This window comes from Equus przewalskii, chromosome 9 (assembly GCF_037783145.1).
Source record: "Equus przewalskii isolate Varuska chromosome 9, EquPr2, whole genome shotgun sequence".
Classification (NCBI taxonomy): domain Eukaryota; kingdom Metazoa; phylum Chordata; class Mammalia; order Perissodactyla; family Equidae; genus Equus; species Equus przewalskii.
This window is the reverse complement of record NC_091839.1, coordinates 79924404-79984795: the sequence shown is the minus strand read 5'-3', so window position 1 is coordinate 79984795 and position 60392 is coordinate 79924404. Positions and strand designations below refer to the sequence as shown.

At 41.4% G+C, this 60392-nt stretch overlaps 2 long non-coding RNA genes across 2 annotated transcripts; one reads left to right on the top strand and one right to left on the bottom strand.

The window, feature by feature from the left end:
- Positions 1 to 18385: 18385 nt before the first annotated feature.
- On the bottom strand, positions 18386 to 25645 carry LOC139073428 (uncharacterized). Its single transcript, XR_011522153.1, has 3 exons — positions 25559 to 25645; positions 21549 to 23047; positions 18386 to 18464 (listed from the first exon to the last, which is right to left on the bottom strand). It is a non-coding gene; the product is annotated as an uncharacterized lncRNA (long non-coding RNA).
- A 4463-nt stretch (positions 25646 to 30108) lies between these two features.
- On the top strand, positions 30109 to 53969 carry LOC103556337 (uncharacterized). The gene is made up of 4 exons (XR_546176.2): positions 30109 to 30820; positions 40068 to 40146; positions 42252 to 42283; positions 51424 to 53969. It is a non-coding gene; the product is annotated as an uncharacterized lncRNA (long non-coding RNA).
- The last annotated feature ends 6423 nt before the right edge of the window (positions 53970 to 60392 follow it).

The following is a 60392-nucleotide window of genomic DNA, read 5'->3' as shown; positions in this document are numbered from 1 at the left end:
TTACATACAAATCTTAGGCGTACACTTTGGTAAGTTTTGACAAATTTATATACGTACTCATAGAACCAACTGCACAATCATGACATAGAATATTTCAACGGCTTCAAAAACGTTTTCTTGTCCTCTCTTTCACTCAGTTCCCCCCATAGACAACAAACAGAAATTAATTCTGTCTGTTCTTGAACTTCGTATAATGGAATCGGTGTCTTTTTCACACAGTGTTAGTCTGTGAGATTCATGTACATTATTGTGTATGAGCACTTCTTCAATTTGTATGAATATATCGCGATTTGCTTATCCCTTCTGTTGCTGATGGACATTTGGACTTTTCTTTTTTCAGTTTGCGACTATTACAAATAAAGCTGCTGTAAATATTCCCTTACCATCCGTTTTTCCGACAGATACGTTTCTTTCTCTTGGCAGGTACACGGGAGCAGAATTGCTAGGGCTGGTGTAGCTGCTTGTTTAATTTGACAGGAAGCTAATAAACCATTTTCCAAAGTGATCGTATCATCGTTTACTCCCCCCAGCAGTGGACGAGAGATGCAGTTGCCCCTACATCCTCACCAGTATTTGGGCTTATCAACTTTCTAATTTTCGCTCCTGTGGTAGGAGTGAAATGATATCTCACTGTGGTTTTAATTTGTATTTCTTGATGACTAGGGATCCTGAGCAACTTTTCATGTGCTCGTAGGATGTGTGTATATTTTCTTTTGTAAAGTGTCTGTTCAACTTTTTGTCCTCTTTCCTTTAAAAAAAAAATACAGAAAGAAAGAATAGGAAAAAAGCTCCTTGAAGGAGTTTTTTATACACCATGGAGGCAAGTTTTTTGTCATGTATATTAAGCTAAGTTAGTGACTTGCGCTTCCATGTTTTTAAGCATTTTCTTTTATGAGCAAGAGTTTTGAATTTTGATAAATGTTGCCTATCCAAGGTAGTCTTCTATGAATCCTACTAGTCTTTATAGTTTTAGCCTTGACAGTAAGGTCTATGATCAATCTTAAATTAGTTTTGTGAAATGATGTGAGATACAGGTTGAGGTTCAATTTCTTCTCTCTGTATTTTTATCCAGCATCATGCGTTGAAAAGAAAATTCACCTCCATAAATTACATTGGTATTTTTGTTGAAAGCCAGTTAACCCTATGTTATGTATGGAACCATCGGACTCTATTCTATCTGTCTAGCCTTACACAAGTACCTCACAGTTCTGATTACTATAGTTTTATAGCAAGGCGTGAAATAAGATTATATCCACCAAATTCTTCTTTTCAATTTTTCTTTTACTATTCTAAGTACTTTGCATTTGCGTAGAAATTTCGGAATCAACTTGTCAATTTCTTTCTTTCTTTTATTTTCGTGAGGAAGATTGGCCCTGAGCTAACATCTGTTGGCAATCTTCCTCTTGTTTGGGTTGAGGAAGATTGGCCCTGAGCTAACATCTGTGCCAATCTTCCTCTATTTTGTATGTGGGTCACTGCCACAGCATGGCTTGACAAGTTCTGTGCCAGGGATGTGAACCTGTGAACCGGGGCCATCAAAGCAGAATGTACCAGACTTAACCACTATGCCATGGGGCCAGCCCCATCTTGTCAATTTCTGGGAATAAAAGGCCACTGGGACTTTGATTGGGATGATATTGTTCTATAGATCAATCTGAGGAGAACTGAAATCTTAATATCCTCTATTCTAGTTCATAATTGTGATAGATCTCTCTCTCTCTCCATTTATTTCGGTCTGCTTTCATTTCTCCAAGCAATGTTTTGTAGTTTTTAGTACAAAGGTTTTGCACTTATTTTGAAAACTTCAGTTCTTAGTATTGTATGTTCTCTGATACTATTATAAATGGAATTGCTTTTTAAATTTTATTTTCCAATTATTTCGATTAGCATATAGCTCATTTACACTCTCCACACTAATCATTACCCAAGAAGATCTATGATTAATTTTTCCATTGTGACTGATTTTCGTGCATTGAACTCGTATTCTAACTAAGTGAACGTATGTTCACCTATTAGTTCTAGCAGTCTTTTTTTGTAGCTTCCTTAGGATTTTCTACCTCATCTGTAAATAAACACAGATTTGCGTCTTTCTTTCCAATTCTTGTGCTTGTTGTTTCTTTCTTAAATGTTTAACTGTACTACCAGGAAAGTCATCTCAGTCTGGGGATTTCATTATGAGAAATTTTAAAATTATGAATTCAATTTCTATTTGAATAGGCCTGTTTTACCGTTGAGCAGGCTGTTAACCATAAGTTTCTCGTTGATCCTGTTATTAGATTGAGGAAATTTCTTCTAGTTTGCTGTGAGTTTTTAATCATGAAAGGGTATTGAATTTTGTCAAATGCTTCTTTATAATGATTGATATAGTTATGTTTTTTATCCTTTATTCTGTTAATGTGCTAAGTTATAGTAATTGAATTTTGAATATTGAACCAATCCTGCATTCCTGGGATAAGCACTACTCGGTTATAATGTATTATCCCTTTTATATATTGCTGCATTCAATTTGGAAATATTTTGCTAAAAATTTTTGCGCTTATGGTCAGGAGGAATTGGTCTATTATTTTCTGTTCTTGTAATGTCTTGGGAAGATTTTGGTATCAAGCTTATGCTGGCATCATAAAATAAGTTGAAAACGGTTCCTTCATTCTCTATTTTTGGAAAGAGACTTCCAATAAGTGACCATCTAGGTCTGATGTTTTCTTCATGTGCAGATTTCTACGACAAATTCCATTTTCAAACCAATTTTGGAGTGTTCAGATTTTCTATTTCTTCTTGTGTCAGTTTTGGTAAAAACATTTTTTCAAGAAATTTGTCCATTTTATCTAAGATGTTAGATATATTGATGTAAAGTTGGTTACAATCTTCTCATGTGATCGTTTTAAAGGCTGTTGGATCTCTAGTAATACCACCTTTCAGTCACAACTTCAGTCAGTTGTATTTTTCTTGATCAGTCTTGCTCGCGCTTTATCAAATTTTAAAAATCTTTTCAAAGAACCAACTTTTGGCTTTTAAATTTTTCTGTGTTGTTTGTTTTTTATTTTATTTACGTATGCTCTTTTCTTTAATATTTCTTTTCTTCTACTTACATTGGTTTTAATTTATTTTTTTCCTAGTATTTTAAGACAAAAATTTGGAATATCAATTTAAAAGCTTCCTTCTTTTATTATATAAGCCTTTAAAGCTTTAAATTTCCCTCTAAGCAGTGCTTTAGCTTCACCCAACAAATTTTGATATGTTATGTTTTTATTATGATTCAATTTGAAGTTCCCCTCCAGCTTTCTTGAGACATAATTTACATAAAATAAAATTCACCCATTTTAATTGTACAGTTTGATTAGTTTTGGCAATTCTGTATAGTCAGCTAACCACCACCAGAATCAAAAGATACAGTATTTCCATCACCCTAAAAAGCTCCCTCAGCCTCTTTGCAGTCAACGCCTTCCTTCCATCCCTGGTCCGGGATGTCACTGTTCTGACTGACACTAGAGTTTTGCCTTGTCCAGAATTTAATATAAAAAGAATTGTACTGTGTGTAATCTTTGGGTTTGACTTATTTTTCTTAGCATAATGTTTTTAGGTTCATTCATGCTACATATATTAATATTGTGTTTCATGACGGTGCTGAGTAGTATTTCACAGTGTGTATTCACCAGTGATGCGCAAAACAACTGAATAGTTGTTTCGACTTTTATCTCTTATGAACAATGCTGCTATAACATTCATTTAAAAGTCTCTAAATAGACATATGTTTAGTCTCCCTCTTCAATACCCAGGAGCAGGATTTCTGAGCCAGATGATAAATGTATGTTTAAACTGAAAGGACACTGTCATCCTGTTTTCCAAAGGTAGTGTAACATTTTGCATGACTACTAAAACTGTGTGAGAGTTCCAGTTGCTCCATATTCCTCACCAGCACTTGGTGTTGCCAGTCTTCTTAATTTTATCCATTCTAGTGAGTGTGTAGTGGGATCTCATTGAGGTTTTAATTTGGATTCCTATGATGACTAGGGATGTTGAGCATGTTTTCGTATGCTTATTTGCCATCTGTATATCTCCTTGTGTGAAGAATTTGTTCAAATCTTTTGCCAAATTTTTTATTGTATTTGTCTGCTTACTATGGGATCGTAAGAATTCTTTATAGATTCTGGGGCTTGTGGCCAGAATACATGCTTTGCAAATATTTTCTCTCGATCTACAGCTTGCTTTTTTATTTCTTTCATTGTCCTCCTAAGAGTGTAAGTTTTTAATTTTACTAAAGCCCATTTTATCAATGTTGTCTTTTGTAATCAGTGCTTTCTGTCTTATTTAAGAAATCTTTGATTAACTTGATATTACAAAGATTTTTTTCCTATGCTCTAATCTATCAGTTTTATTACTCATATTGAGGTCTCTGATCCATTTTGAGTTCATTTTTGCTTATAGTATGAAGCAAAGTCAAGGCTAATTTTTTTTTAATCCATAGAGATATACAATTGTTTTGACATATTTTGTTTAAAAGACTATCCCTCTCACCTTGAATTACCTTGGCACCTTTGTTGAAAACCAGTTGATCATATAAGTGCAGGTCTATTTCTATCTTTGCACCGTTACCACACTATTTTCTTCTCCTGCTTTTTCTCCCCAATCTCCCCCATACATAGTTGTATATTTTTAGTTGTAGGTCCTTCTAGTTGTGGCATGTGGGGTGCTGCCTCAACGTGGCCTGATGAGCGGTGCCATGTCCGCGCTCAGGATCCAAACCAGTGACACCCTGGGCTGCTGAAGCAGAACGCATGAACTTAACCACTAGGCCACGGGGCCGGCCCCCACACTGTCTTGAATACTGTAGCCTTATAGCAAGCCTCTATTGTTTGTTCAATTTGTATTTCATTTATTTTTGCTCTTATCTTTATTATTTCATTCCTTCTACTTATTTGGGCTTAACTTTTTGCTTCTTTTTCTAACTTCATAAAATTGAAAATTAGATCTTTAATTTTTAGATATTTTTCTTTTATAAGTAAGTATTAAAAACTATAAAGTTCTCTCTAAGCACTGTTTTAGCTGCATCACCCGAATTTTGATTATTATATTTTCATTATCGTTTAGTTCAAAATATTTTCTAACTTCCCCTGCGATTTTTTTAAAATTCATGAATTATTTACAAGGATGTTGTTTAATTTCAAAATGTTTGGGGTTTCCTGTCTATCTTATTCCTATTGGTTTCTCACTTAATTCTGTCATGGTCAAAGAATATACTCGGTATGATTTCCTTATTTTAGAAATCTGATTGGAACTTGTTAAATGTATACCATGCCATACTGCTTTTGGAAGAACGCACCTTTTGCATTATTTCAAATGTTGGGTGTAGGGTCCTATCAATGTCACTTAGGTCAAGACGGTAGACAGTTCTGTGAAGATCTTCTCTGTGTTTCTGATTTTACTTTGTCTAGTAGTTCTTTTAATTATCGAGATGAGGATATTAAAATCTTCAGCTATGATGGGGGAATTGCAATTTTTGTTTCTAGTATTTTGAAGTTCTGATATTAGCACATAAACCTTTATTACTATTATGTTTTTCTGATGAAGTGACCAATTTATCATTATGAAATGTCCCTCTTTATCTCTGGTGATATTTTAATCATATTTAAATCATTTTTAATCTGATTTTAATGTAGCCACTCCAGCTTTCTTATGTCCCTGGTTATTTTGAGGTTTTTTTGGTGAGGAAAATTAGGTCCAAACTAACATCTGTGCCAATCTTTATCTCTTTTGTATGTGAGACTCCACCACAGCATGGCTGACCAGTGGAATTGGGCCATGCTGGGGATCCAAATCTGTAAACCTGGGCCACCAGATCAGATCAACCTCTCATGTGATTAACCACTACAACATGGGGCTGGCCCTCACTATCCCTATTTTTAACTTACATCTTTTTTCATCCATTCATGTTCAGTCTATTTCTAACTTTATATTTAAAGTGCAACTTTTGTAGAGAACATATATATGGGTCATTCTTTTTTATCCTTTCTGACTGTCTCTACATCTTAATGGGAGTGTTAAGACCATTAGTATATTTATTGTCATGTTTGTGATTGGATCTGCCATTTTGTTATTTATTTTCTAGTTATCCCTTCTGTATTTGTTCCTCTGTTCCCCCTTCCTGATTTCTCTTAGATATTTTCAAGGACTACATTTTATTTTTCCTATTGGCTGTTTAGCTAGACCTTTTGCATTATTTATATTGGTGGTTGCTTTGAGGATTGCAATAGATACAACTCTAACTCGTCACTATCCACTTATACTTATGTATTCTGGTTTCATAGAAAACTTACAACTGCATAAAGCCTGTATTGACATCTCCCAATCCTTTATCCTATATTTGTTACATATATTACAGCTGGTTGTGTTACAAACCCCACAAGATAATACTATATTTTGCTTTAACCAGTCATATTAATTATAAAGAAATTAGGATGAAAAAAGCAAAAAACTAGTTTTTTCTATTTACCCAGACAGTTACCACTTCTGATGCTTTTCATACTCATCTGTGGATCTAAGTTTCCATCTCTTATCATTTCCCTTCAGCCTCAAGAACCACCTTTTGCATTTCTCACAGGATAGCTCTCCTTGTGCCAAATCCTCTTAGTTTTCTTTCACTGAGAATGTCTTTATTTCTCCTTCATTATCGAAGGATATAGAAGTCTGGGTTGACAACTTTCTTTTTTCTTTCATCACTTTAAAGATGTTCCACACTCTTTGGTGGTTGGAATAATTAAGTTCTAGTCTCTTAGCAAGAAAAGATAAATATGTAACATGATAGAGATGCTAATTATCGGTACAATGACAATCACATTATAATATATAAAGTTATCAATTAATGTGTTGTACACTTTAAATTTACACAATGTTGTATGTCGAATATTTTTCAATAAAAAGAAAAGGATATCATCCCACTCTCTGCTGGCCACATGGTTTCTCACAGATAACAGCTATTCATCGAATTATTGTTCTCTCATGTAATGTGCTATTTGTCTCTTGCCACTTTCTAGATTTGGCTTTCAACACTTTGACTCTGAGGGTACTTGTTTCTGTGAGACCAGCTTTGCCAAGAAACAAAATTTCATGCCAAATAACAGCATCTTTGATTCATTTAGTGGTGAGAAAGCAAAACATAGAAGGTCAGGTCAGGTTTTAAAGGAGATTTTTGTTAAACCTTCAAAGAGTAGATAATTTAAATGCTATTGAGATTGTACAAAGCAAAATTACTTGTATGAAACAAATATAATATTGATACCAAAATCTGATTAAAGATTTACATGAAAAAAGAAAACTACAGATCAATCCCTCATATGATTACAACCAGAATCGAATTAAAAAAATCATACAACATAACCAAGTGGGTTTTACTCCATGAATCCAAGAATATTCAACATCAGGAAATCAATTAATATAATTCATCAAATTTAATAAGATTTAAGGAGAAAACTCATAAACCATCTGTACAAACATTAAAAAGATATTTGATACCATATAATAGCCATTTATGATTTTTAAAATGCAGTAAAATAAAACAATAAATTCTTTATTAACATGAAAAAATATATTTACATATAAAGTCCAGAATAACACAAAGATGCCCATTATACCACTAATATTTATTGTTTCATGGGAGGTCGTAACTTGTGCCATAAGACAAGAGAAGAAAAGGCCATGGTCGAAGAATTAAAGAGGCAAAACTATCCTTATTTCCAAATGACATGATGGAATGTGATTTTTCTCTTATAAAACACATAAAAGAATTGGTTGAAAAACTACTACAATTTAAGACAATATTAGTAAGTAGTAGGAGTTAAATTAATATACTGATATCAACAGCCTGCACATTTGCAAACAATATACAGAAAAAAACCGTATTTTGCCCTTTGTTGCATTTGTAATAGTGATTTCAAAAAAGATAAAATACATAGGAATCAGCTTAACATGAAATGGGCAAAACTTTCATGAGGAAAAGTTTAAAACCTTCCTGAGGGGGAAAAAGTAAACTTAAACAAATGACAATATATATCATGTCGCTTGATGCAAAGACTCAACAACATTACAATTTCATTCTCACTAATTTAATAAATTGAACAATATCCAGGAAAGAATAGCCAGGAAAACTTGGAGCTTCCAGATATTAAAACATAATATGAGACCTCATTGATTAAAGCACCATAATATCGACCTTTGAATAGACAGACCAGGCGAACAGAGTGGAAATTCCCAAAACAGGCACAAACGCACATAGGAATTTGAATTGGTAAAGATGACGTCTCAAATCATTTTGAATAAATAGCATATAGTCCACCGGGGAAAAGGGAATACTGCACCTACAGTTCATTCTATACTTTGGGATAAAAGCCAAGTAAACCAAAAATTTAAATGTAAAAAACGAAGCCAAGTAAGTACTACAAGAAAGTATAGGTAAATTTCTTCATAACGCTATAGTGGGAAAGACATTTCTACCTATGATTAAAATTCTGAAACTTAAAGAGAAAACAATGATAAAATCAAATACATAAAAATAAAAAATTTAAGCATGGAAAAAAAACCACCTCGTAAACAAGCTAAATCCAAAAACAAAAGAAAAGGTAGTCAAAACATCACGATTCAGAAACATAGGCTGATCTCCTCAATACATAACAGCTCCTAGAAACCAAGATTTAAAAACTACCAATAATAGAAATGGGCAAAGGATATGAACAAAAATAAATTCAAATGTCCCTTAAAGGTATGACAACATGTTGTCACACACATGATAAGAGATCAAATATTAAAACTGTGCTAAGGTAACCTTTACCTTCTACTGGATTGGCCAAATCCAGAGGTTTGGTGCACACTCCCTTGGGAAGGCTGTAGAGAAACAGATACTCCCATTCATTACAGGAGGAGGAATAAAATATTACAACTTTTAAGGAAGGAAGACTGGAAACATCTATCAACATGACAGATACATTTACCCTTTAAGCCAGGAAAACCAGGTCTCAGAATCTAGTCTTTAGTTACATCTGTATACAAAGTAGTATATGCAAAAGAATGCTTTTTGTGGCGTTGTTTGCAATAGAAGAGACTAGAAACTACTCAAGAGTACGGCAACTAGGAGACTGGTTGAATCAAACCTAAACACATTCATATACGGAATATTATGCAGCTGTCAAAAAGAACGAGGAGGATTTCTACATTCTGCTATGGAGAAATCTCTATAATATTGTGTTAAGCGAGAACAAGGCAAGGTGTAGAACAGGAAACTCCATCTTTTGTATAAGAATTCAAGATATGAGAGTATTTATTCATATGTGCATAACAAACTAATAGAAACAGAAAGTCAACAATCACTTAGAGTGGGCAAGGGGGGAAGGTGGTGGATGGGGACAGAGGAGAACAACACTTCTCAGTGTACCTTTTTGCATGGTTTTGATTTTTGAGCCATGTTCAAAAAAAATTTTTTTTGAAGAGAAAATAAACTCAGGAAGATCCAGGGAAACACAAGAATGCTGTATCCAGCAACATACACAAGGCTTCTGCCCTACTAGATGTGGTTCTGTGGGGTGGTAGCATGAGGGGGAATCTGGCCCATTGGGAAGATGGGGCAGGGTCTATGGGACCAGTGGTCACAGGGCCAGCAGCCAGGCACCAAGCCACTTAGAACAGTCCGATCATTAGCCCAGTTTATCTTGGTCCCACGCATGGCCTGATTCCACTCATTGTCTTGGCTCTCGATGGTTGCTCCAGGGGTCATGGAATCACTTTGGGAAAAGAAGTAATAGGTTATCCAGACCAGCTTCCACTCCCTGTAACCCCGCCCCGTGACGGTCTCCCGGGAACATTAGCAAGTGTTTCCAGCACTGTTCTTTGAAAGGACTTTCTATAATTACCCTTTCTCTTTCAGGAAGACAGTTCCATTGCACCTAATCTAAATTTAGGTTTCCTAATTCCATTACATTTCTTATGAAAATAGTTGGGAGAATGCAAATAATTCTGGCCTTCGCTGATGTTTCAAGGAGGCAAAGATTCACAATGACTCCTCTAACCAGGGCTTATTTGAACCTGGATGCATCCCTTAAGCACTTCCCCGGGTAAACTCAGAGATGCAGAACAGAGGGGTTGCCATGCTGCTTGCTCCAGCATCCTGATCTTTCTGGGCAATGCGACCAGAGAATCACTCGCTCTGGAGTCTTCCTTCAGCTTCGACCTCAGCATCACCTTTCAATAGAGTACATCCTCTATTATTCACTGGAGGACACCCCACTAGAGTTGACAAAATGTACAGCTTTCCTGGGGCCGGGAAGCAGATGAACCAGGGGCCGGACAGAAGTGCCATCGGCCTGGACTCAAACTATGCAGCCGAGAGAAGAGGAACTTCAAGGGACAGCCATCCCGATCCTCTGCTGTCTATGTGCCAGTGGTTTGAGGGGAATCGTGAATAACGTAATTACATTCCCTGTGGAAATCTGGAGGCAGTTGGTTTAGGTGATTTGAGTGTGGCAGGCAGAGAAAGGCGAGGAGGATTACTTTTATGGATGGTCCCTCAGAACATATGACTGGAGGAATGGAGGTTCTTCCCTCAGCAATTGGATATGAGACCTTGAGAATAAGCAGGGAAGGTCAAGGAAAATATACATGGAAGCCAGGTGTATAAGGCCCTCTGGCTCCTCACTACTCAAACCAGCAGCATCGGCGTGACCAGGGAGCTTGTTAGAAACGCAGAGTTTCGAGCCCTATTCGGGTACTCAGATCTGCTGACCAGAATCTGCATTTAACAAGATCCCCAGGTGATCTGCAGGCACACTGAAGCTTAAGAAGTGCTGCTCTAAGCTGCCTTGAGCTCCCCCTTCAGCCACTCTTCTCTCGTACTGGTGGCACCTCTTGGGCTTGGAGTCTGAATCCGCTCAACAGGTGTGCATCCCCGCAAGGGACTCACCGAGGCAACGGCATGGGGTAAACCTCTCTTCCGTTGCTGTCCTGTCCACTCAGTTGGCCCAAAGCAGAAACACCAGAAGTTTACATAAAGCAAACATCTTTATTTTAAAAATCAAGGACCATTTCAGAAGCACTTCCTAAAACAGGAGAGGAAAAGTTGGAACTCTCAGCCCCCTGAATTGCACCCCTCTCAAGATTCCTCCTCGACGATTCGATCCACCTCCCAGGACATGGGGGGCAGGGGGCTGCTCCCCTCACCCACAGGGAGCGTCTCACTCGTCACATCAGCCTCCCTTCACCCTTGCAGTGAGCCAGGTCTGTGACAGTCTTCCTAACGTTGTGTTTCAGCTGACCAGTGAGTGATGCTGGTGACTCTAGGGCCCCATGTCGGTGGTGGAGATGGCAATTCCCGATCCAATTGGCGGCTCCACTTTCATACCAATGTGAGCTGCAAGCAGACGGGTCCTCTAGCTAGGGGACTTATTAAAATAGCCAGGTTGAGAACCAACAGCCTAGTCCAGGGCCTCTCTAACATGTGCACGATGCAGCCAGGGTCTTGTTCGGATGCAGTGTCCTGGAACGTGGCTCAGAAGCAGACATCACTCAACTCTACTCACCCAGCTTGACCAGCCAGCCACCTGCAGGACTCCAAGGTAAACAGAGAGTGAGACGGAGTAAAAGGAAAACAGATGAATTACTTTCAAAATCCAATGCTGTGATCTTAATGAATCATGGCTGTGGCTGTAACTAACAGAGCAGTTACGTAAAGCATGGAAATGGTCTTTTAGCAAAAACCATGAGGGTAAGAGGGCACATTCTATAGTTGGTTGTGCTTCCAGCAGCTTTAAAACTATGGAATGGGAAGGCATGCTCTGGCAACATAAAAACACTCCAAACCAGCTGGATTTCTGCTAGAATTAAGAAAGACTGTTCACGTTTCCTCCCTGAGTTCATGACTCCAGCTAACTCACCTGTCTTTGCCCAGTCCTGGTTTTCATTCCCTCTTCACGACTCTCGTCTAGTGCATTTGCTACTCAGCTAAGTGATCTTATATTTGGACATCCATTAATTGACCTTGACATCGCCCCAAGCTCTGCCCTCCACGCTCCACTTTTTCATTCAATATTTACCTTCTGCATCTTTGGTGCTTACCCAGGTTTTGGTCTTGGAATATCTGGACATATCTAGAGAAAGCCCTATGCAAAAACAGGTGCTGTAGGTAAAAACTGCAGCCATTAGGCAAAGGTCAGATTTGCCTCTTGTGCTCTGTGTGGAACTGGAGATGAATCAAAGTTGGCTTTTTCAGCAATTTCTGTATATTTAACAATGTTGCTACCTAGTGATTTCCTGACCACGAGGAAGCTGAGTAACCAACTCAGACCATGGCAGCCTGGTAAGCCTGCGGAGGGTGTTCTCCATCTAGATCCTAAGTATCTGACCTGATGGGGTGCCCTGATTTAGGGCTGAATTTACTTCCCTTTGTGATGCTAATCATCCCCCAACCAGAGGACCCAAGACTGAGCTCCCTTCCCATGTGGCTCTTTCCAGTACATTTCTAAGGCTCACTCTCTCATCGGCTCCTCCTCCTACAGACATCTTCCACCTCCTTCTCATCTGAGCAATGATTTTTAAACCCTGGCTACATCAGAATGATAAGGGAAACATTTAAAATATAATATATGTCGGATCTTCTTCAGGAGATTCTGATTCAGTAGGTCTCAGGTGGGGCCAGAACTCAACATTTTCTAAAGTTCTTTCCAAATTTTCTAAACCTGAGTAACCAGGTTTGGGAACCACGCTGCCAAAGAATCTAAGTCAGGGGTGTGAGGTCACTCTCTGGTCTCACTCGATCTGGGTAACACTGTCCAGTGGCCGTAGGGGTCAGTTTGTTTGCTCTCTGAGCATCACTACTCTCCAGACTGTTCTGATTCCCAGGTCTTAATGAACTCATTGGTTGCTCCAGATTCTCTGATCCCCATAATCCTTTCGATTCCCTGTTCTAGTTCACTGAGAAGATGCATTAATTTTGTTTCTGTGGTTGACGTGGGATAAAGTGACAGATGCACTCCTCAAATACCCTTGCGCTCCCGACATTTCTCAGGCTCCCGCCCCCACTATCCAAGGGATTGGAGCAGCAGAGACGTGTAATTCTGGGCTGAGGCTGCTAAGGGCTGGTGTGACTTTACATGCCTCTTCTCCTCTGTGGCAGCAACCTTGGAAGCCACATATTGAGACGGCATCATCACAAGATGGAGGGAGCCTGCGTTGCAGAGTCATGGATGAAGACAAGTCCCTGCCAGGCCCCATCAGTCTCTAGGTGAGCAGTAAATCAACTCGTCGTTGCTGATCCACAGAGATTTCAGGATTACTTTGTTATCACAGCATGGCCTACTCTGCCCAGGACTACACAGAAACAGTGACTTCTGGGTAAAGGGCTGCCAAGGGCACTGAACCCAAGCCATCAAAACCCACTTCCCCAATTTCTTGTTCTCTTTCCCTTCCAAATAGCACATACGCCCATTTGCCACCAGGGAGGACATATCAGGCCAGTTACATGGGATGAAATAGCTGTGCTGAATAGGGAAAAAACGGAGCTCTCAATTAAAACATGAATGCCATTTCAGGAAAGTCATTTTCAATCATTTTTAATTCCTTTAGTGTTTCCCTTAGCTCTTGTACATTCTATACCAAAGGCGGGAAACGGAAATGCATGCAATAGACAGACATAAAGCAACGGCCCATGGTGGGGCCTCACACAAGGAGCAGAAGAGCTAGAAGGGGCTTGACCACCTAAAGGTATTCAAAGAAAATAACAGCTCTGGCTAAATAAGAGGCGGCAGCCTCTATGGCTGGAAGCTGCGGATACCCATTGCAACTCTGGTCAGTCTAAGAGTCATTTCTGAAATGTTAGTAGACGCGTGACAAATACTATGCAGCTATGAACAGTGTGATGCAGAAGAATAGGAACTGGCAGAAAAAAGCAATATATATATTATATATGTTATATTATACAATTATATTATATTGCTATAATATATATATTGCTTTTTTCTGCCAGTTACTATATATATATATATATATATGCCAGTTACATACATATATGTTTAAGACTATAAAACAGTTACAGTATAATACAATTTTGTAAAATAAAACGTATAGAAAAAAAACTAGAAGTAGGGTGCATGTACCTAATTAACAGAGTTAACTACCCACCCCTAGGTAACAGAATGGATGTCTCTGGGTTGTAGGATTATGAGTGATTCTTATTGACTCCTTTTTATTTTTGTTTTTTCCATCTCTTCTAAAGTAAACACGTATTGTTTTAGTTATCAGGAAAAAATGTTCCCTTAAAAATTCATATTTAGGAATAAAGGACAAATATATAAATATATTAACTATGTGATTTTCCTGATATTTTATTCGGACTACATAATTTATATTATGATGTTCTGTGTGTGGTATGTTTGCAGTCTAGCAATGTTTGTGCTAAATTATATAAAACCTAACTGGAACTGCCATTCATCCACAAACGCCAGTTCTGTGGAAACATACACAGCTATTATTTTTTATATGTTTCAGAAAGAAATTTTGCCCATTTTAATGATTACCATAACTATCTCGCAACAGAGAACAAATCGCAACTTAAAAACATATCAGCATGGGAGCAAGTTGTAACAGAAAATGAAAAATATCCTGTAATTACAGCGACCAGAAGAATGTAAATAATTCAGAAGAGGTTTGGTTCTCTCATTTTTGTCCTACTGTTTGTTCGTTGGCACGGCCTGGCATGGGCGAGTCCACAGCTAGCCGGAGGCGGGTTCGTTAAGCTCTAATCTGATTAGGGCTTTCTGTTTCTTTGTTCTCTGTGTCCTCAGGTGACAGTTCTGGCTGGACATTATAAACATTTGCCCCACGTCAGGTACAGTAACCTACTTTGCCTGTGTATTACATAATAAGAGCACAATTCTCAGGTTCCGATCCTGAAGAGGCAGCTCTAATTAACAGAGTTCCGTGTCTGTCCAAATAATCTTCAGCATCTGAATTTTACTTATAACATACACATGCACCAAAGAACTATATGTGCATTTAAGTCTTGACAGCCAGATGTGTATAACTTCCCAGGGCCATTACCAGTTGAATAGAAGTTGCTTTTTTAAAATGACATAAAAGCTTTCCTAAATGCTATTTACCTAAATAAATTAAAAGTTGATTTAATGTAATCTGGAGTCAGATAGCAAGATGGGTGAAAAACGTGGTAAGAAAGGGCACTTGTCAGAAAAGGGACGCAGCCTAAGGTCAGTGAGTCAAGGAGCAGCACATAAGCATCCGGAAAGGCTTCACTTTAGAGATGAAGTACAGTCAGGACCCAGCAAAATCTTCAGTATTGAAAAGCAACCATGAGACCTCTTGCTATGCTGGTGGGCAGAAAAGATTGCGAGGGACGAAAGTGGCCACAAACTAGATGCTGTCACAACAGCCACTGCAGGATTACCCTATAGGCACAAATAAATAAACATCAGGAGATTTCCACTTAATGAATTCACCCACAATTTTGTAATCAAGAAATCAACTAGTATAAAAAGTTGTTCTGCTATCAGCATTCTTATAAATTTTACATTATTTCAGAAAACAAAGTTGCATTTTTATTTATGTGTTTAGGAACTTAAGGGCTTTAAAAGTCTTGTTCTGGTCCTGGCAACAATTCAGGTGAATAGAGAATGAAAATTAACAGACATGTCAGGGCTGGTTCCCAGACTCCTGCAGGTTGTAGATGAGACATGGGTCCCAACAGAGGAGGGTAGGCTCAAGTTCTGGACGGTTCTAGAATGGTGGCCGTGTGCTCTCTCCAGCCTAGCACAGGAGCGGTCTGCGCATCTTCCCTGAAGGCACATCTTCTTCTGGACGTGCAGCCCTCAGCTCCTGGTGCAGCAGCTGCTTTAATGGAGACCTGGGTCACACTAGGAGGCGTTTTAATTGCAACTGGTTTTTCAACAGTTACGCTGTCGAAGGCGTTTATTTCCTTAAGTGCTATCTCAGAAGCTGAATATGAAAAACCGGTGCCAAACTGGCTGTCAACCTATGAATGATGGGCAGCAGCAAACGATCAAAATAGACACGATGACAGACTCTCAGATCTGATCTACAGAAGATCTTCTCAAGTCTGTAATGACACCAGCATGAACCGTCCTTGACTGAAAGGAGCCAATAAACTTTATTTTGAAATCTACAGAAATGCACCTGTGTTTCCCATCACTGTAACGTGACTCCAGCTTCTAAGTTTACAATACAGTGAAAGAAACAGAACATTCATTTCCATCTTAGGCTTCAGACCACTGGGGACTTTAGGAGGGATCAAAGAAACCCTTCGAGTCTGTATTTTTTTAGTTTTTGGTGCTTAACACGCACTCTTAACATTAACAAGCTTAGTTCCATGAGGCACCTTCTGGGCCAAAAGATAAGACTTTCTTTCTCTCAAATCACATTTTCTCAAATATTTTTCAAAGCTGAGGTATAAGCCTTTTAATAGAATTATGCAAATTTTGCCCTAACTCCAAATGTTTTCGGAACTAAATACCATTTTGAAGAGGTGCTGGATTTGCAATGTCCACATCAGGAAAGGAAAGCTGGGAACTGCAGGCAACGTGGGGGATGAGGATGACAATGCCCAAACTTGGGTTTTATTTGTCCCCAGGGTTATTTTGTGCAAACTTAAAGCAGCCTCTGCTTCTCAAAAGTTAAACTCACTGGGACAAAAATGCTGACCGGTCATCAGGGGATTATCTTCCTGGCAGAAGGAGGCCCAGCTCGAATGCACCTCGTTCCTGATTTGAACCATGTGAATGATGGGATAAAAACATCTAAGGCTCAAGCCAGAGCAATGAACAGCAAGGCAAAGAAACTTGCTCGCTCCTAAAAGGGAGATGAAGAGGATGATTGAAAAAAAGCCATGGCTCAGTGGGAAATAATTTTCTATTTCCTTGTTTTTCTCTTAAAATAATGGAAGACAATTTTCTTTAAATGAGACCCAGGAAGAGACGGCTGTGAACGATTTCTTCCAGTGTGACCCACTCTTAGCACCTGAGACTGTGGGTAGAGTTCCCTCGTTTCACGGAAGATTAGTCTATTCACTATGGAGGGTCTATCACAGAGAGGCACTACTCGTCTGCTTCTGCACGTCTTGGGCCTTCTGCACGTGGGTTAAACATAATCACGTATTTGCAATAGCCACGGGCCCTGCCTTATTAAAGTAACTCATTAGAACTAAACGGCTGACGAATGCAGTGGATTTTTTTGGACTCAGATCATTTAGCAACAAGAAAACAGTGTTTATGTTGAAAGCAGAGCCTGCTTTGCACTATGTCTAAGAGTCACAGAGTCGGGGCCCTGCCAACAGCCCAGCCACCTGGAGCTCCCCCTGCCCTCTGAGCTGGCCCTTCCCCCGGGCTGTCCCCTCTTTGAGGTGAAGGGCTCTCCCCCTCACAGTGGCACTGGCAGGTGCAGTGTCTGGCACAGCAAGCTCAGGACAGAGAAGGGCACCACAGAAGCACAGCCCACAGGGACCTCGGCCAAGTTATGATTCTGACTGCAGGTTACCTTTCTGAAGGTCACAAGCGACAGATGACATTTATTGCCAGCACACCATCTCCTAAGAAGAGGCCTCAACTAAAAATCCAACTGCAATCAACTTTCAAAAATTCACTTTTATATTTAAAAACACACGTGAGACACGTGACACATGCGATGACGACAAAAACCCCCAACAGCAGCCTTCCCTCCCCAGCCTCACACCTGTCTACTGTGGCACTGTCCCTGGGCTGTGCCCTTCCAACAGCTGGCGCCTGCAGTTGGGTGGCCATTGCACGCCCAGAGGCTTCCCGCGCCAGCCGTCTACACCACGTGCACACGCAGCTGGCAGCACTGCCCGGGGGCTCAATCCCGCACTCTGGCAGTTTCAAATATGTAACCTGGAGTTCAAAATCTATGTTCAAAATCTACCTCTATGTGCTCCCGGCCACGGAGGGCTTGACTGTCATTCTCCCTGCTGCCATGTCACTTCTCTTGCAGGATGCTTGATATTTATGTGCCTTTGGAACTGGCGGCTGTAGGTCCGCAGAAGTGGGGGTGTCTTCCTCATTGATTCGCCCTTGTTGGCGTTCAGCTGTGATGAGAAGCCAGCTCTGCACAGCTGCTGCACGATGTCTTTGCTTCTGGGACTGCTTCTAACAGCACTGTGCCGTGGAATAACAATATTACAAAAATGGAATCCGTTTCACAGTTTAGCACCAAGCCGATGGTGTTATTAAAAGTTGCTGAAGTCTGCAATTTGTAGGTAATTAGTTAGTCCATGTGAGGTTGAACCTTAGCATTTTTCCCCCTAGATAAAGTTTCTATGTAAGCAGAAAGACAAATATGAAAAATTAAATCAAATGAAAAACACACCTACCAAATGAATTGTGTGGGGAATAGCAACATGCTCTCTGCTGCTGATACATTTCTGAAACATCGTGGCTCCCCGTTGTGGTCTGCAAGGATGTCAGGTGTAGGTGTTGGTGGGGTTTTTTTTGTTTTACGCCCCCCCCCACCCCACACTCCCGCACCCTCCCCAACTAATAAGGACTTCATAGGCACAGATAAATTGCATGTTCTTTTCCAAGAAATTTCTGCAACAGGATTTTCAGATGGAATCGTATTACAACTCTAAATATGAATAACACAGCCGAGGAAAAAACAGAATGTTGTTTTGGCTGGCCCACACAGGTATTAGTTTGTCATCTTGAAGCTAACTAAATATCCATAGACTCTGGGTGAAATCCAGAGGACAGCTGAAATGCTCTATCTGGTTCAAACTGGTTTAGTTGCCTGAGTCAGGAGTGCTAAATGGGGACAGAAAATGACTCTCCTGATTGGCTGCTTTTCTAAGCATTGTTACATAGGGCACAGTTGTGAAAGAAGGTCAGAAACCACAAGGAGAGAGGATTGTGCCTTAGGGAAAGGAGAGAGGAACCAGAACGACAAATGTTGACTATACTGTGAAGCGACCATAAATGTGTGTGGTTCAGTGAATGGTTTCCAAGTTTAGCTGTTTCCAGAATTCTAAAATTCATCACAGCAGATTCAGAGTAAACCATTTTCTATTGTTCTTATCATTGCCTCATGTGCCGTTCATGTTAGAAATATTAAACATGTGCTTTTTCTTTATGTTCCGCTTCCCCTGCTGTAATCTAAGTGGCTAAAAACCTTGGTTTACTTTGTTTACTCCTCTAGCCTAGATCTAGACCAGTGCCAGGCACACAGCTGTTGCTCAATAAATGCACGTTGAGTAAACACTGATTAATCTCTTTTAGTTCTCTCTTCCGTGAAGCTGATTGATGATATGCCTATTGCCCCGGAAATAGTATTATTCCACAGTCACTGACGACCAAAGGCAAAATCTCTACCCTTCTATTTCAATGCACAGTACAAACTGCTAATGTCTTAAGAATTTTGACATTATTGCTTGAGAAGAGTTGAGGCCTGGTTGGTTATCAATTTAACTGCTTTCGAGATAGTTCGTTTTTTGAGCGGAGGCCAGAAATAACACTGGGCTCGAACTCTTTCCAAAGTTCTCTTTTGAACCCACCGAGCAATTGAAGAAAGCTGAGAAAACGCGACTTCACAGCGCCCTCGGGAAAGTGAAGTCCTAGTCTGCACATGAATGCCGTGACATAAGCACTGGGATGGGCTCCTAACAGAATGTTCATAAAGCTTGTCACTGCTGCAAAGAAACGAAGAACAAATGTTCTCCGACAACTTGCAAACTTCAGCCAGTCCGTTCCAGGTTCTGGAACTAGTGGGCCTAAGGCTCTGCGAGTGTGCTTGTTACAGACGACAGATTTCCAGGCCCCGCCCTGGAGCTTCTGAGTCAGCAGGTAAAAGCGGGTGCAGAAATCAGAAATGCCTATAATCATGCCATGTGATTTGTGTGCTAGTTGTTTATGGATTTCACTTTGAGAAAAGTAAAACATAAAAAGAACCCTGATTTGCAGAAGACCCTGTAAGGCCTTTGTTTCCTTTGGGTTCAACTCTTACGTTAGATTGTAACTCAGGTCTCTGGCTGCCACACAAACGCTGACATGTTTGTTATATGAAAAGTAACATGGCCAAGAGACTATAAGAACATGCCGACACAGTTCTAAAAATGTTTCTCTTTTCTATTCTTCAATAGACTGAGGCTTCTGTTTAGGTTGATGTTGCCAATGTTGGCAAAAGTCAAGCGCAGGAAAAAAAAATCAATAAAAATATTCATTCTTCATTTGGCAAACCACAAAATATTCTCTCACATATTATCTAATCTGATTCTCCGAGTGACTCTGTAAGGCAGACAGGACAGGTGTGTGTTAATCTAATTTTGAGCAAACCAAGGTCCAAAGAGGTTCCCACCGGCCCAATGCCAGAGAAGTAGAAATAAATGGCAGAGTGGCCATCTTCCTGGACTGCTCATGCCTAGTTTGATGTTTGCTAACTGCCCTCCATGGTCCTCTATCTATACCAAAGCATATTTCCTCTTTGCCTTTCTTCCCTGATTCACCTGTGTCTAGGAACACTGCATGGGGAGCTCTTAGCACAGTGCCTGCCTCATAGTAACCAGGAGGAAGAGAAGGCAGCTTGGCTATTATGTTGTACTTAGGATTAAATGAGATAATGTGCATGAAAAGTGCTTTGTAAGTCATACAACAGTATACATATCTATGCATATGTTATTACATGCATATATGCATGTATTATTACCATTGCTTATCTTTTCCTAGGCATTAAGATTTCAAAAGGAAAACTCTTGAAATTTATTCAGAGTGTCTGAGAAAAAAAGATAGTGACCAATAACAAAGTTAGTGATAAATTATAAGAGAAAAAATGGAGGAAAGAATATTTGCAGAAAATAAATACTTTAGAGTAAGAAACTAATTAGCAGATGCTGAACTTGGAGTAACTGCTCAGATGTGGTTGAAGTTGAATTGTGGGAGGAGATAAGTGACTTGTATCCAGACATCTCCAGATGGTGCATAGGTACATTTACATAAGCTTAGAATTTCTCATTTTATTTTCTCAGAAAATTTCTCGTAGTCGAATCTGAGTCTACCTGAGATGTCGGGAGCTTCAGAGGAGGCACACAGGTTGGCACCGGTGCCGTGAAGGACCCTGACTTGATCAGGTCTGAAAGTATCTTTATATCCTGAAAGCAAGGAGGCATTTTCCAGCAGGATCAGCTGCCTTCTTACAGCCCGAGAAGGGAATGCAAGGCAGACTGCCTCACCGCCTTGTTATTTGTGTCTCTTAATATTTCCTGCTCTCTGCACTTCGTCTCTTTGCCCATAATTCCGTACTGCTAGTTATAATCAGATTCTACTTTGGAAATGCCAGACTGGAGCAGGAAGAGTGCCGTCAGTCCAGCAGCTGCCACTCTGGGCTCTTCTGCTGTGTCACAGTGTGAGCTGTGCCTTAGAAAATAAGTCGCATTACCAGAATCCTTTCCATCAAATGGGCATGGCCTAATATTGATATAAATAAGTGGTGTGATTACTTGATCTAGCCAATTGCTCTGAATAGGAATGAGATAAGTGTCAGCTTACTGCAGGTGCACGTCAGAGGGTGCATCTGGATGACTTTCTTCAAGGTCTGAGGGGCTTGAAGGACATTTTTCTCATCTAGTTGAGTCTGAAAATGAGAAAACAAACAGAAGAAAGCTTATCATTGCTGATAGATTCGCAAATGGCATGCATCTTGCAACAAGTTCAGATTGTTATTCTGACCCTCCACATGTTTGCGGTCTGGATTGGATCCAACTTAAACCAGAATCTGGATCAGATAATGCCTGGTGGGTTCACTCAACTTGTTGAAGCATCAACTGTCAACACTTCAATCCCAACTAGAATGCCCACTCAAGAAATTAATGAATCTTAGCCCCCTCTAGAAGCTCATAAATCTCCTTTGAATCCCATTAGACAACACTCACCTGATATCACATACCTGAAGGGGGCATGCAAACTGTATTTGAGAAACAAAATTCAACTTGCTACTCTAGGAGTTCCCGCTTCACTTCTATAAGGGAAATTTAGAAATTGCTTTGGAATGGGTGCTTTCCCATCTTCTTGAGTCTTGTGAGAAGCTTGAAAGCAAAAAACATTTTTCTGTGACGTCTCTCCCCAAATGGAGATAGGGAGAAATAACTTGAAGATGTTCAGAGGACACAAGAAACTTAGCCACTCCCAGGCCCACTAATCTGATCTTTTGAACCAGAAAGAAAGAAAAATATTTCAAATTCTTTACAGACATACAGAACTTCAAGATGAAGCAGCCTTTGAGTCTCTCCCCTCCATTCCTTTGCTCCCACATCTGAATAACCTTTAGAATGATAAGCATCTGCCACCATAAGAGCTCTATTTACTGAGCATCTGCTGTATCTCAGACCCTGGACCAGGAGCTCCACAAACCTTATCTCATTCGGAGCGTTTGATCCCTAGAGGTATTGTTTACCCACCTTGCAAATAATTACATGAGGATCACGAAAGGTAGATAACTCGCCTAAGACAAGAGGAGCCAGACAGAAAAATCTGCAGTCAGATCTGTCTCACTCCAGGACCGTGCACCGGGCTTGTGTCTCCCTGTCTCAACAGGTGGGACTAGTTGTACGAAGATATCGAACTTCTCTTTGATCCAGACTCTCTACTTACTAGTTGTTTGACCGTGTGCAAGTCATTTAACTTCCTAAAAGGTCAGTTTCTTCGACTGAAAAGTGGGAATGATAGTTCCTGTTCCTTGCATTGTATAGGATTGTTGAAGAAATGAGATAAGTAATATAGGGTGTTTTTGTAAGCGCTAAAATGCTTTCAAATCACAGGTGTGCATTATTTAGGGTTAGGTTTGACTGCACAACAGGAAAATCCAAAATGGCTGTGGCTTACATGAGAACACAATCTATTTCTCTCACGTGAAAGCTGAGCCGAGGTGGGCAGTCCAGGGAAAGACGGCAGATTCCCAGCGTCCGGCTCCCGCAGTCCTTCAGTGTTGCTGCTCTTTCTTGGTGTGCTCCTCGTGGTACCAGGCGGCGCCCCCATGTTGACTATGGTCACTGAAGAAGAAAAAGAAAGGCCAAAAGAAGGATGCACCTCCTCTCTCAAATATCCCTTCCCAGAAGTTGCACACAACATTTCTGTATTTTCCATTTTCCGTCATCTTAGGCCATCTGCTAATGCATATAGAGACATAAAAATCATGCTCAGAAAATGGAATTACTAAGGCTCTAGATGCAATGTGTCATTTTTCCTCTGAGAGCATAAACTATGCTTTCAGAGTATTCCTTTTTTAAAAAAATAGTTGACTTTTGAATTCTTATTGCAAGGGAAGATTCATCCTAAGCTAACATCTGTTGCCAATCTTCCCACCAAAAGCCCCAGTGCATAGTTGTATATAGTTGTAAGTTCTTCTGGGTCTTCTCTCTGAGCCGCCACCACAGCATGGCTACTGACAGACTAGTGATGTGGTTCCGTGACCAGGAACCGAACCCAGGACGCTGAAGCAGAGAGTGTCGAACTTTGCTAGGCCATCAGGGCTGGGTCTCAGAGTATTTCTAAGAGAAGAAACTCATCAGACATTATCCTTATTTCACAGGTTGTATAATGTGAAACATGGATTAGCCACAGGGCTTGTTTAAAGACACACAGTAGGTGGACGAAAAAAATATCAAGACATTTGATAATTGTACCTTCTACACAATTTTTGGCACAAAGCAGCTAGACAGAAGGTATTAAATTCACCCAATCGGCCAAATGTTAGCAGGAGAATAATCCAAATATCCGGAAGAATGACTTGAATTTGGCTGTGAGTAGACACAAATAAAAACAGTTTCTTTCCATTAAACCAGAACACTAAAACCAAAACCCAGAGCCTGAACAATCAGAGGCCGGAGAAGTAAAATTCTAGCTCCATGCTCCCTCACCTCTGTCTTGCATTTCATTTTCTGTATAACAACAACAGTAAAAAAATATGTAGCCCCTAATTATTGACTCTGGTACAAGCCCCTACTCCTTCCCAGAGATGACTGGCACCTTGACGGAGGACAGATGCTGCAGAATGCATCCTCACCATGTGAGATATAGCTGGGAAGAACCTCAAGGGTGCACAGCTAGGACAGGACTATAACAAGTTATTTTTAAAGTAAAGTGTATACATTATAGTGTAGGGTAAAACACTGTGCATGGAATTTAGGCTGAAACACAAACTCCAAGATTATGACAGATGCCCAGGCTACATCTCTGGACAGCCAGGGGTCACTGTCACTCTCCTCTCATTGAGATGTCTTCAAGAGTGACTTGAATAACACCTACATGGCTTCCTCCCACAGGTCATTTAGGCCTCTACTTAAATGTCACCTCCTCAACATTGACTCCCCCAACTGCCCTCTCTGAAAAGCCAGGCACGCCCAACCACACCACTGTCTCTCCCTCAACTGCTTCAGTTTTCCTCTTGGCACTTATGACCACCTGACTCTTGCCACATATGTGTTTCTTTCTTTATTGGCTGTCCCCAAATAAGATGTGAGCTCCACAAGGGTAGGACTTTGACTTGTGGACTGCTATATCCCGACTTCTTAGAATAGGACCTTGCATATTTGTAGAATAAATTGAAAAATGAATATTGAGAATTTTAGACACTAGGATAGACCAGAGAAAATCATTGGTCTGAGCAGGTGATGCTGTAATACACCCTCTAAATCATACCATAGACCTCTCTTACTGAGCTCACTGAAGCCTTCCGAGAGAACTTAGTAAATTTCATGGGACGTTTTTCATCTTCATTCAAGTGACGAATGTAGATAAAATCAGTCATTTCCTTCAAAGCTTCTGACGGATGTCCATTGAGGTTGCTGCCTTTGCATAGTTCCTTGAGTGACTGGGAATAACCTCCTTATAAACTCTCAGGACATAGACAATGCCACATGCGTCCATATTTGTTCATTCATTTCACTATTCAACACATGTTGGAGCCCTTACTATGAGCTGGGCAACGTTCTAGACCCTGAGACAGAGCAGGAATCAGTTCCTGTCCTCATGGGGCTTATATTCCAATGAGGAGAGAGACAGACACTAGTCAAATGAGCAAGCATATTCTGGAGGGTAAGAAATACTGTGGAAAAGAGTTGAGGGTCAGAGAGATCAGGAGCTGAATGAGATGAAATGGAGAGGGCTGGGGAAATTCGGGAAGGACGTTGAAGAAATAAGGGGTTAAGGAATATGGAAATGCAGGGGAGAGTGTGTCTTAAAGGGAGTGGGCTCCAGGCAGAACAGTCACGGACAGGCCCCGAGGTGGTGGGGTGCCTGGTGTGTGTGAGACCAGCAAGGACACTGTGGCGGGAGCTGCTGTACCCTGCAGTTGGGTTGTGTGGGATGTTGTAGGCCCGGGGTGGGGATGGGGAGAGGGAAGTGTGTGTGTGGAGGGCAGGGAGTGAAGAAAGGAGCGGCTACTTGATAAGGTCAGAAGGACAACAAGGAGCCGGCCCTTGTGGACCACCACAGGATTCCACTTGATTCAGTGAGGTGGGGCCACCCGAGGACTCTGAGAGGAGTGACATAATCTGACTTACCTTTGGAAAGATGACTCTAGTAGCTGTGTTAACAATAAGCCGTGGGGGCTCAGAGCACATGCAGAAAGACCAATTATGTCGCTGTTGAGAGACGGACAGAGAAAGAGTGAAGTCAAGGGTGATGCCAGGGTTCGGGGCCTGAGCAACTGGCAGGACCAAGCTGCCACATAGTGAAACGAAGAAATGGGAGGAGTTGGGGCTTGGGGAGGTTGGGATTTTAGGTGTCAGTCATAAACTGCAGAACTCATCTGGCCTACTGAAGTCGCAAAGGGACAGGGCAGGGTCCAGAGCCGCTGCAGGAGAACCAGGGCACGGGCTGGGAGGCGCACGGCCAGCACCACCGCTCGCTGCCCGGAGACGCCTTGACGGCCGCGGCCACCATGAGAGACAAGCCAAGTCCAGGCTGACACTGGACACTGGAAGCCCCGCCCCTGCTGCCAGAGGCTCCAGCTGTCGCTGTCACCCTTATCAGGAAAACTATAAATAAATAAAGTATTCCACCCGCTGCTGAGTCTCACTTCCCTCCGGAGACTGGGCGCCCGATGGGCAGCGCGCGGCCACAGGCTGCAGAGGGGCCTGGCGCACCGCCCTGGTTTCCAGCTGGGGGTTTGAGGGCATCTGGCCCCCGGATTGCTCTTCCCCGGGGCTCGGCCACCGGTGAGCGTGGCGCACGTCCTGAGACAGCCCTGCGGTCACTGCTTTGCTCCTTGCTCAGTGCTCAGGGGACATTTTCTCTACTCCAGCCCCAGCCCAGGTCTCTTGTGGAGCATGCGCGCAGCCCTGGCCCGGACCCGGGCACGGCCCCGAAGCAGGGTGATGAGAACCGGAGCGCCATCCGAGAAACAGCTCCGTGAAAACATGGCGAGCGGTTTCAAACATGGGAGTAAAAAATTTCAAGAGATAAATTAATAACAGTCTTGAAGCACAAGAGCGGAATATACACCATGTAAAGGATAAATGGACAATTAAAATTGCTTATGTCAATATTGAAAAATTGGAAATTTGGGAAGCCATGGTCTAGCGTTCCTTAAGAATAGTCGCTATGGGGCCGACCCTGTAGCCGAGTGGTTAAGTTCGTGTGCTGAGCTTCAGCGGCCCAGGGTTTCGCTAGTTCGGATCCTGGGCACAGACATGGCACCACTCAGCAGGCCATGTCCCACACAGCACAACCAGAAGGACCTACAACTAGATTATGCAACTATGTACTGGGGGGCTTTGGGGAGAAGAGAAAAAAAAACAAGAAAGATTGGCAACAGATGTTAGCATAGGTGCCAATCTTAAAAAAAAAAAAAAAAGAAAAACCTGAAAAAAAGAATAATCGTTATCACTAGATAATTACTAACAATTGACTGTTATCGTTTATTGAGAGGTTATGGATGCTGAATGCCTCTGTGCAAATGCTTGCTTTCAGCCTCTCATTTGACTCTCACAATGGCCCCATTGGGCAGGCCCAGGCCCAGAGAGCTTAAGTGCCTTGTCTAACTAGAAAATGATGGGATTCCAACGTCCTGAACTCTTAGCTACAAAGTTATATGCCCCAATTTAATTTCTAAGAAGATGTGACATCAAGTAAGGACCCGGAGATCCACAACACAGCGATCTGCCCCGAATAAACTCATTAAATGCATGTTTTAATTTTATTTTTCAAGTATCATTAAAATGGTCTGCTAGTCTTCATTGCTAGGAATTTATCTTTCATTATTTACAAAAATATGCCTCTATGTATAAAGACACTTATTCCAGTTTTCTTTGTAAGAGGAAAAAAACGTGGAAATCTAAAGTCATTAGCTGGGAATTCCCTCAATAAATTGTGACATATCTACATAATAGAATACCACGAATTCTTTAAAAGCCTGGGGAGGTCTTTAAGGTACATTTTTAAGTTAAAAATAGCTGGATAGAAAATAGTGGGTATAGTGTGATTCCATTTGTAAACTGATACACACAGATTTTTATGCTCACAGTGACATAAAGCATTTCTAGAAGGATTCTCAAACTATTGGGGGGGGTGATTTGTCAAGGGTGAGGGGGACAAAAGCCTTTCAGTTTATAGCTTTCTCCATGGTTTCAGTTTTCTACTTTCTGTAAAGATAACTTTTATACTTACTGAGAGTGAATGTTTTCAATACATTCTGTGTGTTTAAAATATTGTCGAGCCTTTTGAAGAAGCTATTTTATGCTTCACACACTTCATTTTAAAATTATGAAGGTGTAGAGAAGTCTATATTGTTTTGAGCTTCCTACCAAATGCTTTTATTAATCTTCATTGTTTTTTCAATATTTGTCCCTAAAGCAAATTGCATAGTGTTAATATGCAGACATTTGCTATAAATGGTCATAGTTTCTCTCTAAATAAGAACTACACAGAATTGTACACGTAAAATGGTTAAAATGGTAGATTTTATGTTATGGATATTTTACCAAAATTTTATAAAACACAGAATTTCATAACATGAAGCATGGGATGGAAATTTAATAATCATAGTCAAGACTTCTTTGGTAGCGCCCAGTGCCAGGCTCTGTGAAAAGCAGGTCGCCATTTATCTTTCTGAATCTTCATACCTCTGCAGCCTGGCAGCTGTCCTACCTGTTTTGCAGAGAACTTGGAAAGCAATGATTTGTCCGGAGGCATGCAGCTGGCCAGAGGCAATGCAGAGGGACCATGGAGATTCTGAGCGCAGACACAGGGACCCCTATATTAATACATTACTCCTTACTGCGTCTCAAATGCAGATGCGTCTAACTCCTGGAAACGTAACTGTGACATTCCCAAAGAAATTTCCCTCACTCCTCCTGATACATAGTGAACAGTGGAGCTTAAAAATGAACCCTAGTATCTGGGAATTTTAGGGCTATGTTTTCTGATTTATATAACATTAATTTTGACAGCAATACTTGATATTTGTGGTATGGTCACTAGTTTATCAGTGGAGTTTTCCATACGCAATAAGGAACTGAGGGCACTGGCTAATTAAATTTCCTGGCTGTATCAGCGATGAAGGGGAAACTTCTTATGTTTTCATCTTCATTACTGAAAATATTTCTGAACTATATTAGCACACTTTCTTCTCTTAGTAGGATAGGCATGGGATCTTCTTTTGATGAAAGAATTTCTTATGCGATCATTATAACTATCAATGATCGTTGTCTAAAAATATGTTACTCTGAATTTATGTAGAAACTGTGCTATATGCTGAAAATGTCCCTTTTTTTGTACTGAGTCATCAATATGGGTTTGTTTTAGGTCATTTCCCCATGTTTTCTAAAAATAGGATTTTCAAAGTGATTCCGGTTCAGTGGATTTCAGTTAATTAGGTTTGCCTGCACGCTCATGCTTCTAGCAGTTCCGCAAATGCTAATTCTTGAACTGCTGGGTGTGGAGACAGCTCTGCAGTGAAAGACTCACATGCAGGACCAACGTGGAAAGTGCTGTTTGTAAAAAAGAGGAGGCTGTGCTTTTACAAAACACACATTCCCACCACACCCTAAGCCCCTCCCCCGCCTCCCTGCAGATGCCCCCTTGGAGAAGACAGGCAGGTGGGACTCTGCTCTCTCTTGGCCTTCACCCGCCCCATTTCATTCTCCCTTTAAGCCTACTCACTAGACTGTGTGTGTGCGCGTGTGCATACGTTACAGGATCCCTAAGAATCAGCTAAGTGAGTTTCTCACCTAGTGTAGACGTGCCTTTGGCAGCATTCCTAACAGACAACAATCCGGTTTGAATGTCTGTTCTTTTGGGGACCTCCCTGTCATTGCACATTCCTTCCTTTGTCAGACAATTCTAATTGCTATACTCCTTCTGCCTCCAAAACAATCAACTAGTGATACTAGCTCTAGAACCTGGAGCGACTCAGATTAGGAGGACTCACTCTTCCACAAACAGATTTCCCAAGTCTTCTTTGCCTAAGACTTTTCTGTTCCCAGTTAAGCAGCTGTCGAAAGCGATAAAGCCAGAGGTTGTGCAAGGTCGCTTCTACCCTCTGGACAACATACCTGTTGGATGTACTGCCTTGTCTTACATGATGAAGCAGCCCAGACCGAATTTGCCTTAAGACAGATAGGAGTAACGCCTTCTGAGTTATGTAATTGGGCAGGAAGGATGGATTGTTCTCGGGCACCCACATCCAATGGAACTATCTAGAAGCCACACAAAACATGTTTTAGACAGCCGGCGTTCCATTTCTCTTTGTAGAGTGCCTAGCAAAGACCTCAAATCGCAGGATCAAGACATGGAGACTGAATGACATATGGAGAAAAAAAATCGACACACAATTGTCAACACACTACAAGGCAGCAGGGTGACAAAAGCCCGAGATGATAAACAGGCGAAATTTTGCATAATTAGGTCTTCGAATTTCTTCAGTTGTGAAATATGTGTGACTCACGTGGCTGGCGAGGCTGGGCGTGGGTTCGGAAACGCTCACCTCTCTTAACCTGAGTGTGGGAGAAGCCATCCTGGCTCCTTGTTTGCCAGGCCCCTGCTGTTTGCTCTGCCGGGTATTATTAACCAGCAGGTTTGACAGGAGTTCCTTGTTTTTCCGCACTGATATGATTTATTTTCTGAGTTGCCTGAACAAACAGGTTGTTTGGGCCATTGTGTGGAGCAGCCTGGAGGTGGTTTTTGGAGAAGAGAGAGCTCTCTTCTGAGGAAGAAGTATTACCCGGTTGCAGTAACTGTTGAGAAGTGATTGTCTGGAAGTCCACATGTCGGTGAAGCCATGGAGGGCGGGGAAGGAACCCATCCGATTGATGTGAATGGTGGAGTGTCACTCATTGGACCAGCTGCCCCTGAAAAAATTCTCAGCCAACACTTCCAAACCTCTCTCCTCGCCCAGCCACCCCTACGAGATTGGGAGGGATGCGGTTTACACCGGAACCTTTGGCGCTTATTATGAAGACATCAAAAAATATTTTATCTGTGGGCAGTGAAATGAAGTAAGAAACGAGGCTGTTTGTAGGAAAGCATCAGCCATTAAATGATCAAACCTGGAATCAGAGCGCCCGGCTCTGGCATCATTAGCTTCATGGCCTCAGACCCTCTCTGAGTCTCAGCCCTCGCCTGTAAAGGGCTGCCAGGGCATTTAAATAACTTGCTTGAAACAGCTGGGATAGCGTCTAGTTCTCGAAGTGTGGTCCCCAAACCAGCAGCATCAGCAGCATCTGAGAACTTGTTAGAAACGCACCTTTCCAGCCCCACCTCACCTGCTGAATCAGAGCGGGCAGGGAGGAAGCGACAGCAATCTGTTTTTATAAGCCCTCCAGGTGAGTCCACGCGGGATAAATTTTGAGAACCACCATCCTGGTGTATGAAAGTCTCTCAGAAAGCGGCAGCTGTTAAATCTTTCATCTTAGTCTAATACTTTACAGCTTAGAAGGTTGTTTTTCTACCCAAAATACCATCTGCTTTTCTCAAGTTTGCATTCTCTTTGACCCAGTAATTCCGCTTTGTAGCATCTTTGTAAGCGAATAATCAGAGAGGTTCAGAAAGAGTTATGTAGTAGGTTATTCATTGAGGAATTAATCATGCAGATGAAAATTTGGAAACTAGAGTTGAATGAACAATATCAGATTGGTTTAATAAGTTATGGCACGTCTATGTAATAAAACACAGTGCGGCAATTAACAATCGCGCTGTGGACGGTGTTTGTCAGAGTGAGTGCCGGGAGGCGCCTGCATCAGAATCACTGGGATGCTTTTCAACAGGCAGCTCTCTGGTCCTCATCTCAGATTCATGCGTTCGGATCTGTGAGTGAGGACCCTTAGAACCTTCGTTTCCCACATGCTCCCAGGTGATTCTTATGCATCTGAAAGTTTGAAAATCATGTTTTAGATTAATAATTAACAGCATGACAAGTATTCATGGTACACTATCAAGTGGATGAAAAGCAAATATTTACAGTATCTCTATAATATAGACACCATAGACGTGTAAGTATAAAGAAGGCCAAAAATACGTGTGCTAAAATGCTAAATTAACTCTCTCTGATGATACCATTCTGGTGATTGTTTATTTTCTTCTGTTCTAAATTTTCTAGATTTTCTGTAATATGTGTAATTTTTTGGTGAGAAAAGCGACTTGTTTCCAAAACCACATATTAGTGCATGGGTCATTGAACTATGGAATGAGGACTTGATATTCATACATGAGGGTAGAAAACTCTGATATAGGCACATGTGAACAGGAAATAGAGAAATAAAAGTAATAAAATCAAGACATGGAGGAACAACGCAAATACACTTGTGTCTCAAAAGGGACAGCGTTTAAATCTGCTGGAGGAGTAGGGGCCAAGATAAATTTGAAATAAGGCTGGAAACCATCCCTTTCTCTTCTCGCATCCCCTGGCTGTGCCCGGTGGATACAGATGCAGTCTGCCATGCGTTAGGCAATGCAGGTGGCTGGGCATTCTGCCGACCTTGTATGCTGTTGATGACCGCTAAGGACAGAGGATGTTAACCTGGCACAGAAGTTGTGGTGCTTTCTGAAGTCAGAACAATGGCATAAATTACAGATAAATGTCGTGGCCAGACCCCTGGTTTCCTCGATGGTGGGCACTGGCAGGTCAGTGGTAGGAGCGCCTACAGGAGACAGTCTCGTGGAGAATGCTCCTCCATCCCACTGACCAGGGAAACTTGCTGTTAAAGGACTGCTTTCAGTAAGTGCTTGTAACTGTCTATCCTGGGCCCACCACCACACTGGAGAAGAGAAGATACCACAGAGGTAGCAAGTGCGGACCACCAGTGCAGCCCTGGGCTCAGAAGGGCCCCATGCTTGGGGCTTAATGCTCCTGTCACCTCTTGAAATTCTTTTTTTTTCTTTTTTCTTTCTGCTTTATCTCCCCAAATCCCCCCAGCACATAGTTGTATATCTTAGCTGTGGGTCCTTCTAGTTGTGGCAGAAATTCTTAATAGTTTTATCTTTGAATGAGTGTTTTGTAAGTGAAGTCCAAAGGGACAATGGAGCACGGCGCGTGGGAAGGAGGTTAGTCATGCCCCCCATGGCCTCCCCAACTCTTGCAGGTTGTTGACTGCCTGCTCCCTGCTGCCATCCAATGCCCACAGCCACTGGGCAGGCGGCCTGGACTCAGGTGCGGGTGCAGGGAGGGTCAAAGTGGGTGCACAGACCCCAGGCACCAAGTGCTGTGCAGGCCCAGGCACCTAGGAGAGTCTGTGCTCACCCTGTTAGCATCCTTATGCTCCAGGGAGCGTGACGTTAAACAGCAAATAAGAAACACCACGACAGGCCAAGAGAGAGACAGAGAAAGAAAGGAAAGCTTTGTGCCGTGCTTTTTGAGCAAGAGACCTGTGGGGGTTCTGCCCTGGGACTTGAGAATTAGGGCGTCAGTCTTGATGAGTACTTACAGGGTGAGAAGGATGGAGGAATGCATACGGAATAAATGAAAAGGGAGGACTTCTTGGAAGAGGCACCTCCCCTGACAAGGCTTTATGGTCTGTCTGAGAAAACTAATTTACCTGGGAAGGGTGTAGCCCTTGACAGCATCACACTATGGAGTAAATTGGGCAGTTAAATAAGAAGCGCATTTTCTCAGAAGGGAGTCCCTGGTGATTATAGACCAGGACACAGCCCTGCTTAATTATATGCAGTGCAAGATTATCCTAAATACTCTTTACGTGTATACAGATGAGGCCAGGACTAATTAGAAGTCCTGCGAGAGTAACAGACAAGTTCTCCGGCTTTTGCTAAACAATGTCGAGAGGAAAAAACACAATCATAAAAATGGTTGAGTTCACCTTTCTTCCTAGAAATTATCTTTCCAGCAACTTTCTATTGTTCTCCCTTTGAGAAAGGAGTTAATTTTTAAAAAGTGAAAATAATACATCGTTCCTCAGCATTCCAGGAGTGAAGGGCACACGTGTGCAAACAAATCACAATGCAACGCTTGTTAGTGCAAAATATATTATATGCACATTTATGAAGATCAATTACATTTCACAGCAATTTCTAAATCATTCCCATAGAATTAAAAACCACTTTAGAAGCTCAATAAAGTGAGAAAAATCCCTTAAACTCTTGAGTCCTGCTGAGTGTCCTGGTGAGAGAGAAGCAGAGTTTCATAATTCCGTGTGGAAGAAGGAGTGTGTGTTCTACATGGTCTCTGCAAGACCTGGACCTTAGCCTGGTTTACTCTAGATTGCAGGGACTTCTTGCCTTCATCTAACAAGAGAATTACACTTATTTGCATGCCTTATAGATGCGTATAAGGTGTGAGTGCTGTATTATGGAGAAAGGGGTGTGGGTAAAAAGGTGGTTTAAGACTAAGCTGGGATTCCTGGCAGAGGTAAGATGTCCTTGGTGGCTGCGTGTGCCTGGAAGACTGTGGCAGGGGAGCTCCAGGCAGTTCCGCCCTTAGAACCAGGCAAAGGGGGCCCCAGCCTGAGGCCCAAGCTTTAGTTAAGAGCAGTCCGCGAAGCCAAGGGGGAATGGCCACCTGGAACCAGTGCACTTCCTCCAGTCCATGCCTTGGATACCCTGAACCCTGACATTTCCTTCCTCAAAGTGCCAGCCTGCTTCTAGAACCTGCCTGGGCCTCTTCAAGTCTCAGCATCACAGCTATTCCCTGCATCCCTAGCCTGACAGTGGCCAAGGGCAGCTCTTTGCAGGCCTCCTACATTTGAGCTGGGATGTCCACATACCCAGGAGTGTGCACGAGGTCCCTCAAGTTGCAAGACCGAAAAGATGATGAGGAAACAACAGGGGCAGGCGTGGGTTGGAGGGCGGGGGCCTCAAGCGTACTTCTGCCCCTGCCGGCAAATGCGAGGCTGGGTCTCCTCCTAGGAGACCAGATGCACAAGCGTCTGAGGAGCCTTCTAGGCAGAAAACATCTTAAAAGCAGAGGGAGGGAGGGACAGAAGGTTGACCCTATAGTGGGGCCTCACTCTCTAGCTAAAGGGATGATTGTGCGGACAGCATGGGATCCTTATCTTAAATTTGTCATTCATAACGATGTGAAACTCAGCTGAGTTGAAACTAAAACGTATTAAATAGCATTTGACTTAACATGGGAAATACTCACTGAGCCATCCAAAGTTCCTTCTGGATTTTTACATACAATTTAACCTTCTGGAGACTCCTCCTAGGGGCACGGCCGACTTTTGCTGACAGATAGGCCAGAAGCTATGCTAAGGACTAAGAGTGGGTCCTGTGTGAGGTGTCCCCTCTGTGCCGTCCCTGACGTGATCAAGGAGTCGGCCTGCTGTCTAAGGATGTCTCCCCACTCGCCTGGACCTGAGGCCTGAAGTTTCTCTTGAGAGCCTCATTCCTCAGATTGAACTGACGGCAGTTGGGATAGGGACCCCACCTTGCAAGCTCTGGGTGAGCTTCTCAGAAGCAGTGAGGAGGAAGCGTGGTGCAAAACTTCACAAGGCACCTGTGAGCTGCAGGGCGCCTGAAACAAAAGGGCAGGAAAGTCCCAGAAACCAGACGGGAAGGCCTGAGACCGCCAGCGCAGCTTCATAGACTTGCTCTCCACGGACCCTGTGAATCTGTGTGGTTTCAGTTCAGGTTTACTTGCTTTAATTGGCTGAAAAATGAGGCTACCTACATGGAAGGAAAAACAGCTCAAAGTTTTAGTCGATTATTGAATCTTTTAATGGTTTCGTTTCTTTTGAAAACTTATTCAGTATTCGGGAGATACATCTCAGAGTCATCTATGTGGTAATGCAACCTTTATGTTAAAAACCATTTGATACCGAGAGTATATCTTTTATTTTTTTTATTGAGATATAATTCACACACCATAAAATTCACCCTTTTGAAATATAAAATTCAGTAGCTTTTAGTACAGTCACAAAGTTTTACAGCCATCACCACTATCTAATTTCAGAAAAATTTTATCATCTTCAAAGAAAGCCCGTTATTCATTAGCCTTCACTCCCTACTCAGTCTCCTCTCAGCCACTGGCCACCACTAATCTACTTTTTATCTCTAAGGATTTGCCTGTTCTGGACATTTCATTTAAAATAAAAATCATACAATATGTGGCCTTTTGTGTCTATGATATTATGCAGCATAATATTACATTTATAGATATATCACATTTTTATCCATTCATCAGTTGATGGAAATTTGGGTTGTTTCCACTTTTTCACTATTATGAGTAATGCTGCTATTAATATGCATATGAGTCTTTGTGCAGACATATATTTTCAGTTCTCTTGGGTATCTACCCACGAGGAGAATTGCTGGGTTATGAATATATCTTGTTTATTTCTTTTAAATCTTAAAACATGAAAGTTGGTGTTTCAAATGTTAGCCTCAGTCTTGACTTCCCACACTCTACCAAAAAGTCCTATGGCGTGAAGGTGGAATTTAACTAATGGGTTCTCTCTTTCTCCTCTGGGCTACCGAAAAGCCCTATAACCCGCAGAACCCATTGGATGTTGAAACAGATCTTAGCAGATAAAATTAACTGTGGTGCTTTTCCAAACTTGCTCACTATGGAGCACATTTCTAAAACAAAATTTGTGCTTAAGAATTCCTTCTTCTAAAAAGTAATAAAAGTAGTAACATCTGAAACATTCAAAGTGGAAACATGACGATGTGCTCTGGTTTGGCTATTTATGAATCTCCTCTGAGAACTTATGAAGACCAAAATAACACAATGACTTGGAAGATGAGGACAGCAACCTAGAAGGTATGGGTGAACATTTTTTTCTCAAGAGGATCCTTCACTGCTTCCTTCTGAATAAGGAACAAGAATGGGGAACTATATAAATCATAATATTGCTTAATAAGATGTGCATCATAGTTTCTATCCGTGTGGACAGCTGACCTGCCTATACATCAACTAGTTGAAAGTGAAAAATTCAGTCATGTGGGCCCTTTAGCATCAGGTCATTTAAAAATAACAACCCAGTGTTATTTTTGGTAGAGTTTTCCCCTTCAGATTTATTTTGTTTGTAGACATAGCTATGATGACAAGAACAGAATGTGTACTCAGAAAAGTGCTACATTGATAAATTATGCCGTGAAAAAAGAGGCAAGATACATTTTTGACTTTCAATTTGACTGCTCCGATTTGCACTTCTTACTTCCCATGTATGTCATCATGGCTTTTTTCCTGTAGATTTTTCAATTCTCTTCCTGCTCCTTTCTTGTTTCCTTCATTTTTGACCCCGTAATTCTTGAATCACCATTTTGCCACTTGTGATTGTTTTCAAACTAATGTGTTTCACACATACATTCAGGGACCTATCCATCAGGAGGAAATAGCAAGTGCCAGTAAAAATCGTCTCTCTAATTTGTTAATGCATGTCTGAAAAATACAGAAAGTGTGCGATGAGTCCAAAAATAACTTGAAACAGAAGGCTGAGGAGTAGGAAGAGGAGAAAATATACATAATAACTAGTCTGTTGATTTTTTTCCCTCGTAAACTAATCCACATGTCACTGCCTGCTATGGGGTTTGTGGGGTGCCTGCACTTTAAGATCCACCAGTGGGGTTCCAGGCCACTGACTCTCAGGGCTCATGTTTGTCCGTGGTAATTCATGCATCCAGCATGTTCCTTTCCTGGCAACTCTTCTGAGAGATGGACTGTTGTAGCCTCATTTTAACCATAAGGTTCTTTGGGAAAATCTCTTGCATGCTGTACAGACCACTCAAATCCAGTCTTTCACTGGGGATAACTGAAATTTACAGGGCCCACAATTATGATTCGTATTTGTGGTCCTTATGATTCGTATTAACAATAAGCTTCCAAAGCGTACACAAAGGCACCCAAGATGTTTAGGATTTGTGCTGCATGCAGAACTTTACATACGCCCCTCTGTGTGGAGGAGAACTGCCTGCATTTTTCTCAGTTCAGCTTAGTAGAGATTATCAGGCACTGCACTGTTCTAGACAGAGGGAACTGCAAGAATAATTCATTCTTGCGGAGGATAGGAGACAAGCTATGAAAAAAGTGGGCCTATGTTACAACAAAAGATAAATAAATATGTGCTGCAGTGGTATGAAATGTGTATACAGATGCTTAGAAGATGCTTAGAAGAGATAATGTAGAAATAATCCGAGAAGACTTCTTTACGGAGTTAATTACTAGGCAGACCATTGTAGGAGCTATAAGAGCAGTAGAAAGAGAAAGCCTTTGAGCTGTGGAACAGGAGTGAAAGTAAGAGAGTAGAAAGCAAAAAGCCCTTGCAGTGGCATCTGAAATTTGAAACTCGCCGATTCCACAAATCCCTTGTAGTTAGCAGTGGCCATGTGAACGGGTTCTGGCCAACAAGTCAGCAGAATTCTGCTGGGTGCCAGAGGAGAAAGCTTTGCTTACTCTGATGCAAAGAGGCAGGCGCAGCCAGGCCCAACCTTCTTCACCCTCGTTCCTGCCAGGGAAGACTGGGTGTGATGTCTGAAGCGGCAGCAGCTACGTTCCAACATGAGGGAAAGCCAGAGAACCATGAGATGCTGGACTCAACATCTCTGGGTCCTCTTTCTAACGTGGGAAAAATAACCCCTCTCGGTTATAAGTCACACTCTCCATCATTTGTAGCTGTGCCTCTTCCTAACTGATATTCTTAGGTGGGTTTTTGGCCAGGAAGAAGTTGTCCGTCTTTCAGCTGTACTTTGTAATACTAATTTTAAAATCAAAATACTCGTGTTCATAGGATTATTTCATGAGAAAGTGATTATTTTATATCTTGCCAGTTTATTCACTTGAAGGATAACACTTAAATAATTATGTATCCATTTCAGAATTTGTAGCTAAAAGCAGATTTCCTGAGCTTTCAGCCACATTTCGTCCGTTAAGCCTCACTGTCTCTTCATGGCCATGAATTTAATGTCAGCTAGGATTTCAGGGGACGGATCCATTACAGTGTCATTTATTTTCCTTTAGTTTCTCTTCCAACTCCGTGAAGCAATCTGCCTCTGCTGGCTTTTTTTTTTTTTTTTTTTTCATATTTAGAAGATTGTTGTATCCTCTCCAGAGCTTAATCTTTTAACAGTACCGTCTCATATTTCATGAAATGGAAGCGCTTTACAAATTCATAGTCCCTAAACCCTTCACGAGTTGCTTTTTCACCAATTTTAGTACCTGTCAGTCGTGCTAGGGCAAGAATAAGGATGGCAGGAAGCCTAGCAGCTTCCATAGACTAGAAACCCTGGAAGGCCCCACCTGGACTAGTGGATCCCATCACTGCTTGATCTTCAAAATCTTCTGAGGGACTTTTTAAAAATAAAATTTCTGAGATTCATCCCCAAAAAATCCTGATCCAATGGACCAGGAATGAAGGCCAGAGATCTTTCTTTTTTAAATCTCTCCAAATGCTCGGCCAGGTTGAGAACCGCCAGCCTAGTCCAGGGCCTCTCTAACGTGCACACGACACAATCAGGGTCTTCTTCGGATGCAGTTTCTGTTTCAGTAGCTCTCCGGGCAGCCTGAGGTTCTGCTTCTCTAAAAAGATTCCAGGTGATTCCCTGGGAACACCCATGACCCACACTTTGAGTAAGAGAATCTAAGCCACGCTCCACCTTTCATACCACAGATGAGAAAACCGAGACTGAGAGGTGAATGAGTTGCCCAGGTCATGTAGGAACACAGTGGAAGTGTGAGGACCAGAGCCCAGCTCCTCCAACCTGCGTCCAGTGCTCCTCTGTGCTACTCGATTGACCGCAGGTCCCAGTCTGTCCGTGAGACCTCGAGGCATTGATGACTGCAGAGCATGGAGCCACTTTGGTTCACTCTCTTGTTTTATGATGGAAACTTAATCAGTTTGTGAGCTCATTCTCCACCTGTCTTCAACTTCTGTCTCTACATCACATCCAGCTGGTGGTGTGCTGGTAAATGTTTAACTACTCGCTCTCTGGATGGGGGGAGAAGGGAGGGAAGCCCTGCTTTGTAAACGTTTACTGATTGACGTGGTGTCAATATCCTTACATGGCCAATTGGAAGTTACCCACCTGACATTACTGAATGTGAAGCTGGAAAAGATGCTTAGACCAGCTCTCCTAAGCTAGTGGGAGCCAGAGCCAGCATCCCACTCACCCAGCTTCTCTGACCCAGAGGAGCTGAGGCCACAGGTCAGGACAGCAGCAGTGGTTCCAGCCAGGCTGCCAGGAATTGGTCCCTGGCTAGGGGTCAGGAGAAGCAATCACACTATTGTGTTTTAAGCAAGTCAACCTCTGGTGTAAATGGTAAGATGCATTGATTGTGTATTAACAATAAAAATGTCTTAGGAGAGCTAAAACAAAGAAGAGAGGAAAGATAACGGGGAAAGTATCAGCTTATAAAAGGAATGAAACATTTAGAGCTGAAAACAAACAAGCAAACAAAAGTGAACTGATCAACCTGAAAGTGGACTTGTGTATAGACAGATTCTTTGATTTAGGCAAAACAGAACAAAAACACTGGATAAATTTTCAATTCAAGTCAACAGTGTTGACTGAGTGCTTCCTGCGTTCAGGACATTTAGCCCAGCTCTTGCAGCATGGGTTTCATTTTCATGTGATCTTATTGTCATTTTTTCTCTTTTTCCTGGTATAAACCACTTCTGCTAGGATCTCCTTGGAGAAGACAAGACACGCAGTGCCCTGTGCCCATGCAGGGGACTACACTTCATCTACCACTGGCCCCCAGGTAATTTATGATATTTTTTAAAATGAAGGCTATCTATTAAAAGAGATTCATTATACTAAGCAGTTTATACAGTTCTCGAGCGAGACAACACATAGTCCTGCAGAGCAGATCCCACTGTGCTGAGCAATCACCACATCCATATACCGAAGAGTTGATGTTGTTCAGACATAAGCCACACAAAATAGTGCAAACGTAACATTGTTATTCTTATTCGTTAAAAAATACTATAAGTTACATAGAAGCATTATTTCCCCATGAAATTAATAAGCAATGAAAGTAAGTGAAAAAAAAAGAATAACAAATATGGACTTTTGTAACCACCAAAAAGCACCTTCTACTGGCCGCAAAGACAAGCCAACGGTCCAGAGGCAAGGTGGTAGGAGAGAAAGGGTCTTTTTACTACAGTTTTCTAGCAAAGGGGAAGATGGCAGACTAGTGTCCTAAAGAACCATCTTAAACTACAAAAATTTTGAAGCAGGTAAATAGGGCAAATGGGCTGAAGTGGGGAGGGGGGGTCTCGGGATGTCGACCATTGGGTGTTGTAGTCATGGAAACTCCAGACCACCCCTTTCTCCTGTCATGGGTGATGGATACCAGCAGAAGCCTTTCTTCCGGAGGTCATTACATCCCTGGGCAAACTTAGAGAACAGAGTTATCACCTTATGGCATTAGGGAGGTCTACGTATAAGCCAAGGCTATGGAAATAGCAGAAGATGGGTACTTCTCACAAGCAGGTGCGTGCTTATTTAGGCTACGTGCAAACTAGAGTATTGCTGGCAAGGAGTGAGGGTGTCTTGTGGATTGGGGTCATTTATAGTCCTAACATGGTTCCCCTCTATAAGATGGCTTCCCTTACGCCAACCTGTGTTAACCATGGGCTGTATTTATCTTGGCTTTCAGGCGGCACAAACACATTCAACATAGAGGAAGTTCAGATATGATGTATGTGTCCACCAAAAATAGCCTTGTTTTCTTTCTCGTAAACTCTATTCTCACCTGTTCTTTCTCCCTAATAGAAATTCATTTTACTAATAAAAGAACATTCTCCCCATCCTCCTCTTAAATATTATTGCCACTCACTAACTCTCCTGGGGAACAAGTGTAATTCTTTCCCATCACGTATATTTAGTAAGTGCCACACAAGATCAGGGACGCCTGTGATAAGTTTGATTGCTTTTCTTTTGTTATCGATCTCTGTATTTCAGTATGACAAGCCAAAAAGCTGAAGAAAATCCAGAGAAATTTTGCTTAAACTACACTTAGCAAAGCTAAGGCAATATGTTGAGAAGCAGAAGACCATTATGAAGTGACCTCATCAAGACAAAACACATAAGCAAAACCTAATAGAAATGAGTCTAAAGCTCTTCATTTAGGGATATCTAGACATTAAATTACAATTTCCTTGAAGGTTTGTCCTCAGCTTACCTGGTAAGCCTGTCGGGTTTGATACAATACCCACAGAGTACCAGTTTAATTCAAGAATCTGTTTCAATACCTATTTTTTTGAGCACCTGTATATGTGAGACCCTGGGTGAGGCATTGCAGATACAACTGCATGTAATGCAGGGAATAGAAAATAACCTTCTACTGTTTTGAACATCATCACTATGCTAAGAATTATTTTGAGCTACGATCTAATTTTTAATTTAAAATAGGATTATCCAGTTGGCTTAGAATGACTCTAACAAAGCAGATGCTGTCCCCATTGTACATTCCTGACAATAGCAAATTCTCAATTATTTTGATCACTAGAGAGAGAAGTGAGAGAGCATAAGTTCAGCATAAATCCATCCTCTAAACGAGAACACGATCCTGTCCTCAGACTGAGCAAAGGGCAGAGCTTTTTTGTCACCTGCACACTTTTTCTAGGCCCCACCTTGTCCCGAATAGGTTTGTTATAAAGATCGAAATAGATGAAATGTATGGAGAATTTATGAACTCAAAGCATCATACAGATGTAAAATGGAATAATTATTATGTAAAAGGGTTTACACATAGACATTTACAGGGTCAACTTCTGAGGAGCTCATAGTGTGAAAAGGTGTGTCTCTCCTTCAAGAAAACGTTAACAATTGGTCAACATTTGGCTTTTTATTTTCCCACAGTTAATCTGAGTGGACGGTAACTTCCTTCCATGGTAAGAGTTATATTTTCCCTTTATTTCTGGAATTCTTTTCCTTCTCTTTCCTTCTTTTTTTAAACATACACACACCCTCCTCTCCTCAGAGAGTCTAATAACCATTATTATTACTGTCATTGACTTTTATAGCTAAAGAAGGCTGAATCTTGAGCTCAGCTAGCCACACCTTCATGTTACAGTTGAAGAGACAAAGAGCCACATGAGGCCATGTCCATCAGAGATAGACGCAAAAATCAGCCTAAAGCCCAGATTCCTAACTCCTAATAGAATATTTTCACTGAAGCTCTTGGCCCAAGAAGAAAGAAAGAAATCCAAGTTTTGAGGATTCCTAAGCTTTGGGCTCAGAGAAAGAAAGTTATATTAAGTCAGAGTTGAGTGGGATAAAAATAATGTGAATTGTTTATTGACTTGGAAGGGTCCTTCAGTGAGAAACACGTCACAATAGACAAGTTCTGTATTTACCTTGAAATTTCTAAACTGTTTTGCTGAATTATATAGTTGAATGCAAGTATTATTTATTCATTCGGCTATAGAGAAGCCAAATCCAAATATTTCTCTATGCACATTTTTCCTAGATTGCTTTGAACATATGGAGTAATAATTACAGCAAAATGTTGGGACCAGTGTAAGATTTTCCCCAGTCAACTCTGGAAATTTCCTTTATAGTCATCCACTGATTTCTAATTTCACAGACTGTATTTTTCAGTTCTGAAGTTTCCATTTGGTTCTCTTCCATAGTTCTTTGCCAACATTTTCAGTCCTGTCTTTTAAGTCCTTAAACATATTAAGTATAGCATTTAAAAATAAACGTCTGATGGGCACATTATCTAGATCCATGTAGGTCTGTTTCTACGGACTGTTGTTTATTTTGGGTTTTGATCTTATGGTCTTGTTTCCTTTTATTCTTGGTTGTTTTTGATTGGGTACTGGGCATTACATGTGAAGATTTTGGAAGCAATTTTAAGCTCTTAATGACATTATCTTTCTCTAAGGATGATTTACTAGGCTGGAGGCACTAGTTTTCTGAAATCACTATAAATCCAATTATGGATTAAGATGATTCAAAGATAGGATTCATCTTCTGTGAGGGCTTATCTGTTATTGGCAACCATCTCAAGGGGAAAAGTTGCCCCCAAATGCCAGGATCAATTCTCTGACTTCTTTGCTCTTCCAGTCTTTGTCTCACAATGCCTCACAGAATTGTTACAGCTCTAGAGTAAAACCAGTAAGTTCTTTAAAAATCTTCTGAATGTCCACAATTCCACGCTCTTAGTTTAGTATCAAGCATTACTTGAAATACTTTTAATTTGATAGATTTAATGTTATTTTTAAAACATCTTGAGGCATGTAATTCAAAAGAGTTATTTGAATCAGCCTTAGTCTACTTCCCCCCATTTATCTCTGATAATGTTCAACAATTTCATACCTTCCAAACCTGAGATAACCCTTCATGAAATTTCAGAGCCTTTAAGCCTTTCGAAGTGGCAGCGTCCACGGGGAATTGGTATGGTCTGTTAACTTGCTAACTTGATCATATCTTCACCTACACAGACTCCTCTATTTCCTCTCTTGGTCAGCTCTTAATTCCGATTCTACTCAGCTGTGGTGAAATAACTAGACAAGACTAACTCCCTGATTATTTTGGGAGGCGTGGATCACTACCCTTTATTAATTCTCTGTTGCCACACACAGAGTTCACTCTAAAATGTAAGAGCATTTTATGCTGCGGTGCAGACTTTCTCCAGAAAAGTTGAAAGAGATTTCCAGGTCTTACATTACAGATTAGAAAGAAGATACATATTTCCAACCTGATAGGAAAGCAAAAATACAGGAGAAATAAATGACGACGTCTTACCAGATCATTGTCAAAATTGGCAGTACTGGGCAAGCCTCCTGATTTTTAGTTTAGAATTATAGCTCTAAGAGGGTAGATAGGTGTAAGTGAAATAAATAGTAAGATAATCAGCTGGAGGTTGAGTTCACACACTCCACTCCCGCGGCCTGGGGTTTCCTGGTTCGGTTGGTTCAGATCCCAGACGCGGACAGAGCACTGCTCGTCAAGACGTGCTGGGGCGGTGTCCCACATGCAATCACTAGGGAGACCTACCACTCGGATATACAACTATGCACTGGGGCTTTGGGGAGAAAAAAAGAGGAAGATTGGCAACAGATGTTAGCTCGGGGCCAATCTTCTCACCAAGAAAAAGCGTACTTTAGAAAAAAAAAAAAAGATGATCACTTAGTTATAGTATTCTCACTATTTTTTCAAAAATTTTTTTCTCATTGTTTCCATTACTTTGGGGACCATAACATGTCCCCCTTTTGCAAACACAGGCAGAAACAGGACTTTCATTTTGTCTCAGATGCTAGACTGTAGCTCCAGGAGGCTACAACTGGAGAACATCAGCTGACTCTGTTATGTCCAGTTTCTACTGCAGTGACTAGCAATTATACTCGGCAATTATGTGAAGGATGCACAGTTCCTTGTTAACTAAATATTTTATTTTGATTATAACTTGTAACTTTTCTATAATCCTTGTAAGGTGACAAGAATGCTCTTTTTAGGGGGTATAATCCTTGTTTTTTGACCCGTATCCTTCCCTAGTGACAATACTGCCTGTCAAGCACCATCTCTCCTCCCTCTACCCCTCTATTCTCCATCCCCGCTCTGGAAATCTGGTCGCCCTAGATATAAGCTATCTAATAGAGAAGGGAAATAATTTTGATGAAGGATAATTTTTTTTGTCCTGAGGAAGATTAGCCCTGAGCTAACGTCTGTGCCCATCTTCCTCTATTTTATATGTGGGACACCATCGCAGCATGGCTTGATAAGTGGTGTGTAGGTCTGCACCCAGGATCTGAAGCGGCGAACCCCAGGCTGCTGAAGCGGAGAGCGTGAACTTGACCACTGCACCACCAGGCCGGCCCCAAGGATAATTTTTTAATGCATTAACTTCACCCCGAATGTGCATCAATGGCAGGACTCTTAATAGAGGTGGCAACTGCCTCATATATTTCTATAGGGAGATGTGCCAAAGGGCACATCTAAGATGGAGAAAGACCAACCAGGGAGAATATCCCCAAATTTGCACCATCAACAGCTGTATGGAATGTGGAGGGGACTCTGAGAGCCTGGCACACCGTGTCAGAATCGAAGTGCCAGTCACAGTTGTGGGTGTCAGAGGTCTCTTCTTCATTTGTAGCTAAAAAGTGGAAGATGATGCCTGTGTCTTACTATTGATGTAAACAAGATGCCATGGGTGGACAGCGTCCCTTGAGAGCGATGCAGAAGGGCCTGAGGGGGTTGGTAAGGAGTTACTCTCCCAGGCTCCTTCTTCTTCCCAACTTGTGCATAAGCTGAGCCCTTAAGGTGCCCAAGGACGTCAGCTTACTCCACAGCAGGTGCAAACGTTGAAGATCACAGCAAGCGTCGACCTCCAATAGCTATCTAAGTTCCACGATCTGTCAACCTGACCTTGTCCTTTCTTCAGTGTTTACACGGTCCTGGAAAAGAAAATGTTTCCATTACAAAAAGGAAATTACAAAACAATGTACCCTGTATAGAGTAATTAAAACATTGCATCATTTTTTCGATAGTTTAACAATTTCAATCTTAAACGTTGGCCGGGGACATTTAACGTCATGTTAAATGTGAACATTTTGGGTCTTTTATTTTAGGATTGACTTTGGAGAGAGTAAGATATGGAAAAGGAGTGTTTCCATCCAGTTGTGGCCTTTTGGTATATACCTAAATTTTGTAGATCTTATGTGACAATTGATTTCTGCTCTATCTAGCTTGTATGATGAGATAAGTTATTTTTAAAGGCACATCTGTTTTCTAATTTAAGCCTAATTTGGGTTTCTTAAGAATTGTCCTTTAAGAATTGCCCTTCTTTCAGTGTCATATCTATCCAACAGTTGTTATATCCAGAATAGAAGAAAAAAGGATCTTAAAGGCAAGATTGTTACTTGAAAATGTATGAAGGCTCCCTGTGGCCTGCCATTGCTTTGCAGACAAGAGGGTGGTGTGAGATGCCCTCTCATTCTAAAAGGCTCTCTGGAGGGGGCTGTCATTCACAGCTACCTGGGTGGGCTGGCGCAGGACACACACTGCGACACAGACCATGTAGGAAAGAAGAACTACGGCTGGAGCATGCACTGCCAGCATTTCAACCATCTCCGACTGCCAAAGCTTTCCCAGAGAAAAGACTGAACACATTTTTCAGCAGTGGCTGTGATGCTGCTTATTTCGCTTTTTAAAACTAGCCATTGTTGGTGCCTGCTCTGAGCAACTCCGTAACTTACTGGAAGTGTCCCCAGGCTAGTCACGCAGCCCACCCTCCTTTGTATGCACTCCAGGAGGACAAGGGGCGTGTCTGTGGTTTTGGGGGCTGAGTCACTGTGGTCCTTACGCTCTGAGCCATCAGCAGTGGGTGACCAGGAAGATGTCAGCATCCCATCATTGTGTGGTTTTCAGAAACTAGGAAACACTGAAATCTTGTTTAATCTACAAATGAAAACAAAAGATTTTTACATTTCTTTTTCTTCTGGAAGGTGTGTACATGTGGGTGTGACTGTCCTCTTATATAAGGACACACACTCCTGGTAATTCAAATAGGTGTGGGGAGACTCAAGAAGGGTGTCCTCTTAAGATCTAAGTGGAATGAGTAGCAATTGTCACATGCAGGTCATCACCAAGGCAACCTAGGGGTGAAGTAAGTGAAAATCTGCCTGCTGATGGCTTCACAGGCCCATCAGTTTACTCACTTCAGTTGAAAGATGACCTGTGGCCTTATCAGCCCTTAGTTTTTCCTCTTCAAATACAGTATTTTTAATAGCTTATATAATTTTGTATGGTGTTGAAATGAAAATTATAGGCATAAAAATTAGATCTATAAAAATTATTTGGAATTCTGCACATCGGATTTGTCTCTTCTCTCCTACTCTTTTATTGACGTATTTGTTTAATCATTTCTTTAGATCACTATGGACGCCTGGATATTGGTTTTATACTTTGAGTTATAATCCAATTCTGCTTGATTTATTTTCTTGCTCAAATTGTTCCAGCTTTGGTCACTGCGAGCTTTTTCACGTGGTTCCTGTGTCCCTTTGATATATCCCCACAACTGTGGGGTTTTTAGCTCTTGTTACTGTTGGGGTGTTTTTGAGCACTTCCTTACTTTCTGGCGCTACAAGATGCTGCAGGCTCATCTGGTGCATTTCCTGCCCCGATCCTAAAATCAGCCATTTCTCTAAGGAGTCTTAGGTCCTTTGACTGGAGAGTGATATTGGAAACCATCTCTTGCTACTGGAGCATTGGTGCTTTTAGGCCTTGTTTTGTTTTACACAAAACAAGGAAATATATGTGTGTGTGCTAAGTATATGTACACATATCTATAAATGTTTTTATATGTATTCATTTGTATCTTTATTAAGCTAACCATGAGTTCATACTGATGTCTCCAATCCAGTACCGTGTGGATCATTCCAATCCAGTACCACGTGGATCATTCCAATCCAGTACCATATGGGTCATTCCATTCCAGTACCACATGGATCATTCTAGCCTTCCCCTTTGCTCATCTCTAACCTTCCACTCCAAAAGTGAGATACTTGGCTCCCAACACCCACCGTCCATTTACTTATTGTTCATTCCAGTGTACACATGCAGGGGTTTCCAAATGAGCCCATACTCCTGTGGGACACAACTTAACAAGTAGAGCATAGTGAGCACCGACAGTCCTTTTGTCTTTAGTCTTATAGTCTCCACTTATTTCCCATGTTACTTAGATCAGCAACTTCCCCTGCCTTCTTCGATAAGATTATTTCATACATTTGTAATACAGTTAGATTATTTTGTCATACCTGAATTCCATCCTGGGATCCCCCTAATCTCCAAAAAAATTTTTTATTTGTATATGTTTTAAAAAAGGAAATAATGTTAGTGATTATATATCTCTTTTCGTATCCCAGCGTGACTCCAAGGCAGACGAGCCCACTTGTTCACAAACCCTCTCAAAGTCAGCAGGGACTTTAATGGTGCTTCTTGGACTTGGGACCAGGAATTTTTTGCTGTATTTTCCTTAAGAAGATGCTTAGTCTTACAAAGGAAGAAGTGAAAGTTTCAAAACTTTATTAAAATATGTTAGGGTAAAGTTGGTGTCCATGTCACAACTCTGGAGTGACTTTCGCTTCTCCATCTTTCTTCAGACACCTGCCTCGTTCTGCTCTCGGTCCATGGTCCACTCCTTCCTTACTCTGTTACCACACTGATTTTGCCGTATCTTTTATTTTATCCCCTAATAAAACTATTTGACACCAAGTTGGCTAAATATGAACCTCATTTGTTTCCTTAAAGTAATACTCACATATGCTAAGTTCTCTCATTTTCTGATGACCAAGTGTGAAGAAAATTGTAATTATTTTGGTCTTCTCTATGCAGGGGTTAAATGGAATAAACTCATCTTACTAGCATAGAAAGTTTTGGAAGCTGTGCTTTTGATCTAAGTATTCTCAATAAAAGCACCTTTTTATCCTCCAAAAAAAATTTTTCTTTGCAGCCAGTAAGGTTCACTGCGCTGTGAAGTTCTCCTCTTCACTCAGGGAGCTGGAGCACAACTCCCTGTCCTATTAAGTATGACCTGCAAACAGTGACTTCCTGCCAAAGAGAGTGGGATGGGAGGAGTGGGGAGGAGCATGATTCTACAGTGGGAAACCTGACAAAGGGACCTCAGCCATGCGATAAGGGCAACACCATCAGTCTGAAGCTATATTGATGGTACATATCCTTGATATGATATGATGAGAATGATGATTTACCTCTGTGATCTTCCTCCCCCAAATCCATAACCCCAGGCTAATCATGAGGAAAACATCCAAAAAACCCCAATGGAGGGACAGTCTACAAAATATCTGACCAAATTGTCCTCCAGACTCTCAAAGTCATGAAAAACAAGGAATGTCTGAGAAACTGTCATAGTCTTAAATAGCCTAAGGAGAGAAGATAACTAAATGTAATGTGGTATCCTGTATGGGATCCTGGAACAGAAAAAGGACCCTAGGTAAAGCTATGGATATCTGAATACAGTATGGACTTCAGTTAATAATAATGTGTTAATATTGGTTCGTTAATGGTAACAAATGTACCATACTGATGTTAACAATATGGGAAGCTAGGTGTAGAGTGCATGGGACCTATCTTCTTTTTTTTTCTCCCCAAATCGCCCCCGTACATAGTTGTATATTTTAGTTGTGGGTCCTTCTAGTTGTGGCGTGTGGGACGCCGCCTCAGCACCGCCTGATGAGCGGTGCCATGTCCGCCCAGGATCTGAACCAGCAAAACCCTGGGCTGCTGAAGCAGAGCGTGCAAACTTAACCACTCAGTCACGGGGCCTGCCCCTGGACTTATCTTTTTAACTTTTCTATAACTCTAAAAATCTTCTAAAATAAAATGTTTATTTTAAAAAACAAAAAATAAAACAAAAAATAGATCTAATGCCTTAAGGAAAAAAGGACTTGCAAACTTGAGAGAAAGAGACTGCTGGGGATTTTGCTTCATTTGGTTTATAAAATATATTTTTCCTACTAAGAAATCTTGTAGGGTTTTTTGACTTGGTTTTTTTAAATTTAAAAGTAGGGCACTGCCTACGAATGTAGCAAGTAGGAATGGCCCAGAGGAACTCATCTCTGAAGATGCGTTTAGATTGGGTTTCTTGTGTTGAGAATGAACTGATGACCCAAAAACCTTATTTCCAACACTAACCAGCATCTATTAAACAGAAAATTGTTTTATTCTGGAACACTGTCTGGGTCCCATAGTCAGTAATTGGGGTGTAAGTTCACATCCACTTCTTTTGGTGTGATTGCTTTAGAACACATTAGACTATGATTTTTTGAGGGAAAACTGTGGAGTATTCAACTCTATTGTGTGCTCAAAACCTACACAAAAGGGTTTTTTTCCTTGTTGTGATAAAATATACAAATTTGCCATTTTAACCATTGTTAAGTATACAAGTCAGGGACATTAATTACATTCACAATGTAGTGAAACCATCACCACTATCTATTTCCAAAAATTTTCCATTAGAACAGAAACTCTGTATCCATTACACAGTAACTTCCCATTCCTCCCTTCTCTCAGCCCCTGGTAACCCCTGATCTACTGTCTGTCTCTATGAATTTGCCTGTCCTCGTCACTTTGTGTAAGTGGAGTCGTACAGTATTTGTGCTTTTGTGTCTAGCTTATTTCACTTAGCCAAATGCTTTCAAGGTTTATCCACGTTGTAGCGTGTGTCAGAGCTTCATGCCTTTTTATGGCTGAAAAATATTCTATTGCATGTATATCCTGCATCTTGTTTATCCATTCATGTGTTGGTGGACACGTGGGTTATTCCCATCTTTTGGCTATTCTATACAATAGGTATTATAAGTGTAGGTCTTTTTAAAGAGAAAAAAAAGTTGTTGAACATTCCTGGAATGTAAAACTTGGCTCAAACATAGTTAGCATCAGTGCCTACCATTTGATGCTAAATGATAAGGAAATGCTCTAGAAATGAATCAGTGAATGTTGTGTCACAGGCATCATCAGAGGTGGCTCTTGAAGTCCCAAGCCAAGGTCACAGCTGAATGGTAGCATTCTTCTAGAAAGGCTTGCTTCCTTTGTTTGTTCATTTATGTTTGGTTTTGTTTTCACACAAATCCTTTAAATGCTATGCCCTTGTCTTGCTCCCTTTTCTTTCTCGCTTTTGTCATGACTATATTCTCATTAATAAACTCGGCTAATTCACATTTCAACTGATGTATGTTGATTATTAACTAGCATACAAACCACCAGCATAGTTTATAAATCGAATTCTCCTGGCTGGCATAATTAACCAGGCTGTACATACGACGGGAACACGAGCTTGAGGAGTTGCCATTGGTGGAATTTACCTGTGGAATTTGCGTACCCAAAATGCACCTCCTCTTTCCCTAAAGTAGATTTGCAGGATTCTCTCTCGTTAGCAATATTACTATTTACCTAGTCACCAAGGAATTACTCCTGACTCCTTCCTCTTTCTTCCTCCCTACCATAACTGCTTCAGATTTTGCCTTGTGTCCGTATTTATCAACTCATCTCCTACTCTCTCGTCCTCTAGCCCTGCTTGCACAGTTATGACGGAAGCCCTTATTGCTCCTGGAATACTTCCTGGAGACTCAGACAAGAAGGGTCACTCCCCCGGGTGCTGTGCTATGGAGGGACCAGCAAATCAGAAACACAAAAAATTGTTGAAGGACACGCGGTGACTCTGTTCAGCAGGACGTGGTGCTCAGCACTGAATAGTCAACCCAGAACCCCAGACGTCCACTCTCATGACTGACAGTGTTCAAGCCCCAGGGAAACGCTTCCCCGAATCTCTTCTGCACATCTCTTCCCTAGATCCCCAAACAAAAGGCAACTCCCCGAGAGCTACTAAACTTGGGGCTTGTGTCATTACTCATGTATGAGAAAAACACAACTTCCTTCACATTGCCGAGGAATTTCAGTGGGCAAGGGTTAAGGAAAGACATATGAAGAAGCTTGCTATTCTGGGCTGAGTTGTGTCTTCCCAAAATTCCTATGTTGAAGACTAGTGCTTCAGAATGTGACTGTATTTGGAGACAAAGTCTTTAAAGAGGTAATTAAGTTAAAATGAGGTCACTGGTGGGCCCTAATCCAGTACAATCGGTGTCCCTAGAAGAAGAAAAGATGAGGACACAGATACACACAGAGGGAAGACTGTGAAGACATGGGGAGAAGATGGTTGTCCACGAGCAAGGAGAGAGGCCTCAGAGGGAACCAGCTCTGCTAAGACCTTAATCTTGGACTTCTGGCCTCCAGAACTGTGAGGAAATAAATTTCTGTTGTTGAAGCCCCGAGTCTGCGGCATTTTGCTGCGGCGGCTCCAGCAAGCCGACACACTTGCCGAAGTTCTTCCCCTCACACACTTCCCAGTACTGCCCTTTTCTTTCTTCTCTTTGCATTCCAATTTACGGTTCCTGTAGCACCTTCAGATGCTGGCCCTCGGCCTGTACTTTAAAGGGCTCTACCCTGGTCCTCCCTTGACTGTGCCCTTCCTCGCAGGCCTAGGACAGAGGGCCCAGGTGTGCCCACCTGAAGCTTGCATCTCCTCCCACCCCAGAATTCCCTGTTCAAATAGCCCTGAGCCCATTACCAGCGACCGTGGTGGCCTCCTTCTCGCCCTGCTGCACACCCTTAAGCTGGAGAGCTGCCCAAGGGTTGCCATCTATAGTCAGATCTTGGACATGTAGACTACAGTATATACATGCAAGTGTGCAAGACCCACGTGGGCTGGGCTGGAGCTGGAAGGTGGCAAGAGAAGGGGTGAAGTGTGGGGCTGGAGGCTGGAGTGCTGTGACTTTCTGACATGGTTCTTCGAGAAGCTTAATTTGAACTTGACCTTCCATGTCCTTATGAAGGTATATTCAGGGGCTGGCCTGATGGCATAGAGGTTAAGTTCACGTGCTCCACTTTGGGCCTGGGGTTCACCGGTTTGGATCGCAGGAGTGGATCTAGCACACTTGTCAAGCCACACTGCAGCGGCATCCCACATAAAGTAGAGGAAGATGTGCACAGATGTTTGCCCAGTGACAATCTTTCTCAAGCAAAAGGAGGAAGATGGGAAGATGTTAGCTCAGGGCCAATCTTCCTCCCCCGAAGAAAACCCAGAAGGTATATTCATCAAGATCAGGGAATAGAACACATTTTATTTTATGCTTTGTTAGTGTGATTTACAACCTTTATATATTTAGACACGTGCTACATGGGTCTTCACATCTTGCTTCAAACCCCACAAATGCTAGGAGTACGCTTGGTGGTTCTGGAAGACTCATGAATTACAGCAATATTTGCCACTGCTGCATGTGGAGACTGGCGAATGTTTCACAATATTAAAGAATTCACATTACTCTTAAATTTGTATACGTATATAGGTCTAGACATAACGTGTGATATCAACTTTAATATTAGCAATGAGGAGGATATTAAAATTAAAATTGTAAATACTTGTGTTTTTATAAACATTTAATATGAGTTCATTAAATATTTTAAAACCTCAACAAAAATTTTAGTTGGTTTAAATAATTTTGATTTTAACTCTTATTATACTTTATAATTTGTATTTTGTTTAAATTTAATAGATTATATTAACTATTTCAAAATAAAAATACATTTTTAAAATGTACATAAAATTTTATTTCCTTTACATTACTATGATCTATGATTTTTGACAAAGAATACATTAAAATTGTGTACACTTTGATTATAATTACATTTTCTTTTTATTGCATTAGAATAAGTAAAAACTGTGATCATGATAGAAACAGAAAACGCAACAGTGGAGTGCGGAAAGAAATAACAAGGTAAAAAGAAATAGAAAATCTTCAAAGAGGCAGTTTGCTTAAATTTTTAAAAACTGGAAACAGGAAAAATGAGGTTTTTCTTGAGCACATCCCACACAAAAATTTTCAATAAGATATTAAAAATTTTTTATTTAATTGAGGATTTAATTATTGATCCAAACAATGAACATGAGTGAGAAAATTATTCTCGTCAAATCTGCAGCTTGGGAAGAGGTCAGATGAAATCTTTGCAAATTCACATTCTTTACTAAATAAAGACTTAATTACTGATGGGAACGAGGAGAACCTCTGTGGTCCTCCCGGCATTTGTGCTAGTGCCTTGCATCATTCCCCAAAACAGTTTCTTCATAGACGTGTGTCCCCACTCTTCTTCCCCCGACCCTGTCGCACGGGCTGCTGTTAGAGTGGGTCATCTGCCCCCTGTCTGCTGCGGACTCGTCAGCAGCCTGCCGCTATGTGGAGCAGAGCTGCCCAAGAGCACAGACCACATGTGGTTGGTTATGCTGGGAGGAGTGATGGTTTCTGTGGCCGCGCATGTTTGAGAAACAGTAGATACAACCATTTTATGCCTGGGAGACTTCTCAGAGACTTTCTTGTGTTAATCCCTTGTCTGGATCTCCAGGAGGGATGTATCTAGGCAGCTCTGCCAGCTGTTTCCGCGGAAGAGTTCATAGACGTGTGTTCTTGGGAAAGGCGTCCAGAGCTGCGTTCCCCACTGTGGTCCTCGCTAGCCACAGATGGCTCTCAAGCACTTGAGATGTGGCTAGTCTGATTTAAGACACGTTCTAAGTTTAAAACACACTGTATTTCAAAGATTTAGTACAAAAAAGAGAATCTAAACTATCTCAATAATTTTTACATTGAACATGTTGAAATGATAATATTTTGGATCAAATAAAATACATTGCTAAAGTTACTTTTATCTGGTATTTTTTCTTTTTCCTGAGGAAGATTTGCCCTGAGCTAACATCTATTGCCAAGCTTCCTCTTTTTGTCTGTGAACCGCTGCCACAGCATGGCCACTGACAGACAAGTGGTGTGGGTTGGTGCCTGGGAACTGAACCCGGGCTCCCAAAGCAGAGCGCACCAAACTTAACCACGAGGCCACCGGGCCTAGCACTCTTTTTACTTTTTTTAATGCAGTTCCTAGAAAATTTCAAATTCCGCCTGTGGTTTGTGTTATATTTCTATTGGACCACAATGATCTAGAGAGCAGCAGGGTGCATCTGCCTGTCTCTCCAGGTCTGTCTCTAAAAGCTCTCCCACTTTGGGCTCTAATTGCTCCAGACTGTTTCAAGGAGCCCCTCCTTATCCCTACCAACCCTGCCCCCCACCCCCCCCCCACCCCCCACCCCAGCAGCAGCACGTGGCCCGACACCTCTATTCTTTGCTTGTTCCAACTCCTGGAATGACATCAGTCTAACCCCTATTCAGCCTTTAGATGGAGAGCATCCATCACTCATGCGGGAAGCCTATCCTGAGATCTGGCCACACCTATCCCCGGGCCTGGCTAGGTGACCCTCCGCCAGGCCCCTGGAATCTCCTGTGTGCACCCCCAGCTGCACTCACCAGACAGAAGCCTCTGCTCCGTATCTCCCTCTTCCAGGATGCCGTCGACATCTTGAGGGCAGAGATAAGTCTTGCTTATGTTTATCCTCCTAGCACCTAACACAATGCCTGCTGTATCAGGCCCTGAATAAGTGTTTAGCGGATGAATGAATGAATGAATGATTCAAGAGCGAACCAGATATGGCTCCTCTCCTAATGGAGCACAGTCTAGAAGAGGAGACAGATATGTGAATAGAGAGTTAAAATGCGTTGCTTTAAATTGTGTTATAAATAACAGTGAGAGTTGCGTGGAAACTCTGAGCAGAGACCCTAACTGGGGCCCCGCTTCGTCAGGGGACAGCCAGCAGCTGCACAGGCCTTGCACTGAGAAGGGCCTGGGGCTTAGTTTACTGCTCTGTGGTCACTGTCCTGAAGTTCCCCATCATTGTTGAACAGGCACAGCACATTTTTATTCTGTTCTGAGTCCTGCACCTAACCCATGTGGATATAAGGTGGGGGACGATGGGGGGAGAGGGTCTGAAAGGACATGGTCACTAGAGTTAGCTAAATGAAATGGGACCGGGAAGGGCACTGGGGGAACCAGGGCAAAGAGAAGTGCATGCACGGAGGCTCAGAAGTAGAGAGCTCAGCCGGCACTTCACCTTGGCTGCGGCCGGCACACAGGAAGGAGCAGCGTGAAAATCGTGTCATGCTTCAGTGTGGGTTTTACACGGAAGCCATGCAAAGGCTTTGTATGGATTCAGGCAGAAGAGTGACACGTTCAGATTTGCATTTTAGAAAGTTCAGTCTTGGGACAGTGTTAGAATCTTTCCCCTTTTGCTGTTGGCAAGGGAAGGAGATGGGGAGGTGATGAAAGAGCAGAAGAGGCCGTATCAGAGAAGGGCCTCCACGGTAGCCCGGGAGAGATGATGCCCGGGGTGAGCTAGAACGTGCTGTGAGAATAGAAAAGAGACCTGAAGGAGCGGGATCAATGGGACTTGTTGATCCGCAGGAGGACAGACGGAAGGCGGGGAGAGAAGTCAGGCAGGACTCCCAGATTCCAGTGAGTCAGAATGTTTTGGGTTTTCCCTAAGTATGGATTTGTTCTCCACTTACTTTCTTGCCAATGGAACATGAAAACACTCCACACATCTAAATGACTACTTTTTTCTGAGTTATTGCTCCATCCAACCATGATCTTTGTGTTGTCTCTAGAACTTAGATGCTTATATTAAGGGGAATTTTGCCAGGCTCTCTTAGAGAACAGGCTGGGCCTCGTGATTTTGGCAGTTATTGGAACAGCAATAGCAGACCTCAGCTTTCTGACATCAGGCGACTGCTCAGCAGGGGCCCTCCTCTTTGCTGGATGGTCCACGAGTTACTTCTCAGCAATGTCTCCCAACAGCGTCATCTCACAGAGATCGCTTTCCCATATTTGGAGACAAGAAAACAATGACTCGGGTTAAGCAAAAGCTAATAAGGAGAAAAGAAGACATTCAAAGCCAAGTTTTCTGAAATCGTGTTCTTTACTCTTTCCATCAAATGACATTTGCCTCAGGGGGTTAAACCAAGAAACAAACCGATTGAACAAACAGATTAGCTTCACTGAAATGTTTCTGAGCTTTCTTCCTTTGCCCATTATTTATGTGGTCTCAGAGATGGCTGGAAAAAGGTAGGAACAGTAAATAACGAAAGAGGAAAGAGAGCTGCAAGAGTAGAAGAGTTACGAGGTTCATTGAACAACCACCGAGGCAGAGCAAGCCTGGGCGAGATGACGTCAATGTGGTCATGATGCGGTCTTGAAGAATCATGGCCATTCAACTCTAAAGGTGGGCTCACCTGCTGGACCCCTCTTGTCGTATCACCCTTCCCTGTTCTCATGTCTTCGCAGCCTTTATGTCTTTTCATAGCATCATCTGAGATTATTACGACTATTCTGAGATTAGGATATACTGGTTGTTTTCTGTTTTCTGCATTAGATCATCCACTCCTTTGGGCCAGGGACCATGGTGTTTTGTTTGCTGCTGGATCCCCAGAGCCAGGAAAAACCCATGGTAATCACTCAATAAATATTTATTAATGAATGAATTTCATCAAGTACCCAGGCCTTCAGAAGAAAATAACTTTCAAACAATATGGTATCAACAAAACAACTAGCTGAATGTAATTGTTTTAATGATCAATTTTGGTTATGGGAGCCTGTGTCTAACCAATATTTGAAGGATAATTTGGCCATTTCTTTTTCTAGTACTACTGCTGCTGGGAGTCCTAAAAATGTAAAAGGAAGACTCGATAAGCTCTGATAGGTATGCAAGTAATTTTAGGGAAAAAATTTTGCAAAGATTAGTGCATTGTAAGCACTGATAAGGAACCTTACAAGGCTATGTTGTATTTTATGGGTAAGGCGATGCTGAATGAACCATCCAGAGGATTCTTCAGATGTGTGAAAACTCTCATTCCATGGAAGAAAATCCTAACTGTTAATGCTATATGCTTTGATCCAGAATTCAGGAGCCAGGCAGTCCAACCAGAAAAAACGTTGTCTTTGTTTAGTTCTTTGATAAAAGCAGAACTTGCTTTACTTCAAATGCGAACACTGTTTGTTCCTATGTGGAGGAATATCAGGTTCATTTCACACTGGGGAAGGGGAAACATATGTATTGCAATTCAGATGCCTAAAATTAATACCTGTGGAGAAGCGGCAACATATATGTCACCTACAGTAAGGACAACAATGGTGAATACTGAGTAATCCCGGACATTTACATTTTTGTATATGCACATCGACTGGTTTTAATTAACTAAATAAAAAACTGAAAAGAAAGAAAATAACACTTTTTATTTTTTTTAATTTTTATTCTATTTATTTAAACTAAAAAAAAAAAATCAGTTCACTCATTTCTCCCTCTCCCCACAGCCCACCTCTTGCAATCACCAATCTGTTCTCTGTATCTATGAGCTTGGTTTTTGTTTTGTTTTAAGACTCCACGTATAAAAGAGATCATACAGAGATCTCTTTCTCTGTTTGACTTATTTCACTTATCACAATGCCCTTGAGGTCCATCCATGTTTGTCACAAATGGCAAGTTTTGCTCTTTTTTATGGCTGAACAATATTCCACTGTATATATACCACAATTTCCTTACCCATTCATCCATCAATGGACTCTTAGGTTGTTTCCATATCTTGTTTACTTTAAATAAGGCTGCAATGAACATGGGGGTGAATACATCTTTTTGAATTAGTGTCTTTGTTTTCTTCAGATAAATACCCAGAAGCAGAACTCCTGGAGCATATGGTAATTCTATTTTTAATTTTTTGAGGAAGCTCCATGCTGTTTTCCCTACTGGCTGCACCAGTTTACATTCTCACCAACAGTCCACAAGGGTTCCCTTCCCTCTGTGTCCTTGCTACCACTTGGTATTTCTTAACGTTTTGATAATAGCAATTCTAACAGGTGTGATGTGATATCTCATCATGAGTTTTTAAAAATTTTTTTCTTTTTTAAAGATTGGCACCTGAGCTATCATCTGTTGCCAATCTTCCTTTTTTCTTCTTCTTCTCCCCGAAGCCCCCCAGTACACAATTGTGTATTCTTGTTGTAGGTCCTTCTGGTTGTTCATTGTGGTTTTGATCTGAATTTCTCTGATGATTAGTAATGTTGAGCACCTTCATGTAACTGTTGGCCATTTGTATGTCTTCTTTGGAAAAAGGTCTATTCAGACCTTCCATTCATTTTTTAATCAGATTGTTTTTTTGCTATTGAGTTCTTTGTATATTTTGGATATTAGCCTCTTATCAGATATATGATTGTAAATATTTTCTCTCATTCACTAGGTCTCATTTTCATTTTGTTGTTGTGCAGAAGCCTTTTAGTTTGATGTGGTCCCACTTGTTTATTTTTGCTTTTGTTGCTTTTGCTTTTGGTGTCAGATTTAAAAACTCATCACCAAGATCAATGTCAAGGAGATTACTGCCTATGCTTTCTTCCAGGAGTTTTGTAGTTTGAGGTCTTATATTCAAGTCTTTAATCCATTTTGAGTTAATTTTTGTGTATAGTGTAAGATAGGGGTCTAGTTTCATTCTTTTGCATGTGGCTGTCCAGTTTTCCCAGCACCATTTACTGAAGAGACTATCCTTTCCCCATTGTATATTCTTGGCTCCTTTGCCATAAATTAACTGACCACATACGTTGGTTTGTTTCTGGGCTCTCTATTGTGTTCCATTGATCTATTGTGTCTGTTTTTATGCCCAAACCATTATGCTTTAATTGTTATAGCTTTGTAAGATAGTTTGATATCAGGCTGCACTATGCCTCCAGCTTTATTCTTCTTTCTTAAGATTGCTTTGGCACGGGGCTGGCCCCGTGGCTGAGTGGTTAAGTTTGTGCACTCCACTTCGACAGCCCAGGGTTTCACCAGTTCGGATCCTGGGCATAGACATGGCACTGCTCATCAGGCCATGTTGAGGCAGCGTCCTGCATGCCGCAACTGGGAGGACCCACAACTAAAAATACACAGCTATGTGCTGGGGGAATTTGGGGAGAAAAAAGCAGGAAAAAAAAAAGATTGGCAACAGCTGTTAGCTCAGGTGCCAATCTTTAAAAAAAAAAAGATTGCTTTGGCTATTCAAGGTCTTTTGTGGCTCAATACAAATTTTAGTGTTTGTTTTATTTCTATGAAAAATATCTTTGGAATTTTGATAAAGATTGCATTGAATCCATATATTGCTTTGGGTAGTACGGACATTTTAACAATATTAATTATTTCAACCCATGAATACCCTTTAATTTATTAAAATAACTTATTTTCATTCTTCAAAAAAACTGACAGTTTCACTTTTAACTAGTTATTAATAGAGACATCAGAAAAAATATAGGTGATATTTTTTCATCTCATAGTGACTAGATATCAACAGTAGGTGGGTATATTTATCTGGGATAAAAATAAATCAGTTTCTATGTAGACTGAATTATAAAATCTCTTTTGAATATAAAGTGAAACAAGGGACTCCTTGAAATAAGACCCTTCTCCACGCAACCCTTAACTCCTGTTCAACCTCATCCTTGCCTGTTCCCCATCTTACCCCAAACTTTAATTTCTGATAAGACAAAACTCTGCACACTGCAGGTCTCCACGCACTGATTCCTTACCTCTGT